This window comes from Malus sylvestris, chromosome 10, assembly GCF_916048215.2.
Source record: "Malus sylvestris chromosome 10, drMalSylv7.2, whole genome shotgun sequence".
Taxonomy (NCBI): domain Eukaryota; kingdom Viridiplantae; phylum Streptophyta; class Magnoliopsida; order Rosales; family Rosaceae; genus Malus; species Malus sylvestris.
Window position 1 is genome coordinate 43133580 of NC_062269.1, and position 57563 is coordinate 43191142.

The 57563-nt window shown below is 36.8% G+C and overlaps 6 protein-coding genes and 1 long non-coding RNA gene across 15 annotated transcripts; 3 read left to right on the top strand and 4 right to left on the bottom strand.

Annotated features, from left to right (window-relative positions):
* The first annotated feature begins 3878 nt into the window (after positions 1-3878).
* On the top strand, positions 3879-5219 carry LOC126585128 (uncharacterized). Its single transcript, XR_007610324.1, has 2 exons — positions 3879-4388; positions 4712-5219. It is a non-coding gene; the product is annotated as an uncharacterized LOC126585128 (long non-coding RNA).
* A 7478-nt stretch (positions 5220-12697) lies between these two features.
* Positions 12698-15650, top strand: LOC126587011 (protein PHR1-LIKE 3-like). Of its 2 annotated transcripts, none has more exons than XM_050251981.1 (6): positions 12698-13069; positions 13462-13538; positions 13630-13684; positions 14321-14399; positions 14493-14562; positions 14878-15650. In XM_050251981.1, the coding sequence occupies exons 1-6, from the start codon at positions 12877-12879 to the stop codon at positions 15346-15348; spliced, it is 945 nt and encodes a 314-aa protein (XP_050107938.1). In that variant the 5' UTR covers positions 12698-12876; the 3' UTR covers positions 15349-15650. The 2 variants fall into 2 exon arrangements, with proteins under 2 accessions (XP_050107938.1, XP_050107939.1); XM_050251982.1 differs by having other exon boundaries at positions 12703-13069; positions 14330-14399.
* Positions 15651-18784: 3134 nt separating this feature from the next.
* Positions 18785-22628, top strand: LOC126587372 (myb family transcription factor PHL7-like). 2 transcript variants are annotated; one of them, XM_050252410.1, is made up of 7 exons: positions 18785-19067; positions 19664-19895; positions 20576-20652; positions 20787-20829; positions 20979-21027; positions 21300-21369; positions 21861-22628. In XM_050252410.1, exons 2-7 carry the CDS (start codon positions 19769-19771, stop codon positions 22404-22406), a joined length of 912 nt encoding a protein of 303 aa, XP_050108367.1. In that variant the 5' UTR covers positions 18785-19067; positions 19664-19768; the 3' UTR covers positions 22407-22628. The 2 variants fall into 2 exon arrangements, with proteins under 2 accessions (XP_050108367.1, XP_050108366.1); XM_050252409.1 differs by having other exon boundaries at positions 18788-19067; positions 20970-21027.
* A 1384-nt stretch (positions 22629-24012) lies between these two features.
* Positions 24013-32597, bottom strand: LOC126587556 (uncharacterized). Of its 6 annotated transcripts, none has more exons than XM_050252634.1 (14): positions 32432-32597; positions 32051-32172; positions 31839-31920; positions 31647-31750; positions 31295-31392; positions 31092-31212; positions 30732-30855; positions 27264-27344; positions 26486-26584; positions 26210-26392; positions 25401-25541; positions 25244-25300; positions 24816-24953; positions 24013-24384 (listed from the first exon to the last, which is right to left on the bottom strand). In XM_050252634.1, exons 2-14 carry the CDS (start codon positions 32089-32091, stop codon positions 24181-24183), a joined length of 1473 nt encoding a protein of 490 aa, XP_050108591.1. In that variant the 5' UTR covers positions 32092-32172; positions 32432-32597; the 3' UTR covers positions 24013-24180. The 6 variants fall into 6 exon arrangements, with proteins under 6 accessions (XP_050108591.1, XP_050108592.1, XP_050108589.1 ...); XM_050252635.1 differs by having other exon boundaries at positions 24013-24381; positions 31092-31186; positions 31266-31392; XM_050252632.1 differs by having other exon boundaries at positions 31092-31186; positions 31266-31392.
* Positions 32598-35117: 2520 nt separating this feature from the next.
* Positions 35118-38300, bottom strand: LOC126584607 (uncharacterized protein At3g52155, chloroplastic). 2 transcript variants are annotated; one of them, XM_050248939.1, is made up of 6 exons: positions 37859-38300; positions 37649-37748; positions 37275-37454; positions 37078-37195; positions 36042-36109; positions 35118-35371 (listed from the first exon to the last, which is right to left on the bottom strand). In XM_050248939.1, the coding sequence occupies exons 1-5, from the start codon at positions 38139-38141 to the stop codon at positions 36044-36046; spliced, it is 747 nt and encodes a 248-aa protein (XP_050104896.1). In that variant the 5' UTR covers positions 38142-38300; the 3' UTR covers positions 35118-35371; positions 36042-36043. The 2 variants fall into 2 exon arrangements, with proteins under 2 accessions (XP_050104896.1, XP_050104895.1); XM_050248938.1 differs by lacking the exon at positions 35118-35371 and having other exon boundaries at positions 35879-36109.
* Positions 38301-41190: 2890 nt separating this feature from the next.
* LOC126584765 (protein ENDOSPERM DEFECTIVE 1-like) lies at positions 41191-44774 on the bottom strand. The gene is made up of 7 exons (XM_050249106.1): positions 44641-44774; positions 43390-44570; positions 43086-43205; positions 42350-42466; positions 42182-42271; positions 41664-41771; positions 41191-41585 (listed from the first exon to the last, which is right to left on the bottom strand). The coding sequence occupies exons 2-7, from the start codon at positions 44518-44520 to the stop codon at positions 41529-41531; spliced, it is 1623 nt and encodes a 540-aa protein (XP_050105063.1). The 5' UTR covers positions 44521-44570; positions 44641-44774; the 3' UTR covers positions 41191-41528.
* A 1042-nt stretch (positions 44775-45816) lies between these two features.
* On the bottom strand, positions 45817-52728 carry LOC126586768 (sodium/hydrogen exchanger 6-like). The gene is made up of 22 exons (XM_050251710.1): positions 52425-52728; positions 52248-52299; positions 52054-52113; positions 51908-51932; positions 51705-51790; positions 51492-51603; positions 51168-51230; positions 51030-51049; positions 50846-50943; positions 50224-50252; positions 50074-50105; positions 49937-49984; positions 49781-49841; positions 49599-49696; positions 49421-49496; positions 49306-49325; positions 49043-49140; positions 48855-48964; positions 47699-47782; positions 46529-46626; positions 46341-46423; positions 45817-46174 (listed from the first exon to the last, which is right to left on the bottom strand). Exons 1-22 carry the CDS (start codon positions 52627-52629, stop codon positions 46113-46115), a joined length of 1620 nt encoding a protein of 539 aa, XP_050107667.1. The 5' UTR covers positions 52630-52728; the 3' UTR covers positions 45817-46112.
* Between the last annotated feature and the right edge of the window lie 4835 nt (positions 52729-57563).

Below are 57563 nucleotides of genomic sequence, written 5' to 3' on the forward strand. Positions count from 1 at the left end.
TAAAGAAAATGATGCATTCTCTAAAAAGTTATTAAAAACCAACCAGCCGCCAAGAAATATATTCCGGGTGTAAACAATGTTACAAGTTCATAGCTCCAACTGCAGAAACACAACAAATTTCAACTTGGGTCCTCGCTGGTTGTTTCATGTTTAGAAGCTATGCAGCCATCCAGCTACTATGATCCTTTAGTGCCAATGTTGGATTTTCAAAAGCAGAGAAACCCCAGAAAGTCTTCAAAGAGTAGAGTTGAGAGATAGTCACACCTTCTTCAGTGATTTTAGATACCTGCAATTTCAAGATTGAAACGGTATCATCTTACAAGGAATGCAATAAACTCTAAACTTCCAAATCAAAGATTTGTCAAAACCAATTGCTGCATCTCCTTTTGGCCTTGCTACTACTGTTTTAATTTCAAACTACTTGTTCACTTCCTTTTCAAATGTCCCACTACAGCTAATCAGTGTGTGCACATCATCACTTTACTTACAGACCTATAGTACAGATCAAAGTTTTGTCCACTAACGATTTCCTCACCTCAGTAAGGTAGTATTAAGAAACTCAACTGATTACCATTGGAGAAGGATGAGACTAAAATTTGAGAAATGATGGGCCTGAAGGGATGGACAACGGTAATGGCGGGTGGGTAACTGCGGTTATTTATCCATAACCGTTTATACTCATATCCGCATAACCGTTTACCTGTTGGGTATTTGCCTAAACGGTTCTACCCATACTCATAACCGTTTATAAACGGTTAACCATACCCATAACCGCGTACCTATTTAACCGTAACCGTTTAGTACCCATTTACCCATTTACTCTTTTTTAACCCGTTTATTCTTTCTTTTTGACCATTTACCTATTTTTCATCCGTTTACATGTTTTTTTAACAACTTGAAAATTAAAAAAGAAAAATTTGTCATTTGACATATTTTTTCAACACAAATATAATATGTTTATATTTGTTCCACTTTGCTGCAGAAAATCTCATCTGACTGTTATGTTGGCATATACATCTAATGGATCATACCCATCATATATTAATTGTCACCAAAATTTGAACAACTGAATTAAACAAAAATCTTAGAAAGAGAGAGGGAGAGATAGCTTGTTGCTTACTTGATAATCTGAAATAGTTGATGAGAGAGAAGATAAAAAGCAAGAGCAGGTTCATCTTTTCTCCAAATTAAAAATTTTCAATTGCACTGCACCAAGTCCTAAGGATCCGGAGATCCGAATTTTTGAAATTTGATCCAACGGCTACAAGTCCCTCAAATTGTGTTGAGTTTATATTATATTAACTACATAAACCATGTATTATAGTCAATAGCATTGATTTAAGTTTTGTCTAATAGGGAACATAGCTTGTGTTAATTTTACATATATAAAATAAACGGGTAAACGGTTATCCGTTTATAACCGCGGTTAATACCCATAATCACCCATTTAAATTTCATGGGTCATAACCGTTTATGTTTAGTTACCCATAACCATAACCGTGAAATTTAAATGGACTGGTAATCGCAGTTACCCATAACCAATTAGTATTTGCCCATCCCTAGGCTTGACAAATCAGTGTATTTTTTGTGAGTGGGTCGTAGATGATAAGCTCATATTTGTATATATTTTACATTAAATTCACTTATCTTTTCTTACTTAGTTCTTTATATTTTTGAGTTATTTACTTTATTTTTGTGTTTTGTAGGATTTGTCAAGTAAAGAAAAGAAGAATAGCACAAGTGAGATTTTAAGTAACAAATTCGTCAAAACTGCCTGTGCAGGTTAGCTAACTTTGGAAGCAAGTTACGAACAACTCATAGTGAATTAGAGAATGAGCCTTATATTCTTGGAAATATACGGATGTCTATTTTCTGGACCATTTGACGGATTGTTAATATCATTTTTCTAGAAGAAGTTATGGCCATTTTAACATTGAAAGGTTCTCAAGAGGATGAGCAGTTTGTAATTGACAAGAAAGCAATAAATCCAATAAATCTAGTAGCCAAAACTGATGCAGCCAAGAACAAGTTAGCTGACACCTAATCAAATATCAGAGGAAATGGAAATAAAGATGAGAATTAAGTGGGAGTAATGGGCATAAATGCTACCTAAAGAGTTACAATTGTTTAACCATTTCCTCTCACTTATTGTCATCACTAAATGGTTGTTAGTAGGGTGAGTTATGGAGAAGAAACTGGGGTAGCAAGCAAGAACAAAAAGGTTGCAGGTTGCAACGGCAAAGGGTGGAAAAAAAATAGAATAGAAAGAAAAGACAAGGCATCGGCGTTGGAGAAGGAAGGGAGGAAGGAGGAAATCCTGGCATTCTCTTTTTTCGGTTTTATCTTCTCAAACTCATGTCTTTCTTTTGGTTTTATTTAAGGACTCTGTGTAACTAATTTTTAGTAGTTAGGGGCTGTTTTGAAGCCCCAAATATGATTGCAAGTTTGTTATGACATTTTGTTTGAATTACTTTTATGAATAGATGAAAATTAGTTCACTACTTATCTTATTGATGAATTCTTTATGTGTTTTCTACGGATGCATACTTAGTAAGCATATCTAGGATTCTAATGCTATGAATATGTGTATGTCTGCCGTTGTCGAATGAGGACCTACATATGTTATAGAGTAGTACTTGGTAATTGCGATTAACATATAAACTAATTTCTAGGATAAGTAAGACAACGCTAGTACTTACGATGCCTTGTAATAACTCAAACTCTTTTTGTTCTTAATGATTTCTACTTGTTAAATTTGTGAACACATCATTCTAGATTGCATGATAGAGACTAAGTTAAGTTGAAAACGTCATTCTCTTAACATACTACATAAGAAAGAGTAATAGGTTGAGTTCTAACATTGAGCCAACTTGAGCATCTTCATCCAGAAATAAAAGGAATTTGAATGAAACATAACATGTTTGCATGATTATTTGGTGGTGGATATCAATTCCCCTAACTCGTTTTTCTTAATTTGTGAACTATTTAAGATTTGTTTCTGTCCTATTTTTGTTCGATTTAATTTAAATAGCAAATCAACTCCAAAAATCCCAAAAATTTGTGTGAGTGTAGCTCTATGTGTCTAGTATCTTCATATAAAATTTAGTAGACTTTAGATAAGTGTAAGTTGGTCTAATAATTATTTTCCGATGGCTGGTCAGTAGGGACAGCAGCCCAGTTTTTGTGACATTTTAAATAGTTAGATAAAACAATCTTCTGCGGAAAAAACCCTTATTTTCATATGCTACAATTGACAAATTTTAGCTTTAATAAGGAAAATCAATAGAATATTTGTATGCTACTTTGTGGTATACTTTTAATCCTATCAGTGAAGGACACGTGGTCTCTCTACCCAGAATTTCTCCTCCCTTCCTCTCGGCTCGGGACTCTCTCGGCCCTCGCTCGCTAAGTTTCGGATACTCAATACTGACAGACTCAATAATTACCTTAGGCTTTAGTCATTTTCCAAATTAAAGTAAAATTGCTTTGAATATAGAATATGATAAGGAATGCAGTCTGCAGATAGAAGAGGAAGATAAATAGTTTTGGCGCCAACCAATACGATTCCCTTTTTTTTATTTTTTCAGTCCAACTCCGATAGTCCAATCCTTATCCAATCCATCCAGTTACTTTTGGAATAGCCGCGTGCCATCATACTTGTTTCTTTTTACCAAGCTTTGAAATTCAAATCCAAGCCCACGGTCTCTCTCTCCTGTTTTTTTTTTTTGGAAAAAAATTGTGGTCCTTCCGACATCTTTTTCTCCTTTTTTTTTTATTTTTTTTATTGCTTTTCCTTGTTTTTCAGACCATTCAAAAGCGTTGAACAAGATTAGGGAGGTTGAGCGAGGACAGGGCGAGTGGGATAAATTCACCATAATTTTGTTAAGGATAATAGAGGATCATCATATCGCTGTGCACTCAAGGCACCATATTAATACTTACCTTAGTGATTAAGTAATTGGTAGATAAGGTTGTTATGTAAGATTGATGACTAGGCAATAGACAGTTATTTATAAGTCTATATCCTTCTATAGAGTGTACTGTGAAAGCTAATAAGAATTCATTCTTCACATATCCATTCTCTCTCTATAAACTCTCTCTCTCTCTCTCTCTCTTGATTCTGCAAGATATTGGATTTCTACATGGTATCGCCGCCATAGTCTCATGACGATTCGATCTTTTGCTTCCGATTTTCTACAATTTTCTTGTTTGCCAAACAAATCTTCTTACCTAATTTTTCTTCTTCTTCTTGCAAATCTTCTGCATAATTGCGATAAATTCCGCCGACTCTTCCTCTCCGGCCACCTCTTCTGGTCTTAATCATCCTGGAGATGCTTCTAATTCCTTCTCGATCTCTCTGGCTTCGATCATTGTCCAGCATATTGCTGGTATGGTACTGACTAAGCTGAATCAGCAAAACTGTTGGAAATTATATATTATAATATTTAATTTTTGTATGAATGAAAAATAAGAGTCTTGTGTCATAGTTGAATTAAAATTCATGAGTTGTATCTATTCATTGGAACTTTAGGCAACAATCATAATGTTTCAAAAAGGGTGGCTTGAGTTCTATATAAACTAAAGCATCTCACCTGTCCAATTAGAAAAAGAGAAGAGTTTTCTCCAATGTCTAAAAATCCGAGTGTTGTCTTAAAAATACGGAATATATGAAGTTCACCAGAGCATGAAAATTGAAGTGTTTTGACTTCAGATTATAGATTGTTGAATCCTAGGAGACGGACGCCTACCAAACTACAAGCACAAGAGTATGGGCAAAATTATATCTTTAGGACATTGCATTTATGCAAGCCTCAAACTCCAAGTTTGTTAGTATTTCTAACTTTCTTTCTAGTTATTTATATTAATCTTATATATAATTGATGTTGTGAAATTTTTCATGATTATTATCATTTGAATTATATTGTTATTTTTTCATATTTTCTAATATTGCTCCATCAATCTAAAGACAAAAAATTTTACCTTTATGGAACAATTAGAAATATGACTGTGTGTGTGCAATTTATTCGACAAATTTTGGAAAAGTCCGATTACTTGATATGTATAAATATGATATTGAAAGTGCAGTACCGCTGCCTTATACTGCACATTCTTGATGAATGATTCTGTTGTCCATTAGTGTGTGTGTGTGTAACATGGCATGAGGTTGTTATAATTGCAATTTGTCCCGTCTAATGCAAAAGGTATGTATCTTTTGCGAACGTTGTTGTGATTGTTCTTATTTCTAAAAGCATGCTTGAAGTGGTGCATGCGGTTACTTTACTAAAATACTTGTTGCTATGTTATTTATTTAAGGCTTATTATATTAACACTCCACAAATTGTTGAATAAACCCCACATATTTAATACACCCCACATTTTCTTTTTTAATTAAAAATTATCTTAATACACCCCACATACTTCCCCATAATACCCTCACACCCCACATTCTTCATATACACCTTTCATTTTCTATATGCACCTCATATTTTCTATACACCCCACATTTCTCAAATCTTACAAAACTTTTAATTTGGACAAATAATGCCGACTAAAAGTTTGACAAAAGATGCCGCCTGGGATTTAAAGCATATGTGGGTTGTTTTTAATTCCACCATTATAACTCATGTCATCTGTTTTTAATATTTGGTGGTAATTTTAGGTGTTTAATTTTTCATGTAATCCATGCGATCCCTAAAAGATGAATACGAACAAAGAAGCTTGAATAACGCATCAAAAGCAAGATTAAATGATTATTAATATTGTCAAAATCACTAAAACAATAAATAATATGAAGTCTACCGCATGTAAAGCTTCTGAAACATCGATTTCGTGTTTTATTCGTTAAAAATAATTTTTCTCAATCAACATGTTTGTAGTTTCATTGGTTAGGGTTTTGTTCAACAATAGATGGTCGGATGGGTTTTGATAGTTGAAGAAGATAAATAATACATTAAAAGTGATTTGGGGTGTATATAGAATTTTTTACTTTTTTTTTTAACCTAACAAGGTCAAAATTGTCATTGCATAGTAGGATAAATAAGTTATTTAATATTAAATTTTAATATGGGGTGCATTCAACATTTTATAGGGTGCTAATATAAAAAGCCTTTATTTAATTATCTAAATGCTTTGTTAACTGACGTTAATAGTTACACATATAGACTCATATTTAGATTGACATGGACGATGCATGCCTTGATTTGGTTGGGATTGATTCATTGGGTGTTCCTTAAAATACATGTGGTATATGTAGAACCCCGTAACAACTGACCAATTGGAGATTCCAGAAAAAGAGCAACGGTGAGACCGCGACTTCCATGCTTGACAGTTTGATATCCATTTGAGTCAAGGATCTTAGATCATATAGAACCATGTGGAGGTTAACCTTGGATCATTTAGAGCCGTGTGGCGGTTAAGTTGCAAAATGATGCAACTATTTGACAAATCGATGGTTTCATAATGTGGTGGAACAGAAAACTGGAATCTGCCATGTGAGATTCAAAGAAAAAGCATGCCATTTGTGGGGGAGGTGCTAGAGGGGACACTTTGAACCTTGCTTTGAGTGTCGGGTAGTCTAACCCCGTACTTCCTGGTTGTATTTGGGTGATTGCTGTTGTTTCGGCTTTCGTTGTACTTTTGGGCCTCTCTTGCCTAGTTAATGTAGCTCTGTTTGCCAAAAAAAAAAAAAAAAGAAAGAAAAAGCATGCCATTTGAAGTGCTTTAGACTAGGGCTGGGTTCGGTTCTTATCGGTTCGGTTTTTTGCCAAAACCGAAACCAAACCGAAATTTCAGTTCGGTTCGGTTCGGCCCAAATTTTTTTCGGTTTTTTTCGGTTCGGTTTCGGTTTTTTTTTTTTTTCCCCTCCAAAAATGCAAAACAAGCACAACATAATATAGGAATAGAAAATATGACATGTTTCCATCTCTACGTATAAAGTCTCATAAAACTAAAAGTCTCATAAAACTTAAAGTCCCATAAAACTTAAAGTCCAACTATAAATAGAATCAATCATCAATCAAGTTTAAGTCTTCAAAAAGTCCAAATTAAACATCAAAGTTTAAGTCTTCAAAAAGTCCAAATTTAAACATCACACAAGTCAAATAAACCTTCAAGGTTTCATCACTTCATGTCTTGCACAAATAAAATCTTCCAAGTCTTCAAGCTCAAGCTCAACGCATAGGCGGCCTAGGAGGCAACATAGCACCTTTCTTTGAGCTTCCCCTTGCCATTTCTACATACAAATAAAAATAAAAATAAGAACATGACATAATTGGCACACATACTTGGCATAATTGAAATTTCAGATTATATTTTTGGCACACATACTTGGCATAATTGAAATTTCCAGCAACTATAGTACATAGTTACTAGCGAAGAAAACAATACCGATTGATGAAAATAACATCTTGGAAAATGCCTTCATCTCTCTTAGACCGATTCTCATAATTGCAGCCTGGTCATTCAAAATAAGCAGTCACAATGACATAGAAAAAGCAGATGAGATGTGGGTTCAACTTTTACCAAAATTTTTGAGCTTACCTTTGTGTTATTTCCCATCTCCAACCCATCCACAAAACATGCTACTATGGCCACAACATTTTTCAGGGTTCCACATAGTTCTACCCCTTCCACATCTTGGATCTATAAATTTCAAACACGGAAAGGTGTCAATGGAGCATTCCAATATAAATTTGATGTCAATCGCTAAATCAAATTATATGCTGGGATAAGCATTTAGCGTAGCTAACATACTACCAAATTTTTACTAAATGTGTGGGAAACTAAAGTAGTTCCCGTCCGTGCCAAACATTCATGATAGTAAAAGACTAAAAGTACACTATTATGACATTCATTGTAACAATGTATTCGATGTACTCACAGGTGTCATATATCCCATTCAGAGTGCAGTATGATATCCAAATCTAGGAGACAAATTGGTGATCCATGGTGAAGGAAAAACATAAATGAACGCAAAGATTAACCACGGAAACAAGGGCCTAGCCATCAGTGCGTCTCCTACCGACAACCATATCGAACAATAGGCCCAAAAGTCAAAACCTTTTCGATTTTAAAGTATAATACTGATTCATGAAACTAAAACAGAGAATTGTAGCTAAGTGTGAGATAGGTAAACGCAAGATCTATAAGTTTAATCGACGAAAAACTCATTACAATTTTTGCAGATCCACAGTTTTTAAAGCAAATGAAAGATGATTTCTTCAAAATTCAGCTAAACAATCCCATTTCTACAACCCACAGAATGCAAATCTCAAATCATAAGATCCAAATTCGCAATTAAAAACCGATTCCAATCAGATCTACAGCAAGCAGTGAGAAACTACAAAGATCTACACATTCCAGCACACCCAAACAGCATCACAAGTACATGAGCAACCTTTCTGAATCAAACACCGCAACACACAGAACCTAAATCGAATCATGCAAAAACAATATCGAAAAATATCCATAAACAAAAAAAATCGAAAATAACCCAATTGAGCAAAACCACGGAGCTCGACGAAATACCAAATGAGCAGAGCAGATGAATATTACCTCAGTCAATGTGAGGCGGGAGGTCGACGGCGGAGAGAGCGAGAGAGATCTTATGCGGAAGAAGAGCGAGAGAGAGAAGAGAGAGGATAGGGAGATCCTTCTCCTCCAGATCCGCCAATCGGCGGGCCTCGGACTTCCGCGTGGCAGCCTCCGCCAGCTTCTCGGCTTCTTCCTCGCGCTTCTTGGCCGCGGGGGATTTGCTGATGAAGCATTCTCGTTGCAGCCATCCCAGGGAGTCGGTGACCCCCAAATCCTTCCTCGCGCTTCTTGGCCACGGGGGATTTGCTGCCCTTCACCTCGCACCAGTACTACTCGTCCTTCTCGCGAGCCTCGCGTTCCTTGCGCTTGGCTTCGATGAAGCTCTTCACAGAGAGACAGAGAGAGTGAGAGAGATGAGGCTCGGCTGCGCGAGAAGGTTACTGGGCTAGGTTACACTGGAGGCAGGGAATGAGAGAGAGAAGAGAGGAATGAAAAAAATAAAAGGTGCGGCTAGGGTTAAAACTTAAAAGGTTTGTTGATTGCTCAAAAAAACTAAAAAACTTTTTTGAAACCCTGGAGGCATGAGGATTCGAACCCATGCGCAGGGGCTTGAAGAGTTTCAAGCAAACCAACTTGGTACCTGGTTATGTCTTGTTATGATTGTATCACTAAATTATTTATAATATTGAAAAAAAAATTAAATATATATATATATGTTCGGTTCGGTTCGGTTTGGTTCGGTTTCCGAACCTTAAAAACCGAAACCGAACCAGCCAGGTTCGGTTCGGTTCGGTTTGGCAGTTTCGGTTCGGTTTTTTTTCGGTTCGGTTTTTTTCGGCCTCGGTTCGGTTTGGTTTTCGGTTTTTTTCGGTTTTCGGTTATTTGAACCCACCCCTACTTTAGACAGTGAAAGGGTATGACCTTTCCAACTAGTCATTAACATATTCAAATGTGTTCATGGGCTGGTATGTAAATTTCTACATTCCAACTGGATGTATTATCATATAGTGATAATAATGTTGCAAAATCATATATATGCTTTATTTGAAGTGATATATTTATAAATTTCAAAAGGCCCAGGATGATATTGAGTGTCATTTAAAGTGATATTAATATAAAGAAATAATCATGAAAGTGTGGGGTCTTTCAGAAAGGACAAGACCATACTGAAAATGTGAAACATTTCACATATTTGAATTTGACATAATGATGCTTATTAAGTAAGCATATGAATGGACATTTTGCAGATTTGAATTCGACATAATGATGCTTATTAAGTAAGCATATGATTGGATATGGCCATTGGGTCATGCATGTTAGTCATAGTAAGGAAAGAATAAAAGCCAAGAAGTGATTTTCTCATAATTTCTAATGAGGCATGAAGGCCTAAGATAGATAAGGTCTATCTTAGTTGTTTCCTACTTCTTAAAGTGGAAAATGTGATCGATTTAATTATAGCATTAAAAGAAACTACAATTATGAAATAATTGTGGGGGTATGTTAAAAGTAATTTGCTAATTGAATGAGACATTCAAGATGTCACCTCTTCTCTTGAATAATTTTAAGGTGCAAAGAGGTTAGAGATCTTCTTCAAATACCTTAAATGTGAGGGAAGTCTACTTCCTAGTGTTAGAAAATTACTTACAAAAGTTCCAACATATATATACTTTTGAGGACTTGAAATTGAGAAACAACTACTCTCATACGAAATATAATTTCATTAGATGGATTGTGCATACCATTAAAAATAGCCAACCTAGTAGTGGATCCAATTATTAAAGGTTAGACTAGAGAGTAAGTTGATCATCGAGAGGAATGAGGCTAAAGCCAACATAACTAATGAATCATCCGGACGGAAACCTAAAACATAACTAATGAATCATCCGGATGGAAACCTAACTTAGTTTATTGGAGATCCCATGGTCTAAGTTCAATATGCAAATTGGTTGGGTGTGATTCAAAGAAGTTAACACACTATGTTAAAGATTTCAATAATATATATATATATATATATATATATATATATATATATAATAGACTTGGTGCTGCATTGTGCAGCATATCTGTATGTATAATAGGGAAAGGCTGCTGCGATGCGCAACAAGCCTACAGGCGGAAAGGTTGGATTTCAACCTTTGCACATCTTGTTGAATGGTTACAACTTATGGTTAAAAGATATGATGCTTACTCAAATTGTATGAGTAAAATTAAAAGATATAATTAGTCAATATTTATTTTCTGAAAATTCTAAATAGAAGACATGTCTTTTAGATCAACACTTTTAAGAAGAGTTGTATATCTTCAATTAAAATGAAAGGACTCGATGAACGGGTGCCTTAATGCCTATAAATACCTATTGTGGCATAATGTTTCATACACAATTTCAGAAATTTGTTGTCTACATAATTTCTTTGCTCTCATTTCTCTCCTCATCATATTCATACAATTTCTTTCTAGTTATTTCTAAGGGAATACAATTCGGTTTTGCTAATCGAATATTCCATACTTTATTGTATCCTGGAAGTGATTTGCCAAGAACCTTTTAGCAAACTCATTCGAGTGAGGGCAAATAACACTTTAAGGAAACGATTCAAGTCGTACCTCAAAGTCATCATTCGGATTATTCTCTATATTTCTATATTTAATCTAACACACTATATACCTCGTTTCTATGGTGGAAGAAGTGTGTTATCTGCAAAAGTTTTAGGATGTATATTTATACTTAATGACAGTGATATCTTATAAATAAGAGGAATATTGCAGAGTATTCTTAATTAATGGTCACCTATGTTAGAGTAGAAGTGGGTCGCTTCTATGAGTATAAGATGACTAAATTCTCTAAAACTCTCATGAATCCGGAATTTGTTCATGGCCAAAATGAACATAATTGTATGAACCCTAATATATTAGGATTAGTTATGTGTGTTGTTGTTTGGGCCCAAATATTGTTTTGGGCCGAGCTTATGAACCGTATGAACCATGTTTTGGGCCAAGGTTATGAACCGTATGAACCATATGCTGCAATAAACATGGATGTGCCGATTCAAGTGCATCGCTTCCATGTAGGGTTTGGATTTGGCACTTCAAACGGGTATATCATGCATGAGTTTGAAGAGTTGCTAAGAAGACTCCTAGGCAGCATGATTAGAGAAATTGAGTTGATAATGAGAATAGGGGAGGAGGCCAGCAGAAGCAGTCGGATCGTGAGAATAGGAGAGCTAAGAGGAGGTGAAGAAAAATAAAATCTTAGTGGACTTGGGTGTTTGCGAACATATTTGTGTGGGATATAGCTACATTGAGGAGGGTGATGAGACCACAACAGGGAAACAGTGGTGCAGGGATGATGGTGGTAAGAGTAGTAGTAATGCAACGGTTAGAGGAGGAGGATTTGCTTGGGGTGCAATCATTTACAATTATGTACCAATATTACCTCATTCTAACAGACAATTCAAATGTTTCATGTTATTTCTATCAACAACCGGACCTGGACAATACTAACTATTAATTACTATACAAGCAAGCACGCAATCTACATGGGTGTGCATGCATGGACGGAGGGAGGTAAGGCCCCGTGGGTGCACGTGCCCCCTCTCATCTCTTTTTTTTTCATTACAAATTATTCAATTAATCATTCCCATTTTTTTTGCTTTGTAGATTATTCAATTAATCATATTAAAATAGTGAAAATCCTCTTTTAGTTTTTAAATGTCCCTCCATCTTGTATATTTTTCTCACGCACTAATATCTAAACCTTGTTGAGTTGCATGTAATTGGTTAATTAGTACAAATGAGCATTAGATTGTCAACAATTAAATACAAAATTAGATAATAGAGTAATAAAATTAGGCATTTTGTAATTAATTTTTTCAGCATTTGTAAAACAACTAGCTTTATTTGTCCAAAAAAGGAGCTCAAATTTTTTAAGATGTCCCCTCTTAGTTAAATTTCTAACTTCGTTCCTGGGTGCATGCACTAATGTAGGATAAACACAAGCATATATTCTCTTAACTAATACCACATATCAATTATTTATTAAACAAAATTCCAATACGTGAGAAACATTTATTAGAGGGCAACACACTTTTTCTATTGAAGAAAAATTGGAAAGAACAAGTGCAGAAAGGGACAAATTTCTAAAAAGCGTTGTACTGTAACCGCAGTAAGTATTACGGCTTCATCTTTTACCTTTGCCTCTGCTTTTTATCTTTCACCATCCACAAAACTCTCCATTACCATAACCAACGCCCAGGTCCCAGCCAAGCAAGAGGGGAGAAAAACAACTCTCTGGTTGTGGAGATTGGGATTTGAGAGAGGATTTGGAGGGAGAGAGAGGGAGGGAGGAAGATGTTTCCGGGACTGATGCACGAAGGAGGAGGCATGGTTGGTGGGGAAGATATGCAAATGCAAGGTCACAGTCACAGGGGAGGTGGAGATCCTTGCCTCGTTTTAACTTCCGATCCCAAACCCCGTCTTCGTTGGACGGCTGACCTTCACGAACGATTTGTCGATGCCGTCACTCAGCTCGGCGGTTCCTCCAGTCAGACTTCCTTTTCCCCCTTCTCTTTTAACTTATTTAATTTTTTATTATTATTTGGTAGGGTTTTGATTAGATGAACTCAGATCCCTTTCACCTCTTCTTCTCTGCCTGTGCTATGCCTCTGCTCTGCGGCTGTGCCTATAATACTACAACATTGAATTGAATTGAAACTTGTTTCAACAAGCAATTAATAAAGATTGAATTTGAGGCTTGAGCTGCTAGCCTGCTGCGCGCGCGCGCGTGTGATTCAGTCACAAATTAGAATCAGATGGAGCTCATCAGAGCTGCTTTGCTTTCTAAATTCTAAGTTGGCTGCTAGTCGTTGCCAATCTCTCGCTTCCTTGAATCTTCAACCTGTTTAGGATTATGATGAGAGCTTCAATTATTTGCAGAAGCTACGCCAAAGGCTATTATGCGGACAATGAATGTCAAGGGCCTCACACTTTTTCATTTGAAGAGTCACCTGCAGGTTTTTTTTTTTTTTTTTACTTAATCAATGATCATGGTGTTACCGAAGTACAAACACTTGTACCGACTTATTGTTTCTTGCTGCATTGCAGAAATACAGACTAGGTAAGCAATCAGGGAAGGATATGACCGATATATCCAAGGATGGTACGTTTTCTTATAACTTTCTTTGTGCCCTTTCATATTTGGTGCTAGTTTAGTTCCCCAAAGTTTTGTTGAGTTTTTTCCCAATGGAATAGGTTTTTTACAGTATGAAAGAAGGGAGGTTGACATATAGGCCCTTGACAAAACTTGAAATTCCCTCAAAACTTCTAGCTAACTTATCCTTACAACCAAGGACAAAACTTGTAGCAAACTTATCCTTACAACCCAGAACATTGATAAGCCAACTAAGTTTCCTCTTCTGTATTGTGAGACGACAATTCTTTTTCGCCCTGACACTTTCTTTACATGCAGCCTCATTGTAATACAAGAGAGCTCAACACAGAAAACTAAGTTTAAATATTAATTTGGGAGGTTACACTAGCAATACTTGAACCCACAATCTTCTACTCTGGGACCTATTTTTGTTGGTTTACTTGTGCTCCCAAAAACTTAAAACTCTTAAGGATGCGGTACAACTTTCCAACAATAAGTGCTCGCTCTTTCTTCCCCACCCTTGCTACCTCTAGGATAACCGTATTTTATATTTTATTGATGCCTATTTTAAAGCCCTCTAAAAGGTGTATTTTGTGAATGGAATCTTAAATTATGTTTCTGACTTGTTTTGCCAATCATTGTGAGGATTGTCAGCTTCCTACCTTCTAGAAAGCCCTGGTACCGGCAATTCTTCACCAAATTTGCCAACTTCTGATTTGAATGAGTAAGAGAGATTTCCTCCTTTCTCAGAACCTTTTGATGCTTAATAGGTCATTTTACATTAAATGTTTGGTTTTGCCAAAAATGTCATCTTCAGGGGTTATGAAGTTAAGGAGGCATTGCGAGCACAGATGGAAGTGCAAAGTAAATTACATGTGCAAGTTGAGGTAATGTAGGTGAAAATGAATTGTGTGTGCGTGTTTTCTATTTTCCCATTTGCAAGACTTTTTTTTTTTGTGTGAGGAGGTATAGTTAAGCATGTGTGTTTGGAAGTGGACCTGATTACCATAAGTTCATAACGTTTGGCTTTACTTTAAAGATGGAAGGCACAATTGCAATTTTGAGCCCTTTTTGCGTTTTGTTTGACTAGCTTGTGGCGTTGCTTTTGGTATAGCATTGCTCAGGATATATTTTCGTGATAGTTTAAATGCCAAAATTAGCATCTACCAGGAAGTAAAAACTTGTTACCATTGTTATTGTAGGCTGAGAAGCACTTGCAGATTCGCCAGGATGCAGAACGAAGATATATGGCCATGCTTGAGAGAGCTTGTAAGATGCTTGCTGATCAATTCATTGGAGGTTCAGTTACTGATACAGACAGCCATAAATGTCATGGGTTGGGGAATAAGAATCCAAAAGGTTCCTCCATTGACATGCTTGGCTTCTACACATTGCAATCCACAGATGTAGTTGGGGTTCATGGTCCAGATGAAGAGCTGCCAATTAGTATCCATACCCAGAGAGCTGATTGCTCCACTGAAAGCTGCCTCACGTCACATGAGAGCCCTGGAGGACTGACCTTGGAAGGATCTCCAGGTGGCGGGAAAAAGAGAATGTTGAGCCTGGACACCGGCAATGGATCTTTAGTTTGGGGCGAAGCCAAGGTGAGAACCCAAGAGATTAATATAGCCCCAATTGAACCTCCTCGTGGGATTGCTAGGTATGGTATGTAGGGCAGAATTTAAACATGACCACAGTGAGATCCTTTTGTTCACTCTTGCGTAACAACATGTTCTTGCCCATTTGGTTGGCTGGAATTGAAAGTGAGCCAGTTGTCTCAACTCCCAAACTGTAAATTCAACATACTAGTGGCTTAAATATAATGCGGTTCAAGTACACGATAATTAAATGATGAACGGTAGTGGTTGAGACTTGAGAATACTGTGGTGTATGGCCTCGTTTAGTGTCAGGATTGGATTGAATTAGAACTGTTGAATGAAGAAATGAATGTTTGCGTGTTTTGATGTCCAACAAATGAATGCTAGCTTTTGTATATTGGATAATTCTTGCCTTTTTTTTTAATTACAAACGATATTACTAATCTAATCTAGTCTCAGACGAAAGTTGGAATCCGTGACAAAATGGGTTGAAAATGAAGATTCTAACCATCAGAGTAATCTACCACTTGTATTATTCTTAATACAATATCTTCAAATTAAATATAACTAGAAAATTCATTAATTAGTATTCGAATTTGATAATATGTGTGTAGCATTGGTCCTTCAGGCCATCTATGTGAGAATTATCGTCAAAAACGCACACAGAGGCCTCTAAGAAGTAAATCGAGACACTTCACATACTTAATTTTAATGAAATTCTCTCAAAATTGGCGTCAATGACCAATTCTCTAAATTTGTCTTATATACCAATTTCAATAAACTTTTCAACTCCAAGGAGTTGGTCTAATGGAAAGGTCTACTGGAAAGCGAGTAAAGAGTTGGATCCTCCAACTTAAGTTTGAACTCTCACGAATGCATTCATTGAGGCTACTGGCTTTGATTTGGCGTAATGTTTGACTCAGAGCAAACGCTATAGCCTCATAGGCTACCGAAACTGCATAACCGCATGGGAAAAATTCAACTCAAAGACGAAAGCTATAAGAGTATATCACAGTTCGAAAAGCAATGCAATAATTCTCAGCTAAATAAATAAAAGAATTAGAAAAACCAAAAAGGCAAGGAGGCCTGGTTTTAAAATGGCTAGATTCTAAAATTTCATGAGATGGAAAGCTACATTGCCTCGATTGTATCATAGACACTTATTGTGAATACCATTATGACATGATAAGCTTGTTTGCCTTGATTATATCAAAGGGACGAAATGGTAATTAGCATTTTGAATGTTTAGTTGTGAGAGAGTAGCGTTCTGCTCTATTCCATGAGATCAATTTAATGAAACAATTTCTGTTGTGTTGTTTTTAATTCAATAATATTGGGCGATCGAAAATTTTAAAAAAATATTGACATATGGAACAAATTTACGCATAACAACATATTAAACAAAAAGAATATGTGACGGTTATTTTATGTAAGTATTCTTTCTTTTAATAATCTTAATAATATAGAAATCACATTCACTTTCTCTTATTCTTATATATTGGAGAATAAAACTATAACAGGTGCTATTTACATTGTAAAAAGATAATAGTGTACGATTATTTACTTTTTTTGTCAGATATAGTAAAAAAAATATTTTAATATTTAAAAACGTATTTAGCCATTTTAGTTTTTCCAAATTCCAAGCCGGCCAGTAGTGAAATTCTTGTATTTATAACAATTAAATTATATAGAAGAGAACCAAAGGTGGCCAAGTGGGAATCATATGAGTTTTGTAATAAGAAGATAATAGTAAACTCCAAATACAGGTGCAGCTCCCAAAATGAGGCAAAGGAAGATGACAAAATTGCCGGAAAAAATACAAATTGTTTGTTTGGGCAAGGGACGGAATATTATCAAGCAGATTCCTTAAGGGTACTTGTTTTTGTTCTTGTTGAGACAAGAAACTCAAAGGTCGGTTATGTAGCGTGAACACTGTTTCTGGACTACGGATTATTGGATTGAGAATTCAAGTTCCGTCAAGTTTGCAGGTTGCAGATTAGACCATCTTTAACGGAAATGTCAAAAATGTCACATATACATATAACAGTAACAAATGACATACCATTTATTCCAACTGAGATGTCAAAATTGATATGGAAAGGAAGACTAAGATAACATAGACAAAGAGATGTCAAAATTAATGCTGCCTTCAAATATGATTTTTGCTACTTCCAAAGACATTTTACTTGCTTTACCTTAAATGTTAGCATATTTAAGTATTATTTTATGATTTTTAAACCAACAACAACCCAACTTTGATAATTTTTGTTAGAAAAAACATAAATGAAGCAATAAATTTTGGTATATCGGGTGGGAGGAAAATATTTAAAGTCAACCATCAAATTGAAATTTGATGTTTTGAATTTGATGAGGGAGTGGGCTAAACCTCACAATGGGCTAGCAAAAATGTGGTTCAAATTCGCCTTTGACATGAATCGAACTCTTACTTACAAGTGAAAAGAAATACCACTAGATTGTAGTACTAAATAGCATAAAAATTTCAGTCATTTGTTAGCACATGTGAGTTGTCTTATTATATTTGGTTTTTTACTTATTTGCAAACAATATAGTAGAGTTGGTAGGTGGAGTTAGGTCTCTTGTTTTTAATTTTCTTTTGATATTTGATTTTACTGTTTTTCTTGAGCACTTTTGAATAAAAGGACAGTAAGAGACCTAATTTGAAAGCAGCATTTAGGTTTTTTTTTTAAGTTGTTTTCATTAGAAGCATAATATAGACTTTGATAAATATTTTAATTCTTCTGATACACACATTGATTTTGAAAAAATGACATTATCTACCTTCTTTCAACTTCATCATCACCTGCCAAGTCAATGCCACCACCACTAGCATCCCCCATCATTGTTGCGACCACCATCTTCGGCGCCACAACTTCTTTACCACTACCACTGCCATCTTCGCCACCATCACTGACTCCTTCACCATCGTCACCATCACAAGCACCAACACCACAATGATCACTATCACCATATTCCCTACATTTTGTCCATTTTAGTCATTATCCACAATTAAAACAATTTTGCATAAAAGATTGTGAGAATATTTTTTACACGCTAAATACTTTTAAAGTTATAATTTACCAAATACGTATTTGTTTTACATTACAATTGATTATTCTCAATGCACAACAAAAGAAAAAATAAAATCACATTTGATTAATAGAAGTTAGACAAGATAGAAGGGGTTGATTTTGTTACTAGTTGGAAAATTGGGCTTACTAGCCCTTTTACAAATACACAAATCAAAATTAGCTATGCTTTCAAAATGCAATTTTATTAGTCATTTTTAACCAAAATACCTTTCATATTGTTTCAGTAATCTACTAATTTTGTGTCTATATTAACATTATGCGGATAATGAAGATATTTTAGATTTTTTTTAGAGAGAATGCTTACTTTTGGTTAGTGAGTTTGTAAAGAGGGTATTAAGCCCAATTACCCACTTAGTTTCGTACTTGGGTTCTTCCCCCGAGGAAGGATCGTGGCCTAAAGTCTCGTCTTTTTCAGCTCTTTTTATACTTCGGTTGGTGCTACCGCTTGTCCCTCTCTCCTTCTCTCTCTCTCTCTTTCTTAAGACCAGAGACCAAACCATCTTTCTGTCTGAGAAATAGAGTCATTTTCTCCAAAACTCAGACCTCCTTCCTTGTTCTGAATTCTTTTGAATTACTACTACCACACACAGAGGCGACACACGCAGAGGAGAGGTGAGGAGAGGAGAGATCAAAGTTGGGAAATTGGAATATGATGGAGGAGACTAGATCCGTCGTCCGAGTTGGGTAAGTCTCTTCGCTTCTCTTCTTCTTTCACCAATTCTCCAATTCTCCTAAACAAACAAACAAATATGAATGAATTGAATATAAGCATAATTTTCCTTCTCTCTAAAATCTGAATTCATAATAATATTTAGCAGCTTACTTGTTTATGAAACCCTAATTTCGGTGACATTTTGGAATGAGATTGTGACGCAGCCCTTGGTCCTCCGTGCCAATCCTAAACTCGCTGCCTTTCGAAAGATTAAAATTTTTCAATTTCAATACTTTCAAGTGTTGTAGAATAGTCATGAGAGATGGATAGATAGCTCTACCACAACCTAGTTGCCATGCTTCCCTTTTTGCCGGCTTATATTCAAGTTTGACTGTTTATTTCTTATTTACTGTAAAAGAATATATAATTCACAGAATTTTAGTAAATGATGATTCCTTTTAAGAATTTTAAGCTACTTATTTGGAAATTTGGCATGAAATTATTTCTCTCATCTGATTGATGTGTTAGATAAGGTTTTAGTCGGTATGAGTCATTAAATTTTCTTTCTTTTATTCTTTACTTTTGTGCATTATGAATTTTTATGGCTCTCTTTTTCATTTGTTTTTAGGTATATAAATGGCAACTGTATCTACTAAAGGATGTTCCTAGTTCAGGCTTAGTCTGCAACAACTTTGTTGTTCATGGTTAACAGTTTGACAGTGACATCAACACAATGGATCTCGTCAGTGGAGGAAACAGTCTCAACAATTCTAACCTTGCCTCAAAACAGCGATTGCGTTGGACGCATGAGCTTCATGAACGCTTTGTTGATGCTGTGGCACAACTTGGTGGCCCAGATCGTGAGTCACCCTCAACTTTTATCTGATCAACTGGGATTTGTTTTTTTTTTTTTGGTTGGTCGTCGCATTTATCTGATGCGAGGGAATTAAACTATATATAAGTCGGAGGTGATATTTATGAAGGAAAATTTTGACCCTGTTTTGTACTTAGGTAGACGAAATCTTGACTTGACTTTACATTGTTTTTCCATAGTTTCATCAACTACAATGTAATTAACTATTTCTTGTACCAGACGTATATCTAATAGGTTTTCTTGTCCTGGGCTACTGAGCAATCTCTCCTATTGTGTGAAACCATAGAGAAAAAAATCAGGTTAATTTTCCATTTAACTGAGGGAAGAGCAGTTTTTTAATTTGTTGATAGTGTTTTTCAGCTCACAATTCATAGTGAATTCCAACACAGACCCATATTGACCTTCCAGATATATCATATATGATTCTTTGGATAAAAATTGGTCCCAGGTTTAAATCATACTTTATCATACATATGTGGCGTATGTAATATGTTTGAGAACTTGGTTGAGATCAGAAGATGATATTTTGCATGACCAAAGATCTAAGATAGATGCATTATGACCTAGGGATTTCTGAGTTCCAATAGAGGCATCAGGCATCTGTCCACTTTCTGTAGTGATATTGTTTATTTAATCTTATGTTATTTCCTTTTAATCTTTTTCTAGGTGCTACGCCCAAAGGTGTGTTGAGAGTGATGGGTGTACAAGGTTTAACCATATACCATGTAAAAAGCCATTTACAGGTATGTAAAAATACCTTCTGTGCAATGCTTGACTTTTCCTTTATTTTCTTCTTATTTTTGGCGGGTGTGAGGAGTGAGGATACATTTCTTTCTCGATGGTGTTTCCTCTAATATCGCTTGTGTGATGCACTCAGAAATATCGACTTGCAAAATACCTACCAGACTCCTCATCTGATGGTAGGTGAACTTGATTCTTTCATGTTAATTATTTGTGAATTCGGATTCCATATTAGGCAGGTCCTCTATAGTGATAAAGGCTTATCAAAGATGAATTATTATTGGACCCTTATTGTGATTCTCTTCACATGTTATGCAAGGGAAAAAAGCTGACAAGAAAGAACCTGGGGATGTGCTTTCCAATTTGGATGGTTCACCGTAAGTAGATCTGCCTTTTATATTCGGCATTTCTTTCTGTTATCAGCTAAGATATGGGCCATGTCAATCAGAACCCTGTATTCTATTCTAAAGGAACCTGAAGTCAAAGTTTAAAATTGAAGGATTCATATCTAGTTCACTGTTTTTAAGCCACATGGAGCATACAAAAATAGAATATTACTGAATTATTATTGCATGTGAAACTATCAGTTTGTGTAAATTGTCAGTTTGGCTGATTGATGTGAGGAAGTATGTACTGTTTCTGTTCACAGTGGAATGCAAATCACAGAAGCACTCAAGCTGCAGATGGAGGTGCAGAAGCGACTACATGAGCAATTAGAGGCATGTTTTCTCGACCGAATATAGATTCCATTAAAATCATGTATTGTCACCAGGTTGTACATTTATCAACAGCATATATATGTTATCCACTTGAGATAAGAAAAATGTCTATTCAATGAACAATTTGAAAAAAAAGAAATGATTTTGCAAATGGTTTTTATCTTTTCTTTGCTACAAAGCATTATATCGCTTAAAGTATATACTTTTCACGATTATTGTTGCCACTCAAAGTTCAAATTAGCTATTTCGGATTCACCTATCTTAAAGCAATGTACACCCTAAAAAATGATGTTGATAGTGTCAGAAATCCTTAGCAAGATTGAATGACCAAGTTCTTGGATAGCAAAGAGATCAGTTAAAACCGTCTCCTACCCAACTACCATACTATAAATTTTGCTGCATATGCATAGAGGATAAAGGGGGAAGGGGGAAAGGTCTAGTTTGTTCAGACCAGCATGGGCTGATAAGCTGAACTCATGAATGCCCAACAGGTACAGAGACAGCTACAGTTACGGATAGAAGCCCAAGGTAAATACTTGAAGAAAATTATTGAAGAGCAGCAGCGACTTAGTGGAGTTCTTTCAGAAGCACCTGGCTCTGGGCACCTAGCTCGTTTGTCAAGTGACAATTGCCCAGAATCTGACAACAAGACTGATCCTGCAACTCCTGCCCCGACCTCAGAGTGCCCCCTCCAAGACAAGGCCGCCAAGGAATGTGCGCCAGCCAAGAGCATTTCCATTGATGAATCTTTCTCATCGCATCGTGAACCCTTAACTCCAGATTCAGGTTGTCATGTTGGTTCTCCAGCTGAGAGTCCAAAAGCAGAGAGGTTGACAAAGAAGCTACGGGTTAACATAGGTGAAGCATTCACTGATCCAGAAGCGGTGCTTACACACCAGATACTAGAGTCGAGCTTAAACTCTTCCTACCAGCAAGGACATACAGCTTTCCTGCCTAGGGAGCAGTTTCATCCCTCATCCGGGATTTCATTCAGGAATGAAAATCAATTGGAAAAAGATGCAGGCAGTGACATGTAGCTTAGTACTGTAGAGTTTTCAATGCCTCTGAGTTTCCTTGGGAGATATGTCTCGACTCTAATCAAGTGAAAGAATATTGCTAATTACAGGTGTGCTGCATCAATCAGGTTCAAGCTTCTAGCACATCAGTGAACTCTGTGCCTTATTTAGATGGAGTGCATTGATGTGATCAACGGTTGGAATTAGTAACTCTACTGCAATATGATTACTATTTACTACACAGCTCCTTGTTTGTGGCCAGATAGATATTCTTTAGATGCGTTTTCTGATTTCCATCTTCGGATATTCTTAGCTGACCTTAGTTACTTAAATTCAAATATCACAACCAGAACTAAGAGCTTTGGTTGGGATTGCCTCTGTAGGAAATACTACAGAGGGTGCTAGAGCCTAGAAGTGCTTTTGTTAGAAAGTCGAGCGCCAAAATGTTTTGAACTTTCAAGAGTAGGCCTCAACACGTAGTGCGACGGATTGGGTATGCCTAAATTCCTTAAATTATTGATGGAATCATGCACTCTTTAACAGATTCTATCATGTCATGTATGTTAGAATACGTGCGGATTTTAAATATACTGAATCTTACTTAAGAAGCCTGGCAAACCCCAAACAAGAGAATTTTCAACCAAATCAAGGCAATATAGGCAACATAGTAAAATACGGGACTTGTATAGTATCTAAATGTATAGTATGTGAAAAATACGCAAGTGTAGTGTCAGGCAACTTTAATAAAGCAAACCTTTGAGATATTTTCAGGAGGATCCTCGCAGGATTCTCCAATCACATCTGTTTATCATACATCGTGTGGTTAGAAATCATTGTAATTTTTTTTATTTAAAATTGAATATAAACAACTTAACAAAAATTAACCACATGATATACAATGAACGGATGTGATTGAAGGATCCGACGAGAATTTTGTCTCTTAGAAATTTGGCCATAGCCTGGGTCTTACTGGCGTGCAGACGTTTTATTAGAGTAAATATAAGAAAAAAAAAGTCAAAGAGAAGCAGGTGAAAGTGAAAGCAGCGGAGGGGGTTAGTAAATTTATTTATTTATTTTTGTAGCCAGCAAATTGCAACAGCAAGTCCTGCCAAACGAGCTGAACCGATCCCGCCACCTTGGTGCCCCCACTTGGGTTACAAGCTAGCGCGACTTAGCTCGGCGAGGGGGTTGTTAAAATTTGAATTAGTCAGTTTAAAAGTAATTTCTCATCAGTGGGTAATATGGTAAGTTGCTTTGTAGGATGGGAGGCATCAGTAGTGAGTGCGGGAGTAGCGAGAGTTCAGAATCTGACATGACAAACTGTCGCGGGGTGGCTGCAGCGAACCTGTTCATGTTAGTCCTCCTATGGCCCAACAGATTCCCTCCGCATTGCCGGCATCAGTAGTAAGTGCGGGAGTAGTAAGTGTTCAGAATCTGACATGACAAACTGTCGCGGGGTGGCAGCAGCGAACCTGTTCATGTTAGTCCTCCTATGGCCCAACAGATTCCCTCTGCATTGCATTATGGTACTGGAACGCCACGTGAGAGGGAGACGGAGGGCAATAGGAACCCGATACTGATAGATCTGCATGGAACCCTTATGTGACACGAAAATGGCACGCAGAAATTAGAACAGGGCCATGACAAAGAAATAAGAACAGCACCAATCAATGATTTTAAACAAGAAGGAAAAAAAAAAAAAAGGATTTAACAATCCATACAAGGTTGAAGAATCCATCACCAACAATACGGTAAAACAACTGTAGCTACAAACACTTCTATACTACAGAAGTCACTAAGTGGGATGTCTGCAATTTTTCACTCGCTTTAGGATGCAAAGACGCAGTCGTTTGCTCAGGGCCTCTAACTTTTCAAATTTCTCACTCTTGGTCTTCTTTGGAGCAACGAGAACTTTCTTCTTTTTCTTTTCCTCTTTTCTTAGCTCTGATGATTTTTGTTGAATGCATCGAAGAGGCATCGCAAACACCTTAAGGTTCTTCTACAATCAAAAGGGACAACTTACAATCATGAAACATAAACTTGGAAATATATTTTTTAAATCCTTTGCAGTGCGTGAAGAATGTGCAATAGTATGTTATGTATAATTAACTTTCCAGTCGATACAAATATACCAGAAACATACATGTACCCATTCTTTAAGTGACCAATGTACCTAAAACATCCTGATAGAATATTTCCCATTCTTCAGTAAACTAAACCCATATGCCATAAGAGCCAGGATCCAGGTCTAGATGAGTCTATAACATTACATTACCACCTTAATTCATGCTGACAAGTCCCACGGAACAGAAGCTAACATTAAATAAAAACTTTTAAGTGGTGTGTGAAGAAAATAAAAGTCTCTACAGGAATCTGAATTATGAACAGAGGCATAGGTTGGGTGTTGGGCGTTGTGTGAGAAAGAGAGACCTGATGACTGCTGCCAGCAGCTGTGCAATCAGCAGAAGATTCTTCATCACTGCCTCCTAATGAAGAGCATCTGCCCCAACTCTCCCTGTTTGAGCTTGTATATGAACAACATTCTACATTCTCACCATTAGTCTGCTCCTGTAAAACCATAACTGCAGTATTTCAGTATTACAATCTGTGAAGCAGACAAGTTGAAAAGTCATATGAGCCGCGAGTATGATCTATCTTTTAATACAACGTATACTGAATTCTTCTTGACTTAAAAAGCACTTCATCAATACATGAACACACAAAACTCCATTGGAACAAGAAACTATCATCTGCATTACCAAGCTAACCAAAAACCATTGCCAATCCATGGTTTTCTACTCTGATGCCTGACCTCAATTGAAAAGATGGGGAAAAAAAAATCTAAAAGTTTACGTCACCTCTAAATGTGATGGTTTGTGACTGTTAAGTGTGTCAGCTTCATCATTCACAGAATCCTGCATTCTCAATAACAAGTATGTTACAGAATGACTCAATAAAATGGAGAATATGGAGAGAAACGGTAAAAAAAAAAACTAAAAGAAAAAAAGTACATACAACAGCAGTAGTCGCTGGTGCAAATTCATAAAGAAGTTTGCCCACACATTTTGTGGTTGAAATGGCAGGAGGAGCAGAAGATGAACTTGCCACGTCAGTACCCGCAGAATGAACTCCAGTAATTATCTCATATAACAAGCCCTACAAAAGGGGTGGGGACATATTCATTTTAGTGCGGGAAATTATGTAACACTCTATGGTAGTGGAGCTCTATTTCCCAATCCCAGATAGTGGCTATGACTTACGAGGCATAGTCAATGTAAATGGCTTTTTCAATTACATGAGCCATAACAAAATGCTGACAACTGATCATTGTTAAAATATTATTGTGCAGCACCTGCCTTAAGCACAGGATACCACTGAATTATAACTGGGAAGCCGGCCGTAGAGTGCATAGAAGAATTTTCAGTGAACCTTATCATTTATGACCAAATGGGGATGAGGATGGTGATTGTGCATGTGTATGCGTTTGTTTTTTGACATTGAAACATAGCGTGGTCTATAACGCTTGAAGATTAGCTGTGCGTGGTGATGGTGGTGGTGGTATTGGTGGTGACTATTATATAAAAATGATGCATGACTGCCACAAGCTCTAACTTCCATCCTCTCACTTTGATTTTGGGAGAAATGCCCTTTGGTTACGAAGTATCGATTTGAGCTACAGTCCATTGACACAAGGATTCTTAAAAGCATATGTACATTGGTTGGAGCGTCAGCTTGTACAATACTAGCAGTCATGATAACAAAATTGATGACCAATGGTAACACAAGAAGGTTTTCCACAATATATCATATGAAACAGAAATCACCTCATCCAAACCAGCACCAATCTTCAAATCCCCCAAACCATAATACTTGTCAAGCTTACATGAATGAGAAGACGTTTGCAGGGGATGGAGAACATTATAGAAGAAAATGGAAACTGAATCATAATAAAACTGTGGTCGAGAAGAGTTGTGATCACCATCGAAATGTATAATATTTTTGTCCCCCTGCAAAGCATCAAAGATGTATTTGTTTCTCACTGTATCAAGTGCAACATAGTACTTTAAGGTAAGTGTAAGATCCTTCAACGAGGGCAATACCGCATAAGACTTGTAAATGATGTCAGAATGATGGGTTTGGATGAATTTGTCATCCTTGGCATGTCCAAATAAAGCAGGAATGAATGTTTTGGTTGCTACCTGCCAGTATTACACAAATGACCGAATTTAATATATAGTGGTAGATTAAGGTTCTTTTCAGAAAATAATATATATAGTGGTAGATTATACACACACGCTTATGCATATAAATGATCTAATGGCTGCAGAGAGTTTAAAAATAACAAGTATGGGTTCAGAGTTTGTCTAACTCATCCCTAAGAAATGACACATTTATGATCTTCTTAGCTAAAATAAGGGACACACTGATAGTGGCCCTGTAATGTGGTTCAATAATCCAGCCAACCCATTTATTAAGTCCCCTTTTAAGAATAATCTACTCAAAAGACCAGCCAATTCGAAAATTACAAGAAATGGATTTGTTTAGGAATGGGTATCATTCCCATTCTTGTATTTACTAACAATCAAGGATTTGAAGGGAATGCGTATGATTCCCATTCATGAGTTTACTAACAACAAAGGAATGGAAAAGTAAATGCATTTGGGTCTGTTTAATGGAAACACGATGTTTGGCTTTTTTTTTTTTTTTCTTTTTTGCAAGGATGTTCTTTTAAAGGCAACATAAAAAATAGACGTTCAAATTGGACTAGACAACAGAGTGGACCCCGCAATGTAACTTTTCAACTATTGTAAGAGATAGCTGGGAAGGGGGCTAATGATAACTCATCCAATATTAAGAAAACTATTAATATAGAAAGACCTGCAAGCAATTAAGATCCATGATATCAAACTTTGCCTTCTTCTCAATTATCCGACGCATATATTGTACTGCCATCTTAACCTGGTTAAAAGGAAGAGATAAAGAAACTAAGGTTAAAAGGAAGGAGGGGTTAAGACTGGAGAGATGACATAAAGAACCAGAATGAATATAATTAATGCTTTATCAACCATGCAAATGCTAATAATTTCTTAAAAATGATACTGATATTGGGAATTTCAGGGGATAATTTTTATTTATTTTTATAAATAAACAATATTATTAAGAAGAAAAGAGAAACAAAGAGAGTGGTCCAGAACACCACCACAAACAGAAAGCAGGGAAAAACACAGCTAACTGCAAAAGAGCTAAAACACCCAAATACAAACCATAAGGCTGACCCTATCTATTCTAAACAAATGAAAGAGAGAAATTCCCCTGAACTCAGGGGAAACCCAGGCCCAAAGGGCAGACAAAAACTGAACTCTGTCCCATAGCTTTGCCACCGCGTGAACCAACCCTTCATAACCTTAGCTTTCTTACCCTTCTAAACCAGAACATGAGTTTGGCTAAGAGAAAAGCAATACCTTGGAAGTACTCAAGTTATACCATCTTCCTGACCAGCTTCAACCATAAGCCCAAGGAAACCAGACAGTGAAGAAAAGAATGACCAGAACATTTCAAATCAGACATACACAAGAAGCACCATTGAGGTGAGAAACTAAACTAAGGTCGTCTTCTTGAACCATGTCACAAGTATTGACCTTAGCAAGGGCAACAAACCCTAGATACCCTAGATTTCCAGATCGGGCGGTAAGGAGAAAAAGAGCTTTTGGTGTCATGATTAGTGATGAGACCGTAGTAGGGTTTGCATGAATAATTCCCATTGGTTTCCAGGGTCCATTTTCCTTGAATCCCTCATAGAGGTTTGAAAATAAGCAGAGTCAAGCACAAAAGAGATGATTACTCCTCCCTCACATTCAAATTCATTCTGAACTCAAAATTTCAGTTCCTCTAGCCATTAGCAAGGTCCAAAATGCAAGAAATAACCATATTGTGACGACAAGCAAACAATTGTGAAGCCTTGGAAATCAAGATTCAAGTAAAGAGTTCCCCAACCACGTATCTTTCCAAAACTTGATTCTAGCACTTTTTTCCCACAAGAAAAAGGCAGTTCACAATGAAAAATTGTATCCATGGGAGATGTCCTTCCCTGGACTATGACATGGTCCACCATACGCAATGTTGGAGACTCGTCCGTTGTTTGAAATACCATATTCTCTTTTAATCACATAATGCCATAATTCTTCCAAGCATATCAAAATCTCCACAGCCACTTATCGAGGACGGCTATATTTCTGGGGGGGGTGTGATATCCACATACCCCTTTTTCCTTCTCTCACACCATTTTAATTTTCGGCCGTCGGATCAGATGAATTAAAGAAGATCAAAGGACAGAAATTAACAAGGGTGTGGGAGAAGTAAAAAGGGGTGTGTGGATAGCACACCCCTATTTCTGGCCATCAGATTCCCAACTCTCAGACCTCCCCCAATCCTACTCTTTGAAGCCATCTCCCACACGTGTCCAAACGAAACCTCTTATCAACTTCTCCCTCCTTGAAGCCTCTCCCATGGGAATCTTAAATAAGGATAGATAATAGATTGGAAATTTTCCCAAAGCATCATGGATTTGGCTAGATTGCCTCCCCTAAAAAGAAAAGTCGATTCCAGGTTTGAAGCCTTTTTTCTCAATTTTTTCAACCATCAGGTTCAGAACGAGATGGCTCTAGGATTCCTGCCTAAAGGAAGGCGCAATTATTTAGTTGGCCAAGCGCTGACTGTGCATCCAAGAGTTAGCCAAAATCTCCACAAAAGAGGCGTCGACATTAATGATGAAAAGAGAGGTTTTTGCCTTATTTACCTTTAAGCCCTGACTGCCCGCAAGAACACTCAAATAGCAGATGCAAGATTCTTCCAAACTAGACTGTTCCCTGGGAAAAACAAAAAAATGTCATCTGCAAATTGCAAAGAAGTAGTCTCCATCCACTTCATCCCTTCCCATACGAATATCTTCAACTAATCTGAAGTCTGAACCTCTCACGCTCTCAATTAATCAGTTAAGGGCAACCACCATCAAGTTGAAAAGAAAAGCGGATAAAGGATTCCCTTGATAATAGACTCTACTTACTCAAAATTGAAAACTTAGTTGACCTAATACACCTATAAATCCATCTCCTCCATCTGTCTCTGAAACATTTCATCTCCGTCACAAACTCTAGAAAATTCCACTTGACATGGTCGTAAGCTTTCTCAAAGTCAATCTTGAAAACCAATCCTGTTTTCTTCGATCTAGTCTCTTTTACTGCTTCATTCGCCACCAGAATAGCATCAAGAATCTGCCTACCCTTCAAACAAGCCCCTAAAGCTTTAGAGATAATGACACGGAGCACTTCCTTAAGTCTTAGAGCTGGAACATTGGCAATAATCTTGTAAAGGCAAGTAACAAGGCTAATGGATCTGTAGTCTCCAATCTTCAAAGAATCACTCTTCTTCAATATTAAGCAAATATAGGCTTCATTCGTCGTTGTGCTAACCACCCCATTATTGTGAAATTCTGCCAGAACTCTCACAGCATCATCATTGCAACGTCTCAAAGCCTTTGGAAACAGAAGAAGCCTAAAATGAAGTCCAAAATCTTTACTTTACATAAAGCCTCCACGCCCTCACCTCTATAATTTTCAAAAACCTTCTTGTTCATCTCCTGACCATTCCACCCAGAATACAGCTAAAGTTCAGCATTTCCATATCTTCGATCCCATCTCCACTTTCTCTACCACAAGGTCTTAAAACATCTCAGCCCATGGATTACCCCTTATTGAAGAAAGAGATTAGTACCTATTACATCCTTACGTTGCCTCTTTATTTTAGCTCCATATTATAAACAAATTATATAAAAAGAGTAGTTTCTCTCGTTCAAAAGTCTTGAATGTTATTTTGTAAGCTTGTGTTCGAATGTGCAGCTAACATGATATGCTACAGCCTGGCAAGAGATCATTTTTCCCATCTGTGTGAATAGGCGTCGAGCGTATGTGGCTGTATGTTACTGTATGTAGGTAGGTTGGCAGATACATTTGTATAATTATTATCCGATACAGATTTGGGTTGGCCACGTTGACCTTGTCTGGTTCTTAACTTAATTAGTGGTATCAAGAGTCAAAATTATATTTCACCAATTATGTCAACTACTAGTCCTGGCCATGCCATTTTCAATCTACAAGCTTTTATGCTCCAGCTGAAAAAAATTATTTTGCAGGAGCATTTGTTTATAGTTTTTGCAATGACGAATTTATCTTCGTAGTCTAGCATGCATCATACAATGTGGATGCTAAGAGAAATGTGTGTTTTTTTTTTTTTGGGGGGGGGGGGGGGGTGGTGAAGAGAGAGAGAGAGAGAGAGAGAGAGAGATTGTACTGTGAATTTAGGAAGCCGAATCTTGTATACATCAACTAGTTCCATCATTAGAACATACAAGCTTGAAAAGGCACTATCCAACACCATTCCGGCAATGGAAGGGTCTTCTGCTCCATAAAGTAGGCTGCATTACACATATGAGGTTAATTACTTCAGGAGTTTAAAAAATATGTTTATGTGAATGCAAAATGTAGAAGTGTTTCTTTATGCTCGAAGAAGAATATAACTATCTTTGACCATCAAGCCAATACGAATTTTTAATGCAGTAACAAGTTGAAGAATCCCAGAAGACCCTTCCATATCTGAGTCAATGATACAAGTTAACCTAATGATGAGCCAACAAATGACAAGACGATGTACCATGTGACTGCACCCATAGATCGCCCCCAAAGACCTATACGCGAGATTTGCTTTTTGCTTCTTAAATATGAAACCACAATCTTAAGGTCATATCTCTGAGCAGGAAAGAAAAAATTACAAACTGCACAAAGTGAGAAAAGTAAGCATAAAGTAACAATGAAAGTTACACCATACCTCATGCCAACCAAGGCTTACATAGTTACCTTCAGATAATCCTGAACCAGAAAAATCAAGAGTAAAAACGGTGATATTTGATGGAAGAAGCATTACAGCAGCTTCATTTGCATCTGCCCGACACCCACTGCATTGTTGTCCATTACCACAGAGTCAGTTCTACCTCTTTGTCTATAAAGCACCTTTAACACTTATGTTCAATTATTTAAAACACACCAGAGCGCTGTGTAGGAGAAGTGAAAATAATGTATGATGTTCAACAATCTGTTTATAACCACAATGTATAGGTGGAACCCAAAACACACCCCAAGTGCATATAATCACATACACATTTACTTTGTTAAAAAGGGAAGAAAAAATTCTCAAATAATCATTACACACCTGTTTCCATGGCAGTATATAACACATGGAAGAGAAACATCATCGGGGAAAGGTGAAGGCAGATAATGACTACACCGCAAGGTATGGCCCCTAGCATTCGTAAGCTGCAAGTATTTAAAACATATAATCTAACATTGCTGCCAAGCGAAAACAAGAATGTTCTGATAAGCGGTAACTGGTGGCCATACTTGCCTCCAAGTCCTGTCGTTTGTATGCTCTGCCTGCAAGCGTGAAATCCCTTTCCCAAAGATATTGATCTGGGTTATACTCTGCCCTGTTTACAACATTGCAGATGCGTAGAAATGAGCAAGGGAAAGACAAAAAAAATCACCAATATGAAGTTCAAGGTATCGTCTTGGTCAATGAAACTGAGACCAAGAAGCATCATGAGATGAGATGCATACCTGGGAGGGCGAATGACAAAATTAATGAACTGATGAATCATCTTGCTTCCAAGCGTCCCTCAAAGCTACTCCAACCCTTAACTCTGACAGATAACAAAATAAAAAAAGATAGCAGAGGATTCCTGACAAGTGAGAATCCCCCTCACTTCAAAATTCCCTCAAAATTCCACAAAAAAAAAAAAGCTAAATGAAATGCACAAGGAATTACATGCTTGGCCAAATCTGAGAAACTATTTTAGTTAATTATCATTAAGAAAGAAGAAAGGAACAAATATATGGAGGGAAAAGAAATCAAATTCAGAAATAGAATTCCAGATCTCATCACCCAACTCTTTATCTTATGAATGCAACTAAAGAGCGAATAAGAGCAGAGCTTTTTACCCTATGGCTATTGGCTATTGGCTATTGGCTATTGGCTAGGGCAGGAGCATTGCCCCGTGAGCAACCTCCAGAAAGACCGTGAGCTCCAGAAACTAGCCGCAATTTCCCACTTTACAGTTGTATACAAAGAAACCCGGACACCTCGCCACAAATCATAAATCAAAACAAACCCACCCTCTTGCTGTTACTTTAATAATAATAATAATAATAGAACTAATGAAAATGGTTTGAAAACTTTGAATTTAAACGATAAAGATAAAATAAAGGGTAAACTGAATAGTACATAATTGACATTTTAGTGTAAAAATATGATTTTTCTTCATTGTCAACCAAAAGATAATGAAAAAATATTTTTATCTTTTATCACAATAAAAAAGTTAAAGACAATAATATAATTACACAAAACAAAATTTTGCATTTTTTGTTTAAGCCTTACTTACAGATGATTGTATCCATCTAATTTTAAAAAATAAAAAAGAAAAACCTCTCTCCCTACTCCCAGTTCTCTCTTACTCTCTCCTTTAATTTAAAAAACAAAAGTAAAATTTTTCATACACACTTTGTGTGTGGACATGTACTAGTGTAATAATAAAATAACAGATAAATTAGGTTTTCATCATTCATTTTCATTTCTCATTAATTAAAACTTTATTTATTTTTCATTTTCGATCAAGGTCTTTTGACTCATTATTTGAATATTAAATTATTTATATGTCAACATATGTTAATTTTAGTCACTCAATACTCTGGTCTGGTGGTATAACTCTTTACTTGGAAATGAGAGATTTTGGGTTTGAATCTTGTGGATGGCGAATTCGATACCAAATTAGATTGCTCATTATGTGGCTTAGCTGAACTCCCCCTTCCCGTAGTGTAAAAATATATTGATGTACTAAAAAACATATGTCAATTTTGAAAATGAAAAACTTATTAATCATTTCCAAATATATGTTTTTAGTATTTTTCATATATTATTATTTTTACCTATTGTTCAAATTTGTACCAATATTCTTGTTAATTTCAATTTGTACCCATAAATTTAAATTTTTATTTGTACCTTTTTTTCAAATTTGTACCAATATATTTTGAATTTCAGTTTGCACCCATAAATTTAAATTTTAATACCCATATTTATTTTGCTGAATATGTGTACTCATGCTAATTACATGTATTTGTGTTATGTTTTATAATATATCAATATTTATTTTTTAAATAAATTAATAATTTTGTGGGTACATTATTTTTTTTGCTAGAACTATGTGAAGAATAATATTACTCTATTATTAATTTTAAAGTAATTATTATATTGTAAAAATGTTATTTGAATTTGTTTAAATTTCATAATTCGTGGGATATTGAATGCACAAGTGCATGAGTAAAATCTCTCAAATGATGCTAGGGACCTCAATCAAACTATTTAAACAAACAAGATTTCATTCTAACAATTAGGTTAATTAGGGACTGGAACCAAAATGACCCTAAAATAACTATAGATTGTTAAAAATAAAATAATAATAACCATGATAGTTAGAACTTTTGGATTGAAACTAGAAAAAAAGGAGATGAATGGCATACCTTATCTTCATTTGAAATATTAACCTTTCGTTATAACCAATAATATACAATCCCATAATCAATTCGATTATACACCAATTCTACGTTAACTTCGATCCTTTCTTTTTGAGTGCATGGAAGACAAAGATAAAATGAATATTATTAAACAAAATTAGAGACGATTTTATACACTAAATAAAACAAATTAAATGAACGAAGAACCCATCACCATGTTAGAAGAGCACCAGGGGAAACAAAATTAAAGAGACTTTGTTCTACTGCCCATAGAATGCTATTTGAGTCAAGCCAAGATTTAATAAAACACCAAACGAAAATATATTACCCCTAAAATTTTATGAAGGACAACCAATATTAGATAGAGAAGTTCTCCACCAATTAAATATTCATATCTTTTCCATACGAGTGTGGAAGAAGACGGAGAAGTTCTTCGCTAGAACTGAGAATAGGATGGAAGAAACAAACAGACCAACAAGTAATAGAAATAAGACATGTAGAAAAGTAATCACAAAAGGCAATGTAATTGGACTTAGAAAGCATCCAACCTTTTGCCGTTTCGCAAATTCTTTTTTGGCTGCGTATATCAAGAGTGTTGAATTGAGATTTGTAAACCACAAGTAACTAATACTAGTAAACTGCCAAAGCAGAACATAGAGGAAGGAAGACTGTTTGGTTAAGCCACCCTCAGTTTGGTCATCATCAAGAACCACTTATATTGACTTCAAATTTTATAGATCAATATGAGGAGTTATATCAATCATAAGGATTATTTTGGTTAAAAAACTAAAAAAGAATAAAGAGTTGTTTTCTCCAAGGATAAAGAGTTATTTTCTCCAAAAGAAACATAAAGATTAATTTGATACTCTTTGTAACCAAAATTTCCTGCGACCGAAAAAATGTATGTAAACTACATGTCACAGTTCACACCCTTAATGTTTGGGTTATTTTCAAAGCAAGCCATGAGATTTTAATTATTTTTACATTGCACCCTGAGATTTTTAAAGCATATCAATTTATACTTTTTTTTGCTTTCTCATGGATCATTTGGATCTTCATTAAATTGATGACATGTTGAGTGTGGTGCTCGTGATATGTAAGTCGCATTTGTACCACATTGAATAAAGAACTCCTCAATTTAATGGAGAATTAGCTGTTCAATCAGACAAAAGATGTCAAAACCAACCAACCTCCTTCTAACTGAGCGCCGACTGCATCAGCATCACTTTACAATGTTTAGTATTATATCAGAACCGGTGGCAATCTCTACTAAACTTCAGAAAGTAAATCAATTAAAAATTCTAGCACCAATCAAACTTTGTCTTCCATGTAGCACACCGCCGGCACTTCCTTCTAGCACCAATCTAAAGCCTGCACAATTAGAATCTTTAGTTAAACTATTACTGCCAACCTGGAATTACAATTATTTTTTACCACGTAGAATTCTTTTGGATTCAGTAGAATGGAAATATTCTTCCAAAATGATGGAATTACCACGATTAAATTTATGACCTCCAAATTCCAAGAATTTTTCAATTGGATTTCTAAGTTCCTTTACTTATGAATCTGAACACAGGAATTAGTGTATGCTAATTTAAAAATTTTGACATTTCTCCAAATTTTATAGTTTATTTTCCTCATCCAAACACCAAGTTAAGAAAATTTCACAAAAGATATAAAAAGGTCGGATGATTGGACAAGAATTAAAATTAGCTACAAAGAGACCAACCAAATATCAAATATTCGAGATACTTCTTGGAGGGGCCAGCATGGTGGGCTTGTAGCTGGCATTCAAAACTTCGCAAAATTTATAGACTGATACTTGGTTTTGATAACAAAGCTTACAGAGGTTTAGAGAGAGAAGGTAGAGAGAGAAGGTAGAGAGGGAAAACTGATATTTTCAATATTTCACTATGTGTCATAGAATTATTACAACATTTGTTTATATATAAATTCATCCTCACATAACTAACTCATCTAATACACATGTGACACATGGCACACATCTAATACATAACACTTGGCATAATCCTAAGCTAACCTTTATAGTCTAACAGGTTTCACAATGCCCTGCAGCTTCCACCCCCCAAGTCCTGCCAAAGTAAATGCCTGTAACAACAATGCAGGATTAATAAACAGTGAAGTAGAAAATCCCTACCTTATGTTTGGATGAGGGGCTTTCAAGGTACCAGGAATTAAGAGACTCAATTATTAAAAATGCACTACAAGGACCTTACAGATTAACTACTCAAACAGTACAAAATACTACTACCAAAACACTAGAAATACACTACAAAGACACCAAACAAAGGTTTTTCAAGGTGCCATTTCAAAGTTCTATCAATTGAATTGCATCTGGTCATTTTCAAGTCCCTCTATTTAATTTTTGAATTGATTCCTAATAAATTTATCCTAAGTTCGATAAAAATTTAAAGTCCATTGTCCAAACGTAGTCTTAATGATTTTGCCCCAGATCGTATGACCAAAGCAGTCACAGGAAACTCCATTTTCTTCTTAATCTAGTAACATCAACTCTAAATTCGTTTACATCTAGTGTGAATAGCACAGCTGATCAGAAAGCAGAAAAGACAGAAAGGATGTTACACGAACCAATGTAATCTCTCCTCAACCTTTCCTTCTATGATTTTTGCATAACTTACAAGTCACAGAAATGATGTTATAGACTTATGCATCCATAATTAAGTGTCAAATCTTAGGGAGGCTCTCAAAAGCCTGTCTGCTAATGTTAGGAATGGTGTGCCAACTGAATGGGTTATGTTCCAAAGGGACAAGTGCCATTTTGTTGAATTTTTTTAGCCAGTACTTCATGGCAGTTGTTTATGAGCCTAATGCGATAAGATGCTGCAAATGTCAACAGTGTTCTCCTTTATAACAAGTATCAATTAAACTCCAAATAAAAACCACTTTGAAGAAACCTATAGTTTTGGTCATCCATGTGTATTGCAATGCCAAAACATTGATCCAAAGATTGTTTAATATGTGTATATCACACATAAACGACCAGATGCAAGTTGATTATAGAAAATAAAAGATTAATGAAAGGAAAAATGGTTAACCTCATCCCAAGATTTCCCAGTAGTTTCAAGCAAAGCAGCATTGCAAGTCTTGAGTTCTATGGAGGCACCAGTGAACATTGAGGCTGCCTCCTCCCAACCCCTATTATGCCCCATGCACCTGTACAAATTGAACATGTTGTAATATTACAATTCCTCCATTTTGGCACAGGACAAATAGGTAGTGAGGCAGAGGTTACATGACAGTGAGTATGTCGTCCCTAGAATAGTTACAGATAATGTGTTGAAGGTGCTCAGCTGTCTGCCCGTCCATGGCGGCGATGGAATAAAAGCTGGAAATATAATGGACCTCAGCCTCCAAGAAGCCTCTGACTTGTTGCTGCATTATAGTAAGAGTCTCCCTAGTTCGCACTGCATTGCTACAGCCCAAACAGGCCAGCTAAGAAACCAAATTTATTTTCGGAAAACTAATAACAAGTGTATGCCAATGCCAGCTACTATTTCCACTCCTATGAATAGATAGTCATCCGGCACTCCAAAACAATGTTTTATCATGTTAAGTACTCCACAAGAAATTGCCATTGCCCTTAATTAGTAGTATAATATACTTTACCTAGATAAAATAAGCTGAGGAATCCAACCCAACTGTTGGAGTTTGAGAGAGACTTTGACAGCATCGGCTTGTCCTCTTTCACTCAGGGGGCGATCATGATCTATAAATTAATCATTTTCATATAATAATTCAATAAATAAATAGAATAATTTCTCTCTAGGTAATATGTAGTGAAAAAAAAAAGAAAAATATTAGAGAAACCTAACCTACCTTTTAGCGAAGGGTCTACCCAGGAACTGTTGGCGTGACGCAGCAGAATTAGGCGACGAGCAACGGATGGAGGAAGAGTTTGTTCAGAATCAGAAACAGCTTTGCTCTCCACTTCCACGACCAAAGGTGAAGATGAAGGCCTAGTACCACTGCTAGCGTTTCTGCGACGGATTGAACTTGAAGAGGCTCTGGGCCACTTGGGATTCGCAGCCGGTGGGAAAGAGAAACTATGCTGCTGAATATTCAAATTAATGCTATGGTTAAAGAGAGTTACCGCATTCATACTGCCAGATTCTCGACTATTAGTATTCAGTGAGAGTTGAGTCTTGAGAGCAAGCTGAGGACTGGGGAGGGACGGAGCTGACTGAAATGCTAAACGCCACTCTCTCCCTCCAGTGGCTACTCACTCTTGGTTTCGGAGTCCGGAGGGTCACTTGTGTTTCCACGTGGCGCGTGTAGCTTATACTTTTATTTATTTTATTTTATTATTTTTTAATTTTTAAGTTCCACAAGTGACTGTTGTGTTTTTTTCCTTTTTGGACAAACAAAGTAAATTTCATTTAAAGAAAAAACTAATACAAGATAAGGATAACTTCAAAAGAGAGTCTAAAATAGCCAAGCAAAAGCCCAACTCCATAAACCCAAACTATAATGAGGAGGGCCCAAAGTGAGCAGCCCATAGCAGCAACCAAATTGAAAAACCTAGACAGCCATCTCAACCAAAACAGCCACACCACCACCGCAGATTCATCACCACCACCCGGAAGAAAGGCTAAAAAACCAAATGGATGAAAGGAAAATGGGGGTAGGCAAGCTACCCGCGCTGGGAGCGCTCCCATAATCCTACAAAATAGTGCAAAATGCACTTTTAAAGGGTAGTTGGTAAAAGATTCATGGTGAGGAACGATGTTTGGAGAGGAATAAGGCAAATAAAATAGATATGAGATAAACTTATAGAAAATTGAGACCAAGCTCAGAGCAACCTGAGACACAAAATGCTCAAACAGAAAACAAACGAAAGCTAAATGCAAATACATATAAACTAAATCTCCAACCATGGTGGCTTGGAGAGGGAAAAACTGTGGTGGAGTTGGAGGAAAAAGGAGAGATGGGGAAATCAGGAGGAAAGAGAGGGAGAGAAGGGGAGAAAGTAAGGAAACAAGGGTGGAAAAAGGAGAAGAAGAAGGGCGAAAATCAGGGAGAGATGGGAGATAGTGATGAAATAAAGGGTGGACGAGAGAGGAAGAGAGAGGAGGGCAAGAAAGGAAGGGCTAGGCTGCCGCCGACCTCAAGCCAGAGCAAGAGGTCGACGACAAAGAAGGTTTCAGAGGTTTAGGCGCTTTACTTTGGGGGAGGGAGATGGCATAGAGTCATAGACTCATAGGCACCCCCAATCAATAATTGTCAATTATATAATAACTTGAATATTATTGTCCTAAGAAGTGGAGTTGTTCTTAATAGTTCGGGACTCAATTGCAGTTGCGTAGCGACGGTTGTGTTTGAGTTTAAAAGATTTCACCACCACGGCCTTCGTAAGTTGGAAAGAGAGTTGTGGAAAGGAAAATAATTTTGTGGTTTATGTGTAAATAAACATATTTTTGCTCAACATTCTTAATTGATGGCCATGCTTAATATTTTATTTATTACCGTTCAATGAGTTTAAATTTCAAAATTTATTTATTTAATAGACACATCTCAAAATTTAAAATCATTGACTAATAATAAGTAGGATTGTGAGTATTAGTACAATTTGAGAACGGTGAGCAAAAACGTTCCCATAAGGGGAAATGTTAATCCCTCCAACCTCTTGGTGTTCACTTTCCTTCCCCAGTAAACAAAATAAAAACATGAATTGATATGTTTTATCTACTTTCCCAAGAAAAGACATGGCAAATCATTTCTCATGAATTCTTTACTGGGTACTAAGCGCGTGATAAGGGTTTAGGGTTTACGGCCACCACTACCTGAGTTGGATTCGCCTCAACCCTGCCTTCAAAACCTTGGAATATGATCGTTCATCGAACGTCAGACGGCATCACGGCGTGGGTGCGCCTTTCACGGCCTTCGAGGGCTTTCCAACAATTTTGGTCATTTTCTGTCCACCTTTGGACTTCGTACAAGTGTAAACTTTCATCCTCGTGTTGATATCTTTCTACATGTAAAATTTGGTGAAGTTTGGTTAATGACGGAAATTTGATTCTAGATCACTACGCGCAGTGGCACGTGGGCAACTCTGGTGATATGAATTTTGGACGAGAGATGTTATCGATGCTCTGAGCCCATATCCAAGGTCCTTTTTAGAGATTTGATGCGATAGTTCAACTATTCAATTTTTGAATTAACTGTACTGCTGCTCGATTTTCGCAATTAACGACAATTCAATTGTTGGATCTTCGTGCTATTTAATGAGCATGCTATTTAGTGATTTTATGACCCTTGAGAACTTTGGAAATGGAATCCGACATTCGAATCTTTTGGACTTAAGAATTTAGTGTTGTTGATCTTCGTGGGCCGACCCCACTTAGTGAGAAAAGACTTTGTTGTTGTTGTTGATCTTAGTGGAACCAATTTGATGACGGTTGACATTTTAATCAACGTGTCCATAATTATTCTGGTGTCTCGTTTATATATAGGATTCTAAGTTAAGACTTGTGTGTTTTCTTCTGCGTCATGCCTTAGTGCTTCGATCATCGAGCTAGGATTGCTAGTAGGTTGGACTTTAGGTGAATTGACTTTAATATTATGTGATAAGTATTTTGCTTATGAAAATTCCCTTGTTATATACTTTGTCTGCATAACATGAATTTACAAATGTGTTGTTATCTAGTCATTGATTTTTTTTGTAAAATGATATATTTATGTATGTTTGAAATGTTTGCGAACTAAGAGGGTTAGCAGAGGATCGTTGCCTTGGTATACTTTTTTTTTTCTTCTTGTTTCACGTGTGGATTTGATATCCTTGGAGTACTTCCCTTCTTTCTTATTCCATGAGAGGTTCTGGAATCTTGTGAACAATTTCTGTGAGTTCCATGAATGGTTCATGAACGCTCCTTTTGTACGGTTACATGAGAGGTTCTGGAATCCTACATTTAGTTAGATTTCATGAGAGGTTCTAGAATCCTACTCCGATTCCTTGAGAGGTTTAGGAACTCTGTGCATAGTTTCTATCCCGTTTCATGAGAGGTTTTGAAACCTTTCTTTGTGTATATTTGCTATCTGGTTCTATGAAAGGTCCTCAAACGCGGAACTTTATGACGTCACTGTAGCCCTATTTATTTTATTATATATATAAAAGAAAAACCGGTTGAATGCATGTGTAGAGCCAATCGAGATTTGTGAGTGAGAATTATTCTATATATGCAAAGGATTGTGAAATGTTTGAAATGAGATCGATTGACCGACCTTTTAAATTACATGTTGTATCTCACACGACCTTTGCAGCTTATCTGGGTTTTTGTTTTGCTCAGTGCATCATTCTCACGATAGGGAGATCATGGAACCCCAAGCCCAACCCCCCACATTCAAAAGAACACGACAGTAGGACCAAAAACGAAGAAAGAAAAATACTAGCTAGCTAGCTAACACAAATGACGTATCAAAACGACATCAACGTTTCTTCGAGAATTCCTGTGCAAATGACATTGCTACCTCTTCAGAGAAGAAATAATTTTCAAGAACAGCAACATTTCGATTGGATTATCTGGCTTCTTAAGCTCCACTCTTCCACCTTAAAGCAGATGACAACATTGCGTTTTCAGTTAAAAGTTCACTGCATAGACACAAGCAGAATTGAGGTATGGCATACCTGCGTTGTATAGGTCTTAGACAGCAGATTTCCGCATTCTTCAATGAGAGCTCTTTCTCCACCAATCACTCTGGCTAGTTCCGAAATCAAATGTTCTGTATCTTCTGCCTGATCATCAGAAAAGCTTTCGTCATTAAAAGCAAAATATAAAAATAAAAATGCTAGACGCAGTAAGCCTTTATTACTCACCCACATACACTTTATTATGCACCTTGTAAACCTCGTTCTCCTTTTATCTAATTAATTAGCTTTGAAACAACTCACTCAATTTTTTATTTCCAGTCAATCTACTCTTAAGCACATACACTAATTTTCTTTCAAGTACCCAACCCAGCAAGGAAAACCTTTGTGAAATTGTTTACCCTCCCATTTTACCCATTTGTATCACAAGGTTCATGAAATTTTACCACTACACTGAAATTTTTTCTTGTCAGCTGTGCCATCACTTCAAATACAAAGTAAAATACAATACTATCCAGTTGTTGATGAGAAAGCAAAAGGTCTCGAATTTTCTTTACCTTTGGCAAAGATCGGTGAACATGGAAAACTATTATGTCCATCACTTCTATTGCTGAGCTCAGTGCCTCTTCTAACTCTCGTAGATTGGCCTGCAGAGTATATCTCATGTCAGTGTTACCATAAGTGAAGCAATACCCTAATACCCTAACACAAGTTATTGATTATACCCTAACACTGCCACTGCTTGGAAGTTGAACTGAGGCATTCAACAATGCTTGAGTTGCTTCTGCCAGAGAAACTGAATAATCCCCTTCAAGAGAAAACCACTGGTCCAAATATGGAATCTACGATAATGTTCATAGAAGTATGTAAGTTACAAACACCATTCTCTGTAAATATATAAACATATATAAACACGAGTTAAAATGGAATCTAAGATGATGTCAATGATATCTTACTGTCAGAAGAAGATAAAAATGCACAACAAACAGTTTGGTGCTCTTAGGTTTCTATGTAACTGCAGTCTTACTCTCAGACGATCACATTACACATAGTATTGGAAAATAAAATTGCGATCTGTCTGACTGTCACAACCGATAGCAATATCTCATTACTTGTAGGTTTTATTTATTCCACAGCTAAAATTTTCAGAATAACTGAACCCGAAAACATAGCTTGAAAAAGGGTCTAATTGTAGAAATCATATGTTCCATTGTGAAGAAAAGCATTATAGAAGAAGCCCAATTCTTCATGGATAATTTACTCTCATCATGAAAGATTTGGTCTTTACTATATTCTCGATCGCACCTTGAAGGGAGGTTACAAGGCAGACTGATTTAGGTTCAACAAGCAATATAAAACTAACAAATTGGTAATCAAGGATAGGCAATACAACATACTGAATGAGATCATCAAGCTAGAAGTCTAAAGCAATCAACAAACGCTGGCAAGTGGCAGCCTTACTTGAGCTTCAAGAATTGTGGATAAAGTCTTTGTTCTTTGCAAAATGCCAAGTTCTATCCGTTTCCTCTTCACAGAATCATACAGTTCAGCAATCTTTACCGCGAGAGAATAAAGTGTTCTCTACAAGGAAGTGGAGAAAAACATTTAATTTCACAAGATAAATAACAACTTATATTGAATGGTTCCACTGTTAATTGCACTGAGACATTTTGTGACATGTGGTTAAGTTGAGACAATACCGGTGTTCTAAGTAGTATACTATTGGCTCGACTCTGAAATTTTAACTGCAGTGAAATAGACTAACCTGGGTCTCTCTCTGCTGAGCTCGCACGGAAGCCTCTGCTCTTGCATTGGCATATCTCCACTGCAGATAGCGGTTGTGGAGCACTCTCAAGGAATGTACATCTTCTAGATGACTGGAAACTTTCTTTCCTTTCCTTATATCTGGGCCCAGCTTTGCAGTAGCACATGGTGGGACTGGGGGAAGGCATAGGCCACCCACCTTTCCTCTTTCACTGCCTTTGTCTGTCAGGAAGAATAAGCGGTCGGAACTTGATAATGACAAATTCAGAGAACGGGAGCAAGGGGAAGCAGAATACTTTGAAAAATCGCCACTGGCAACGACAGTTGCATTACCCCTACTGCTACTTTTCTCAGAGAGCTGCCTGCTAGAAACGGTTGGCAACAAATCGGCCTCAGGCATGGAAGAACGAATGTCAGGAAGACACCGTACGGTACAGCTTGGCGTTTGACTATGATTATTGACATCCGTGCAAGTGGTGTCACTCTCGGTAACTGGAGTGGCAGGCGGAGCGGGTAAAGACATCCCGCTGGCCTGCAAGAGCTTAGCAGCAGCTGTGGCAGTTATGTTGGTAGACCGCTGCTGAGTGAGTCTGACTCTCGACATCCTATCTAGACTAGCACTCGCCACTGGTGTGTCAGGTCTTGAGGGTGCGGTTTTTGGCAGATGCTGCTTCTGCTGCTGCTGGGTTTTGCCTCCTCCTCCTCCTCCGTTCTCTTTCAAAGGCTTGGCAGGACGCTGTTTCCTAAAATTAAGCATCTGGTCCGGTGGGAGAGGGGTTCCCCAGATCTGACTCTGAGTGTGAATGGAGGAGGATCCGGTGGGCCTGTTCTCGTCGGAGGAGCGCAAGGGCTCCAAGTCCAAGTGCCTCTGCCGCCTATTCACAGACGAAGACCGCTGCCTCGACTGAATTTCCGCCAGGGTCGAGGATGGAGTTAAGATGGTGTGTTGATGTTTAGGAAGTGGCGATTTGGAAGGCAAGGGATGAGGGAGATCGCCGGTGAAAGCCGCAGGAGACATGAACCTAGAGCTCACCTCCCTCACTCTTGGCCGCCTTTGAGCAGTCGGTGGTGGAGGAGGAGGAGGATGGGGAGGAGCGCAAACTTCTGCGTCCTCTACGGTCAATTGATCCATGTTCCTCAGTAAATGCAGAAATCAATCGACGAAAGCACGTACAAGCGAATCTGAGAAGAAATTTGTGAAAGTTAAAATTCACCTGGAGTCCCAATTTTCGAATTGAGGTTAAGGCCTTACCTTGTCCCGACCCCCGATTCCTTTTAATGAGCGCTTTTACAATATTTTGCTGACCCAGAAGCCTTCAAGTGAAAGAGATAACTAGCCGTTGGGGGTCAAGTCGTAACGGTTCAATTTTCAAAAGGCATTTTAAGGGAAGGGATCATTTAAAAAAACAAAATGAAGACACCACATAATCTCAACCATATGATTTCATTAAAGGCAAATATAACGGTCAAGATGATATTTCCATTTTTTCTGAAAATTGGGAATCTCTTCCCTTAAAGGCTTTCTCTATATATATAATGATTGTGGTATACGAGGAGTCTTATTTTTTCTATCTAAGATTATTTAAGTGTTTTAATTAATAAAAAGATTGAAATTAAATGATGTAGATTGTCTAACTCATTTACCATCTAATATGGTAAAGAAATGTGGTGTAAAATTGTGATAAAAATAACATTACTCTCTCTCTCTCTCTCTCTCTCTCTCTCTCTCTCTCTCTCTCTCTCTCTCTATATATATATATATATATATAGGCTTTTTAAGGAAAGAGATCCCCATTTTTCAAAAAAAATGAGAACACCCTCTTGACCGTTAGATCTGACTTTAATGAAATTCTTTGGTTGAGATTAAATCATAGGCTGTAGAATCTCAACCACAAAATTTCATTAAAACTAGATCTAACAGTCAAGAGAGTCCCCATTTTTCTTAAAAAATGGATCCCTTCTCTTGAAGGCTTTATATATATATATATATATATATATATATATAGCCTAACTTAAGACATTTTATTTACACCTAAATAAATTACAACTTCCGTGCCATGCTACCTGTCCCACCAATTGCCGTGCAAGGCCTGAAAGCGAGTTCTTCCATTCCTCAACCGCTCCTCTATTTTAGGAGGCAGATTGTCTGCCCTCAACAATGACGTAGCTTAACCGTGACCGTACAACACAAGATCCCCTCCCCTCCTGTGTTGTGCGGTCACGGTTAAGCCACGTCAACACAGGAATGGAGGGGATGGGAAGGGTATGGTAAAAGGAGGCAGAGTGATCGCACAAATAGGAGGGAATGCAAAGAGTATGATATTGGGAGGGCAGACAACCTGCCTCCTCTATTTTATCCTCGTATAGTAAATGATATGATTTTTTAGTAATTTAATTACTAATTATTTGTTTGAAATAATCTCAATGATGACATAAAAAATGAACAGCTTGAATCATGATATTACAAAATGGAAAAGGCTATCACACATTTTCACGTTCCATGGAGAAGAAACTAAGAATTATACAAAGCAAAATTAAGTACGGATGGTTCAATCCGGTATTTACTTCTATCAATACATCGGGTGTAAGAGATCAATAAGTACAGAAAATGGATACTAATATTAGTGCATTTGTGACTTTCACATCCATGAAGCCATTTTCATGGCGCAAGCCTATATACAAAACTGACTTCATCTTCTACCTTATTTATTTCGGAAAACTGAATCATCGAGACTGTTGGCCAAGGCCATGGAAACCCCTTCTTGTAGAGCTAGGCATTGGCTCATCTGTCAAGCAAATAAAAACAAAAAAAGGAAAACAAATTAAGATGGTGAAATTAAATACTTGCTCGATTCATAAATTGGAAAAGGGGAAAAGAATGGCAATCATGGATTATGTGATTTACAGTAGACTGATGAAAGTAAGCGGGGATTCATGCCATTTCTATCTTACCAAGCTCATCCTCTTCATCACCATTCTGGCTTGTAAAGAATGGCGTGAGGTAGTTTCGATCTAACGCTGTGAATGACGCTGTGCTGCAGGTGAGAAGGTGGAGGGCAGAACTAGATGCTTAGCAAATAGATAAAAAAAAAAAAAATGAAAGCCAGGTTCCTCTACGAAGGTAGCAAACAAATGGTTACCTCTGATGGAATTCCTTCAGTTTCATCTTGATCCTGTTTCCTGATGATCCTTCGTCATCAAAAGATGGTGCAATATAGCCATTGTTCCCTTCAAAATTCTGGGAAATATATGTACACATATCCAAAATAGTCAGCTTTGATAAGTAGTAAAATTACAGTGATCATGAAAGTAGAAATGTTATCACAATTCAACATGTGGCCCATCAATCTGAATAGGATTAAGCAGGACTCATTAAATGTTTGCAATAGATAAGTGTGTAGAACACAGGAGGGAAACATATTTGAAAGGAGATCTGCCTGTAACTTCAGAACATGTCCAAAAATGCTGGTTTAGCTTCATTTTACTTATAAATTTCTGTGTGAGGTTGTCCAAATCAGTCCAATTTTCACCAGAAATCAATGACCATGTATATGAAACACTATTTCAGTGTCCCACTCTCACCAAAACCCCATCAACAGACCTACCCTGTGGTTATTCCCAAAGGAGTTTCTGAAGCATAGATATGAATCCACGGGCAGAGACAATGAGATTCTCTTCCAATTCAAAGCTTTCCCTCTAGGTCAGGAAGGGGACACACCGTCTATTGAAAATTCTGTCAGCCATTAGCTAAACAGAGAACCAACTTCAATAAACCTCAGACTATGATTTTCTCACTGAAACCATGTTAGTATGTTACCATATATGCAAGGCACTAGATAGCTTCGGCTGAGAGTTGTGGTCTGTGGTTGTGGGTCATGTAACAGAGTCCTATTCTGTCAGCATGGTGTCTACTATGCCCTGTGACAGAGACAGACACAGCAGGAAAGCACAGGACCTAAAAACCTTGGCACTTATGTGAGCTTAGAGATAACAAGTAACCACTTCTTTGGGGATCAAAAGATTGTCCCTACGTAAATAGTAGCCTTGGATGATCAGAATGACCCACATCAGTTCCTATCCTGTGGGGCTAACGTTACATTAGTATAACTAAAGTCCAGAAACTTAGGGATTGTGAATCAAATGTCTACATAGATGTTTGTTCCTTTTTTGGATTAAATAAAGTAGATCCAAGTGGAAAATTTGGCTATCACAAACATGCATAGAACTCTTTTGTTAGAGTTCCTAAAATTCAAAGAACAAGTAATTAAGCAGAACATATTTCCGTTTTATTTTCTAGATCTAGAACTTACTTCACCCAAAGTTCCCTCAATGCCATCACCTACAACTTGTAAAGCTTCCAGCATGGTGCCGGTTGAACCTCCAATTAATAACACCTAAAAAATTGGTCCAATTACAACTCAGTCACAAGAACAGTATCATATGCATCTCAATAAACAAGTATACTTGAATAATATATATTTGTTACAAACATCAAATAGGTAATTATTGTTCCTGATGCGCAAGGTGTCAAATTACCAAGTTTCTCTAAGTGCATGTCCAAGACAACAAATGAAGCCACAATTAAAGATTAAGTATATAGTGCTGCTAGCATTGCCATTAAACACTTTTTCTTCAATCACATGACTTTCAAATTGGTTCATAAGGCAGGGCTTCATAACAAATTTCAGTTAGTCTAAATAAAATTGTCTATTCCGGACAAGTTAAGTAATTTTTTGGCATAAGCAAAGGTATAGAGCAAAATAATTTTTGAGGGAAATTTCAATCTAGTTTCCTACTTAATTTTTTAGTTTCCTGTTCTTGTTATTGTCCAGTTTGAAGGACTAGGATTACTTTCCTCTTTATAAATATGCTTTGAAATTCAATAGAGCAGATTTGAATGATGTAACGAAATTATCTCTCCTTGAATTATCTTTTGTCACTGTTTTCTATACTCTGATCTCCCCTTCTGTTCTAGATTTCTCTTTGGTCAGTCTATTCCTTCTGTCTTCTGTCTCTGAATCCTATATTTCTCTTCCCTTGAATCCTAGTCCCTGTGCTCTTCTAAAATCCCTTTCTAATTTCTGAATATATGTTACTTGTTCTACATTTACGCTTGTTCCAAACAAAACTTTTGCTCCCTTCTGAATCGGAGCCATTTCAAAGAAACAACTTTCAGTGGAGGTGCAAGACAAGAGCAAGGATATAGTGAACTAGAAAAGATCACATAGTATTGTTACCAGCTTTTTAATTGCGCAAAATACTTCTTGGTATCATTAGAAAAGTTCAAGGACGTGGGATGCAATATATTGACAAAGTGCTGAATTCAGATTCTATTTATGACTAGTATTTTAACAAGATGATGTATTAGTTTAGTCTACAAATATCTCTTAGGGAAACCATGTCCTCAATATTCACCATACATTGGGAAGAAGATTCTGAATTGATGACAAAGATCAGTTTGTGTACCGTCAGAACCACTATGGCAGTGGTTGCAGTGAATATAGTCTGGCCATGTCCGTCTGGGAGATCATGAACTGATTGCAGAGCCAGGGCAAAAGCCATGGCCCCTCGAAGTCCTACTCAATCCCATAATTCATTATGAATATCATTAGTCAATAAATTCAGAAAGATCAGCAAGTTTCTGCTCTTCTTACCACTATACCAAAGTGCTTTCTGGTGTTTTAAAGGTATCTGTCTGTGTGCAGGTCGAACCAAATTGACCAAATATGCACAAGAAAAAACATTAGCTGCCCTGCACAAAATCATTCGGCAAACTGATTAAGAATTTCATACCAAAATACAGTGATTTATACAAAACGGACAAGGAAAATGAAATAACAAACGTCTAGAAATTGAAAGACTACTAAAGTAAGATTGTGACCAAAGTCTCATCACAGCAAACATACAGGAAGCATACCTTGCAACTACAATAAATATCTGAGGCAATCACGCACCAAGTTAAGGAAAAAGAGGAAGTTTCAGTTGCTACAGTATAATAACTTTTCACATTAGACTACTAATTCAAAGGATACAATTGAGAAAAAAATGAACCCCACATGTGACCAGCTATGTTGTTCCATGGCAATATCAAAGCCCATGTATATAAACCTGAAAATTAAGGTTTTCATTTCAAAACAAGCGTGGTGTGTCACGTGTAAATAACAGCTTAAATACTTGATATGTGATAAAGACTATGAAAAGCTCACTTACACAAACGTCTCCGCTAGTGATGATATCAAATGGAAAAAGGAAGAAACAAATCTTTGAGAGTTTTCTGATAAATTTGAATACGTATAATGCTTCATGACCTAAAACAGAACACCAGTTTGTCCATGGCACAGCTTTACCGTAGAATATATTAAAAAGAAAAAATGTACAGTTCTTCCACTTACCATTCCTGTGAACAATATTGACACAATACCAGACAGACCAAGACCTTCTGCAAGCATGTAACTAAACAGATGATGGTTCTACGTCAATTTGCATATAAGGAGAAAGCCTTAACACTAATTTACATAAGATGAAAAACGGCCAAGAAGATCACTCACGAGAAATATGGAAAGAGGACAAACAGACAGCACTCCAAGTTTTGAAGACTGAAAGGATAACAAGACAACCTCGTTATTTCCACCGTAGTACTAACTAAACAAAGGCCGGCAAAGAATGGAAGAAAAGTATCACTCACTTGTCAATATCCAACCCTGCATACTTAAAAAGGTTTTCACAATTAAGGTTTCACAATACAATCTACCAAGAGAAGCCATTTTTATTTTATGGAACCAACAAAGGCTTTTCAAAACATAATGGAAAATTATTACTAGATAAAAAAGGATATTAAAGCAGATGTAAACCCAACTCCAACACCTGTAAAGCAACACACAAAGTATGTTAGTAGCTGAGAAAACAAAATGTAGCAGTAATTAAACATCTAAATAAATAAAGCATGTGCTGCTGTTGTAATTTCTGAGGGCAAAGAAAAAAGGAGTCATTGCTGTTAAGTGACCATTATACACCTGAGACTCATAGGTTTATTTTACTTGCGAGTTACAACAGAGCAGTTGCAGTACGGTACAACGGGTTAGTAGGAAACCACTACAAAGTATTTCCAGGAGATATGTTAAACCTATTATATAACTCAAATATGGGTGTTGGGTACAGGTATTTGTCCGGTTAATGCATCAACTTGTTTGGAAACTATCTCTGCACTAACATAGCCTACCCTTTGTATGACTTATCCTGCTGATACCGTATCACAGCACTTGACATCACAGAACTTAACACTTACAGACTGGAAAATCGTGAATGGCTTTCCAAGTAAATCAAACACAGATGATAAGCTACATTTTCAGATGAAGTAAAAATATATTATATATTATTAAAAAATTGCTTTTGATACGTAACAAAATCAAGTGCAAATCAAATACTTCATTATTTGACCATAAAAGATATATATTAACCTGCAGACAAGGAACCCACAAAGGTCTCAAGAAACCTGACAACAACCATGAAGAAGTTCTCTCCAGATGATGCATGACTTCTTACCAAGGACATTGTCCTGCATAGCAGAATAACAGTTTAGTTAGAACTAAACTTCGCACAATATGCTAAAATCTAGGTACAGTAACAATTTATTCTACATACCTGTACAAGGAAATTGCCATCTGTTGATTGTGTGGGCATACAATCCAACAATTTGAACAAGTAAACAAGGTCAATCTTCAGATAAAAGAAGTAGACATTGAGAACATGGATTATAAACAAAGAACAAGAAAAACTTACGGCATCATTCAAAACAGATTCTCCAAACACCAGAGCATACAGGTTCATATCTGTGCCAAGTTCCTGCAATTTATGGGCCATCACAACAAACTATATTGGTGCTGAAAAAATTAGATAATAACTATATGACTTATTGCAATTCCACAAACTACATTGGTGTTTTATTTTTTTGTTTTCGGTGGAGTGTGGAGGAAGGGAAGGACCCAGACATCTTTGGTTTGGGCATCTTCAATAATTTTTCACTTTCATGTTGTGCAACTTGAGTTCACCGAAGTAAACCCGATCATGGAATATTGTGAAAAATTAAAATGACCAGATAACCACCTGAAAGATGGACAAAACAGTGACTGGATCAGTTGCTGATATAAGTGCACCAAACATCAAGCACTCCACAAATGGAAGCCTGTAGGTGAGGTATATCAGACCACCAAGGTAACTGCAACAGGAAGAGGAACTGATTAATCTCCTTAGTGGGAAGGGGGTAAAAAAAAATGTAATATTATGAAAAGATTTTGTGAGTGTGAAACAAAAACTTACACTAGAATACCAGTAACAACGGAAGCTATAAAGGTTCCTAGGATAGCAAAGGTGACAATGGCTCCAAAGTTGGAGAAGAAAGGCTTCTGCAAAGGAGGGGGCAATAACAGTAAAGAAGAGATGGGTTGCAAAGCTATAGGCAAACAAGCATTTATCTCAGAGCTACAAAGAAATATTCAGAGGCAAAATACTGAAAAACTTACAGGTGAGAGACTGAAGCCGGATTGAGTGAGCACAAAAAGTGTCAAGGAAAACAACATGTGCTACGTAGTAGCCTATTAAGGTAAATTGAAGCAAGAAATGAAATATTTGAAGACAATAAATAACAACAGGGAAACAATTTGGATATAATATGATAGGAGGTAAGAGGAATAGGAAGAAAAATTCCTCATGGAAATTGAACCAGGCCCTGAAACAAACAAGGAACAGAAAAAGGAAAATGATTGTTAATTAATTGTTGAATTGAATTGAATTCCCTCTTTGTATAATATTGGTATTGGTATTGGTATTAGTATTGGCAGGGCATCGAAGGAAGGACCTGACCTGATGCTATTTTCCGTATTAGAGATGTTAGCAAGTCCACCTACAATTAAACCTGAAAAGAAAAGAGTACCAAGGATGGGTCACTCAAGGCCAAACCCTAATCGATCAATCACGACGAGACGATGGTGGAAAAATAGAAAAGATAAAAAATCAAAAGGACGAGGAGAATTACAATACCAATTAAAAGAGAAGCGCTGGCCTCAGGAAGATAATAGAATTTGTGGCGGCGAAGGACATGGCCGAGGACAAAAGAGAGGACGAGCATCATGATCTGGAGAAGAATGCCAACCCCAGCGGCCTGCTGCTCCTTCCCTGGAGTGGTCCCATGGGCATCCGCCGGAGATATCTGCATCGCCATTATCTGGTGTTCCTCCATCGCCATTAGCTGCTGTCCTGCTGCTGCTCTGCTGAATGATTAATGACTATTACGCAACCAGGGAGGAGGACTTCCAGACTTCCGTTAACTTCGACACGAAAATCCCCCCGCAGCGTGATACTCAGTCAACTCAAAATTTGGGCCCAACCTGTGCAAAAACTAAAATAAAATTTGGGCCCAACCAAAAATATAATGAGACTCGCTATTGGACCTTTTGCGCTTTAGACTTGCGTTACATTCGTTTTGTGCTCTACCCCGACTACCTTTGAGCGCCCTCTCCTCGTTTCTTTGTTGTGAGGTCTGTCAATGTAACATGAACACGCAGCAATATTAGAGTGGGTTCGGTTTCAATCGTTTTGTTTTGTTTTTTGTTTTTTTTTATCAAAATCGAAAACTGAACAAAAAATTACTATTTGGTTCGACTCCATTCGGTTTTTTTTCTTTTCTTTTTGTTTGGTTCCGTTTTTTTAATTATAAAACCAATTTTTTTTTTCGATCTATTCCAAGTCATGGCAGCATGCGGATGCCAACTCGTGTGAAATTTAATAACATCAGTAATACTGACAATGAACTACTAAAAATATAAGGAGATAAAATTGAGTGTTATGAGCAATAGAACTGAAGTCCACCCCCCCCCAACCTCTATGTCATCTGGGCAACACAAATCTGAATACGTAATACCTCATGGACGACGCCTCGATCAAGCACCACGAGAAACCTTATCTTGTTTGGCCAATCCAACATCTTATAGAGTGATGCACCGGTAACATAAGTCATCCCGCATGCGGTAACCATGGGACCATCTCCAAGCTTCCACCATTTTACAGAAATTTGTCGCGCTGATATCTTGCTACTATGGAGTGCTTTGCAGGACACATTCAGCCTGCCAATTATGTTATTAAACTACTATAAGCATCTAAATCAATAGCAGGTTATGCAGAATGTATAATATAGCTAGAGAAATCAAGAATCGCATATATTCAGAATGAAATATATCGTCTTATAACATGAAAAAACACTAAAAAATTGTTAAAAAGTAAATAAGTACAAATATGAAGATTAGAAAAAAGAAAATTCATCAGCATCTAACCGGCATCTAAATCATTAAAACAAAACTCTTACAAGCGCCTCAGTTTGCGTGCGCTCGTGCCCGTATTGATTTGTGTTATGACCCGTACCTAATTTTTGGATATTTTAATTCCTAAGTATACGAAATGACCAAAATGCCCCTAATTGGTGAATATTGACTTTCATTGACCATTGTGTCATTATACGTATGACTTATTCTCTTAGCATATTCTTGTAGTATTGGTAATAGACTTCGGAATTCGAATGAGAAAGTTATGAATTTTTAAGTTGGAGGGCAATGTAGAAATTTTAAAGACTGCTGCTTCATCCCTGCGTGCTGAGCAGCAGGGGCTGCTATCTACTTTCCTTCCTGTTTTCTCTCCAAAAGCTCAACTTCTTTATAACTTCTCCATCTGAATATCGATTTAGACGAACCGTATACCAAAATTTACCAGTCTCACCAAGCCTAACACGTTTATCACCACACAAAGTAGATCAAAAACGAAGAAAAAGCAATCACTACACTACAGAACAAGAGAGGCGATGCAATTTCTTCACCAGCCAAACACCGCCGGAAGCCACTACCAGGTACTTGTCTTCCATTTATGCGCACAAATACGTATAGACTTTGAGCTATTAATTATGCTGAAAACTTTTGTATTTTTCACACCAAATTAGCTTTTGATTATTTGAGTACTCATTTTTATGGCTCTACTAGCATATTATGTATGTTTATTTGCTTAAATTCTAAAGTATCTTATAAATTGTTTCCCTTTCACAAATTGGTATTGAGGGTTTTAATTTCCAATCCCAAGTTCAACGTCTTTATTGGTTAAATATGGACTTGTTAATTTATTGTGGATTGGGAGGGCTACCATATTATAATTATTATCCATATCATTTGCAAAATAAGAAATTGTGACTGACTGCTCTGCAAGATGCTTGTTCAATTCGCAATTTGGCATCCTTTTTCTGTTTCGAGTTTCGCATCTCGAGCAGGATTGGGTGGGTGCTGAATTAGATGGTTTGTTAAACATCTATTTCTATGTTTTTATGAGTGGCCACGAAAGTGCATTCATCTGTGAATAAAATGTAGTTTTGTGAGACCGTTAATCGTCGTGGGCGTGTTTTGTTATTTGCACAGCCAATGTGAAGTATAAGCAAAGACATAATTAATTTGAAATTGGTTGAGAAATGAGACATAGAAGGAATTGACAATGTTTTATTTTGAAGTAGTATTTCTATTATGTTGATGTGAAATGGAATTTCTTACTTATGTAAAATTTTTTATACAGACATATAGGCTTTGTTTGGTGGGCAAGATGAAATGAGCTATTTTTAATTAAATTGGACTTGTAGCTCAACCAATGTTTGGCAAAAAAAATTGTAATACGGACTGCATTGGTTATGAATCTGAAATAAGGGAAAATATGATGGGCTATGTAACCCAACCACACACATGAGTTATGTAACTCATCCCTGCTAATCCAATTCTATTCCTAAGGCCCAATCTCGTCCAGCCTACCAAACGGTTTAAGGTTAGGATTGGAAAATAGATGCAACCATAAGACTAAATCAAATTAAATAGTATATAATGTCTCCGGTTTTGGACGTGATATTATTATGATTAGGCCTAGGGTCATACTCTACCAGATTGACAAAGACAAGGTTCCTCAAGGGAGAGCTAGTTGGAGGTGACTGGATTTTAATTTAGAAAGGTTTTATTATCTAAAATTTATGCATGCCTTGATAAATAAGAATTTCAGTTATATTTTACGAATTATACCGATTTCATGATATTTCAGTTATCTAAACCTAGGGATGGAATTTTTTGCCAAATTACCATACCAACCGAATTACCAACCGTATCATACCAAAGTTGTGCCAAAAAATTTGTACCATTGGTAATGGTATGGTATTTGTACGTACCATACAATTTCGGTACGGTATTCAAAGTCATTACCAGTGGTATACCGTACTGTACCACTATTATTATAATTATATCATTTGTTTATTCATTTATATATATATATATATATATATATATATATAATTAGGTATTATTATCATTATATATGCACTTTATATTTTTTTCCTAGTCATTTATCCATTCATCTCACCCTCTAACCTCTACTTTCCCAATAAAAAAACCTAAGCCTTTTTGTACTGCGACTCTTCATCCTTTCACTTATCTAGCCATTGGTTTCATCTCTGTTGCTCTTGTTCTGATGACTCTCTCTCTTCGCAGTCCATCTCATCTTCTCCTTCATCAAATTGGGATGTCTTTCTCTCTGGTTTCGTCTATCAAGTTAATTTTTGTACAATTTTAAAGAATGTAGAGATGAAATTTAGGAAGCTTTGTACTTTTTTTTAGGGATGTTGGGTTTTTTCAGCAATTCTTTCATCTATTTACTTCTTGTTTCTCAAATGAATCTTTATAAAATTCTCATAATTAAATAAAAATGGTTTAGAAAGCCGAAGAGAGTGGCCAAAACATGTTTGGGCCTTGAATTGGGTTGAAAAAAAAAAAATCAAATTTTGGCCCAAAAGAATGGCCCAAAACAAAGTGGTAATTACCATTACCATACCATGTCAATCGAACTATTTGGCATGCCGAAATTCGGTATACCGAAAGTTTGGTACGATAATAGTAATAGATTTTGTCATACCAAAAGTTTGGTATGGTAATTGGTATATGGGTTTTGGTACGGTAATCGTACCAATACCCCATACAGATTTAGAGTATTGTACCACATCCACGGTCGTAGGACACATCTTGCACGTGTATGAGTATTTTCAACTTGTCCACATTGTGGACATGTTATCTCAGCTTGTCAATGTCTCGAGATTACTCAACAATGACATGATTATATTTCTAGCTTGCACTAGCTATGACTAGTGGATGATATTACATATATATATATATCAGCTTACACGTGTATTTGGGTACCACAATATACTCTCAGCTTGTCATTACCTCGAGATTATTTGGTAATGACATAATTATAATTATATTCTTAACTTGTGACCTTGGAATTACTTGGTAATGACATGATTGTATTTCTAGCTTCTATTAGCTACGGTCAATGGATGATTATATTATCTAGCTTCCATTAGTACAACTAGTTGATAATATTGTATGCCATGCTACTAGTAAGTATCATCTCAGTATATGTGTATCTATCAACTCTCAACATATACATGTTTCCGTAGCCGTAGCAGTAATCATATTCGACGTTGAGGTACTTTTCAGCAACTCTAACATATTCTACTAGGTATAGTATTTACTCAATATATTTTTTGTGCGTTCGAGCTCGTCTTGGTTTGTGTACGAACAAAAGCGCATTGTTTTATGTGCACTCATGCTCGCTTAAGTTTGCCTGCACTGAGCTCGTCTCATTTTGTGTGAGCAATGTGCACTTCGTTTCGAGGGTGCCTGAGACGCCTTGTTTTGTGAGCGTCTGTGCCCCCTTGTTTTGTGAGCGTCTGTGCCCCATTTTTTGAGTGCACATGAGGTCGCCACGGTTTGCGTACACTTGTAAATGTCTCGATTTGTGTGCGCCAGTAGGTGTGTGTTTTGATTTGTCTTCCTTAATTTCTAGGTAAGCATAATCGTACGCAAATTGAGACAGTCAAAGTCGATCAACTACAGTGAATAGTAATCACATCAATTTTGGTAAATGGTCAATATCGGTCAAGCTGATCAATACGAATGAACGCTTGTTAGTTTTGGTAAATGCCTATTAACACTGGTCAATACTTGTCAACATCTGTCAAGGTTTAGGGTTCAGGGTTCAGGGGTTGAGGGTTGAGGGTTGAGGGTTGAGGGTTCAAGGGTTCAAGGGTTGAGGGTTTAGGGGGTTGAGGGTTGA

Excerpts from the sequence above, each read along its gene's own strand:
- LOC126587011 (XM_050251981.1), top strand. The coding sequence starts at position 12,877 with ATGTTTCCGGGACTGATGCACGAAGGAGGAGGCATGGTTGGTGGGGAA. Across the intron at positions 13,070-13,461 it reads TCAGCTCGGCGGTTCCTCCA|AAGCTACGCCAAAGGCTATT; the intron begins GTCAGACTTCCT and ends AATTATTTGCAG. Across the intron at positions 14,563-14,877 it reads AATTACATGTGCAAGTTGAG|GCTGAGAAGCACTTGCAGAT; the intron begins GTAATGTAGGTG and ends TTGTTATTGTAG.
- LOC126587372 (XM_050252409.1), top strand. The coding sequence starts at position 19,769 with ATGGATCTCGTCAGTGGAGGAAACAGTCTCAACAATTCTAACCTTGCC. Across the intron at positions 21,028-21,299 it reads TCCAATTTGGATGGTTCACC|TGGAATGCAAATCACAGAAG; the intron begins GTAAGTAGATCT and ends TTCTGTTCACAG. Across the intron at positions 21,370-21,860 it reads GACTACATGAGCAATTAGAG|GTACAGAGACAGCTACAGTT; the intron begins GCATGTTTTCTC and ends AATGCCCAACAG.
- LOC126587556 (XM_050252632.1), bottom strand. The coding sequence starts at position 32,091 with ATGATTCATCAGTTCATTAATTTTGTCATTCGCCCTCCCAG. Across the intron at positions 31,187-31,265 it reads TAAGCCTTGGTTGGCATGAG|AGATATGACCTTAAGATTGT; the intron begins GTATGGTGTAAC and ends TTTCCTGCTCAG. Across the intron at positions 25,542-26,209 it reads TTGGTGCTGGTTTGGATGAG|GGCTTGTTATATGAGATAAT; the intron begins GTGATTTCTGTT and ends CCCCTTTTGTAG.
- LOC126584607 (XM_050248939.1), bottom strand. The coding sequence starts at position 38,141 with ATGAATGCGGTAACTCTCTTTAACCATAGCATTAATTTGAATATTCAG. Across the intron at positions 37,749-37,858 it reads GGTAGACCCTTCGCTAAAAG|ATCATGATCGCCCCCTGAGT; the intron begins GTAGGTTAGGTT and ends ATTAATTTATAG. Across the intron at positions 37,196-37,274 it reads GACGACATACTCACTGTCAT|GTGCATGGGGCATAATAGGG; the intron begins GTAACCTCTGCC and ends CAATTTGTACAG.
- LOC126584765 (XM_050249106.1), bottom strand. The coding sequence starts at position 44,520 with ATGGATCAATTGACCGTAGAGGACGCAGAAGTTTGCGCTCCTCCCCAT. Across the intron at positions 43,206-43,389 it reads CTCAGCAGAGAGAGACCCAG|AGAACACTTTATTCTCTCGC; the intron begins GTTAGTCTATTT and ends ACTTCCTTGTAG. Across the intron at positions 42,272-42,349 it reads CAAGCAGTGGCAGTGTTAGG|GCCAATCTACGAGAGTTAGA; the intron begins GTATAATCAATA and ends TATACTCTGCAG.
- LOC126586768 (XM_050251710.1), bottom strand. The coding sequence starts at position 52,629 with ATGGCGATGGAGGAACACCAGATAATGGCGATGCAGATATCTCCGGCG. Across the intron at positions 51,791-51,907 it reads CCGGCTTCAGTCTCTCACCT|AAGCCTTTCTTCTCCAACTT; the intron begins GTAAGTTTTTCA and ends CCTCCTTTGCAG. Across the intron at positions 51,050-51,167 it reads AATCTGTTTTGAATGATGCC|ATGGCAATTTCCTTGTACAG; the intron begins GTAAGTTTTTCT and ends CACAATCAACAG.